Raw genomic sequence first — 60,948 nt, forward strand, 5'->3', positions numbered from 1 at the left:
CACTCTAGGCCCCGCTCGCTCTGGCCCAAAGATTTTTATTTATTGTTATATGAAAGTACACCATAGCTGTCTTCAGACACACCAGAAGAGGGCGTCAGATCTCATTACGGATGGTTGTGAGCCACCATGTGGTTGCTGGAACTTGAACTCAGGACCTCTGGAAGAACAGTCAGTGCTCTTAACCGCTGAGCCATCTCTCCAGCCCCAACTAATATTTTTATATAATTTCAGTCAGCTTTTTTGTTTTTGTTTTTGTTTTTGTTTTTGTTTTTGTTTTTCAAGACAGGGTTTCTCTGTATAGCCCTGGCTGTCCTGGAACTCACTCTGTAGACCAGGCTGGCCTCGAACTCAGAAATCTGCCTGCCTCTGCCTCCCGAGTGCTGGGATTAAAGGCGTGCACCACCATGCCTGGCAAGCATTTTTGTATATATGGTTTATATGTTTTCTCCTCCTTTTTGGTAGAGAGGCCATCCAGAGTGTCTTGCCCGCTGAGCATGCGCTCTGCCTTCAGCTGTACCCAGGGTCACTCAGTTACCCTTTACCATTAGCATTACTACTGTTTGGCTAGAGCATAGGAAAATCACCGTGTCTTAAAAGACATCATCAAATGATCCTGATGGAACTTGGACTGGTTTCATAATAATGATACCCAGTTATAATATGCTAATGTTTAATAAGGTGACTGTCCCCAGAAAACCAGCACCCAAAAGGAAAGCGAGGGCCTCCTTGGTGACATTGCCCAGGCTATTGGTAGATAAGTGCGTCACTGGGAGTTATCCATCTTTGTCTGTCTCCCTGGTACACCATTGCACAAGTGTGCCAGTGCTCAGTCTGGGTTGGTCTCCTGCAGTTTGCTGCCATGACAGGTTGCTACAGAACCATTCACCCCAAAACATCACACCGATACTCTCCGCATTCTGGAGGCCTGGCAGTTGAGATCCAAAGGAAAACTCCCATGCTTGTCCCTGAGGTTCTGGTGACTCTCTGTAGTCCTTGGTGACTGTCTTAGTTCCTGTTCTCTTGCTGTGAAGAGACACCATGATTAAGGCAAAGTCTTATAAAAGTACTCAATTGGGGGGTGGGCAGGGGTGGGGCAGGGGCGGGGCTTGCTTACTGTTTCAGATGGTTAGTCCATTATCATCATGGTGGGAAGCAGACTGACACGTGGCTGTGGCTGATCCATAGGCAGGAGGCAAAGAAAGAGACACTGGACCTGGCGTGGGCTTTTCAAATCTCAAAGCCCACCCCAGGAACACACCTCCTCCAACTAGGCCACACCTACTCTAACACGGCTACACTTTCTAATCCTTACAAATAATTTATTAGCTAACCATGCAAATATAGGAACCTATGAGGGCCATTTTCATTCAAACCACCACCGTAACAGATGCCCCTCCCACCTCACAAGTCTCCTCCCTCTGTGCATGTCTATCTCTGCCTCTGCTCTTTTAATAAAGGACAGGTGTCACACTGACTGCCTCAATGTGACCTCTGCAAATGGTCCCCATTTCTAAGTCATATGCTCTGAGATTAAATGGGTTAGGACTAAGCATGCCTTGTAGGGATTTGGGTCAGCTCACAGCAATCCCTGCCAGTAACTAGAAGGTCTCCACAAGTGCCTCACTGCCAACATTATTGTGCTTTATGCCTTGTGTCTGAGTCAGGATCCCTTTTGGATAGAAACACACACCCATAGAGGTGAATGGCTAGCTAGGAAACTTGTTGAACTTCATGAGATGGTGTTAGAGTCTTCCCAAAGACATATACCTGTGTCCCCTAACCCTTAGGTATGGTGCCTGTTTCTTATTCATTTGTTTTTAAGATTTATTTTACATGTGTGTGTTTGTATGCATGTGTATATGAATTCAATGCCCATAGAAGCCAGAAGAGGGTATTGGATCCCCTGGAGCTGGAGTTATGTGTGCTTATAAGCCACTGTGTATGGACTGAGAACCCAACCCAGGTCCTCTGCAACGTGAGCAAGTGTGAGTAAGTGCTGAGTCACCTCTCCAGGCCCTGTCTAAAATTTTAAAAAGTTGAATCAGGTAATTAAACTTTTAGAAATTGTCTTCAGAGGCCACTTGCTAACTTGGGGCAGGTTTGAGGCGGGAAGTCATTTCAAATTCAGACATCTTTGCCCTTGGCCCACATTTAGGCCAGAGAATGTTCTACTTCTGTTAACACTCTTCACACGGGACTATGCAGGGGCTGGAGAGATGGCTAAGTGGTTAAGAGCGACCCAGGTTTGGTTCCCAGCCCTCCAATGATGGCTCACAGCCTGTAACTAACTCACAGGGTCCGATGCCCTCTTCTGGCCTCTATAAGTGCTGCACTCATGTGGCACACACACAGTCACACATATACATAAATAAAATAAAAATTAAGGAGACCCCTCAACATGCTTTCTGGAGTGATACAAGCCCAGAACACTGACAGCATCAAATGTCAAAGAGAATTCAGATAACAGAAGTTCTCGTTCATCATGTGGAGTAGAATCGAACAGTCTCTCATTAAATCAGGCATAGCCTTACTGTATGATTTAGTAGTCATGTTCCTTTGTATTTACCCCCGATGAATTGGAATGACTTCTAAAAAAGTCTTCCCTATGGATATTTAAAGGAGCTTTTACATAACTGTCCAAATGCAGAAGCAACCAAGCTGTCTTTCAGTACATGAACAGATTGGTTGGCTGTGGTACACCTAGGAAATAGAATACTACTGAGCAACGAAAAGAACTAAGCAATGGGGCTGAGGAGTCAGCTTATGGGTAAGACCATTTGCTATGCAAACATGATGACATGAGTTCAAATCCCCAGCACCCACAGAGAAAGCTGGGCACAGCTGTACACACTTGTAAGCTGGAAGCAGTGAGGTAGGATTTCTTGGTACTCACAGGTCTCCTGCAGAAAAATGATGAACTCCAGGTTCAGTGGGTCCATCTCTAGAGCATGGCACAGAGCAATTCACCAGGACACTAGATGTCCTCCTCTGACCTCTTAGTGTTTGCAGGAACACATGTACAACACACACACACACACACACACACACACACACACACACACACACACACAAACCATTCAACAATCAAGCCATGCAAAGCAGGAAGGGATCATGAGTAGACATCACTAACCAATGTGAAGGATCTGTGAGTCTAACTCTGCCACATTCTACCCATAACAATGTTCTGAAAGGGCAGATTTGTCGAGACAGCGTAAACGTGAGCTGCTGCCTGGGAGGTGAGGGGTGAGCAGGTGGAGCCCAGAGGAGCCCAGAGGCAGGGAACCTCTATGCAGGAAGCTGCACTGGTAGACACATCCCCTCACACCACAGAACACACAGGGTCGGGATAACCCCTAATGTTACCTATGGGCACTGGGGAGCAATATCTATGGAGAGTCATCCAATGAAACAAATGTGCTGTAAGAAGGGGGTACTGATGGATGTACACATTAGGGGGAAGCCAGGGCACAGAGGCTTGTGACCCCAAGACTGCTCTAAAAAATAAAGTCTATTAAACCTCTTACAGAGGCAACTGTCAGTGGGAAAAGTTGAGTGCCTTTTGTCGGACAATTTGTTAGCAAAATTGACTTGCAAAATTTGTCCTTTGAAGCTTGTTTGGGTTCTCTCAGAAGCAATTACCTGAGCTGCCAGCCTGCACAGTTAGAACACCTGAGGCCTGAAGAAGCAGCCAAAAATCTTGCAATTTCTGCCCAGAACTGAGACCATATAAGACAAGCCACATTCCTGGCTTGGCATTGGACCCAAGATCCTTCTGCCTCAGCCTCCCCCTTGGGGGGCTTATCATTATGGCTTATCATTATGTGCCACCACACCCAGCGGGGAGTTTACCATTTAAACACTTGAGAATCTTGGAATGTCTGCCACTAATTTGGGCACTTTAAAAACACCACTGGGCTGTACCTAAGTGATGGCTTGGTGATTAAGAGTACTGGTTGCTCTCTTAGTGGACCTGGGTTCAATTTCCAACACCCATGTGGCAGCTTATAGCTGTCTGTAACTCCAAGGGATCTAACACCCTCATACAGAAATAAGTAAAAATAAATACTTAAAAAAAAAAGAAGAACCAAAAAAAAAAAAAAAAAAAAAACCAAAAAACTTCTAAGGCTGGACAATGGTGGCGCATGCCTCTAACCCCAGCACTTGGGAGGCAGAGGCAGATGCATCTCTGAGTTTGAGGCCTGCCTGTTTTACAGAGGGAGATCCAGGACAGCCCAGCCAGGGATATACAGAGAAACCCTGTCTCCAAAAACCAAACATAAACAAACAAACAAACAAACAAACAAATAAGAAAAAGGAAGGAAGGAAGGAAGGAAGGAAGAAAGTAAGAAAGAAAGAAAGAAAGAAAGAAAGAAAGAAAGAAAGAAAGAAAGAAAGGAAGGAAGGAAGGAAGGAAGGAAGGAAGGAAGGAAGGAAGGAAGAAAGATATGTCCATGACTTTTTTTCTTTACAACAAGGACTAATGGGAAGATGTGCCTGGCAGATTAGTTGGCAGGAAAGGATGTATATCTGAGCCATTAAGAGAGCACTGAACTGTTAGTTTGGCCACTTGGCAGAAAAAAAGCATGGCTGGGGAGATGGTTTAGTTGGCAAGGCGCTTGCCATACCAGCATGAGGGCCTGACTTTAATCCCCAGAGCCCATGTATAACAGCCAGGTACAGCATACACATTTGTAATCCTGGTTATGGGAAGGTAGATATCAGAGGATCTCTGAGGGTCACCGGCCAGCTAGCCAGACTAATTGGTAGGCTCCCAGCCAAGAAGAGACCTTGTCTTAAAGCGCAAAGTGTGTGTGGGGGGTCTAGGGATATAGCTCGGTTAGTTAAGAGTGCTTGTTAGCATGCATAGGGCCCTCAGTTTGATCCCTAGTGCTGCGTAAACCATATGTGCAAGTGCGTATCTGTAATCCTAGCACTCAGGAAAAAGGCAGGAGGATTAGCAGTCCAAAGCAGCCTGAACTACATGAGATGTAACAATAATATATATTATGTATGACATATATTATAATATATGAAATAAATGTAAAAAAGAAATTAAATAAGAATAATAGATGATGATGATGACGATGATGGGGCTTACAAGACGTCTCAGCATCTAAGAGCACTTCCTGTGCTTCCAAAGGACTGGAGCTCTCATCCCAAGCACCCATGTCAGGTTCTCTCAACTGCCTATAACTCCAACTCAGGGACTCTGACTCCCCCTTCTGGCCTGCAAAGGCACTGCACTCAACAGACACATACACTTAAATGAAAATAAAAATAAATCTTTAGGGCTGGAGAGATGTCTCAGCAGTTAAGACCGCTCTTTCAACGGTCCTGAGTTTAATTCTCAGCAGCCATATGGTGGCTCACAACCATCTGTGATCCCTTTTCTGGTCTGTCTGAAGACAGCGACAGTGTACTCATATAAATAAGTAAATTTAAAAATTTTTTAGCTTTCAGTCTTTTTTTTAAAAAGATTTGTTTGTTTGTTTGTTTATCTGTCTATATATCTTATGTATATGAGCACACTGTCACTCTACTCAGACACACCAGAAGAGGACATTGGATCCTATTAGAGATGGTTGTGAGCCATCATGTGGTCTCTGGGAAAGCAGTCAGTGCTCTTAACTGCCGATCCATCTGTCCAGCCCCAAATAAACAAATCTTTATAAGAAAGTAAATCTTTAAAAACAAAGTGGGTCCCCTAAAGATAGCTCAGAAGATGAAGGCGCTTGCTTCAGAGACAGATGATCTGAGTGGGATCCCTGGGACCCACATGAGGGGAAGAGAGAACTGAATCGGGTCAGCTGTCCTCTGACCATGGATGGCACAGTGCCCTCCCCACTGGCTCCTTCCCTATAAAAATAAATAAATTTTAAAAATGCAATTAAAACAAATAGAAGAAATACAGTTGACAGCTCCTGAGGACTGATGCCTGAAGCCGTCTTCTAGCCTACACACACACACACACACACACACGAGAGAGAGAGAGAGAGAGAGAGAGAGAGAGAGAGAGAGAGAGAGAGAGAGAGAGGGAGAGGGAGAGGGAGAGGGAGAGGGAGAGGGAGAGAGAGAGATGCTCATATTACATTTACGGCAAACACCTGAGGACTAGCCGCCTGCCACACATGCTTGGGTCAATAAAATCCACTGCATATTTTTAGAAATGAACCAATATATAGAGTGCATCCTAACGTGACGTGTGGCAAACTCTCAGTGTGCAAGCAAACTGCCAATCCCAGAACATGTCCCTCCACCTATAGGAAGCTCTGTGAGTCACCACTCTCCATCTCCCTCCTCCAAACGCCTCCTGTTCTAGGAGTTTTGTCACCATCGAAGCACCCAGCGGATTGCTTCTCCACCTTTTGGCTAAGATCAAGTGTAGAAGTACCCAGTGGATGTCCTTGAGTCTTCTGCCTTCCCCCAGTCTGATTCCCAAGACTCCTGTTATGTTTTCCCTTTCTTTTTATGACTGAATACTATTCCGTTGTGTGGATAGATGATGTTCAATGTTTGTCCGTTTCTCACCTGGTGTACATTTTGGACTGGGTCCACCTTTCGACTCTGTAAACTGGTGGATTTGTAAACATTCATATTTGACTCTTTGTTTTTTTTTAAAAAAAGTTTAAAATTCTTTAAGATATTTGAATAGGATGTCAGGAGGTAGTAGCATACACCTTTAATCCCAGCTCTTGGGAGGCAGAGGCAGGTGGATCTCTGAGTTTGAGGCCAGCTTGGACTACAGTGTGAGTCCCAGGACAGCCAGGGCTACACAGAGAAAAACAAAACAAGGAGGCTGGAGAAATGGCTCAAAAAACAAAAAACAAAACAAGGGGCCTGGAGAGATGGCTCAGAGGTTGAGAGCACTGACTGCTCTTCCAGAGGTCCTGAGTTCAATTCCCAGGAACCACATGGTGCCTCACAACCCATCTATAATGGAATCCAATGCCTCTTCTGGTGTGTCTGAAGACAGCTACAGTGTACTCATATACATAAATACATCTTTAATAAAAGATGGTATTTGGCTAGGGAATGGCATGTGCGCGCGCACACACATGCAGGAATGCATGCATGTGGAGGTCAGAGCACAAGTTTCAGGAGTCAGTTCCCACCTTCCACCACGTGGGTTCTGGGGATCAAACTGAGGCTGTCAGGCTTAGCAGCAAGCTCCTCAACTTGCTGATCCATATTGTTGGCCCTCTCTTTTTATCACTTGTTATTATTAACGGTTTATTTATGTTTATCGTATGCATGTGGATGTTTTTTATCTTCACACGTGTCTGTGTGCCATGTGTGTACCTGGTGTCAGAGGTCGATCATGAAGAGTTGTTGGGAACCGAACCTGGGTTCTCTGGGAGAGCTCATAACTGCTCAGCCGCCTTTCCAGCCCCACGAAGAAAGGATTCGCTCTGGTTCATATTCTGGGGTGCAGCTAGTCCATCATGGTGGTGAGGGCACGGCAGCAGGAGTAAGAGGCAGCTGGTCACACTGCATCCACAGTCAGGAATCGGAGAGAGATGGACGCTGGTGTTCGGTTCACCTCCTTTTTATTCAGTCCAGGTTCCAAGCCCACAGGATGGTTGGTTCTGTTCACATTCAGGGTGGGTCTTGCTTCTTCAGTGAAACCTCTATGCCTCTCTTAGAGACTTGCCCAGAGCTGTATCTCCTAGGTGGTTTCAAGTCCCATCAAGGGGACGGTGAAGATAAACCATCACAGTGAGTAGAAGCTATTTTTATTTGAAGTCCAGCTAATTTTCTGTCTTTTAAGGTCCAAGCCTTCCAGTGGGCTTTTTCCTCCCAGATGTTCTAAAGGATTTTGGATTTTATACAGCTTGTCTGTGATGTATTTTGGATTAAACTTACACAGGGTCAAGTGTAATAGTCTCCCCCCACCCCCACCCCCCCATGTAGATAGCCGGTCAATCAACTTACTGAAAATAAGTTCTGGTATGCAGTGTATTGCCTTGACATCTTGCCAAAAACCCATTGACCAATATGTGCAGGTCACTGTTGGATTCCTCTGTTCAGTGCTGATGTCTCCAGGAGACGTGACTCTGACACCCCAGTGCCTCCGATTTACGTGACTTACTCCCTGGTGTTTGAGAAACTAAACATTCGAGTTTCTCTTTTGTGAATTGGCTGATTCAGGTCCTGTTCTTATGACCACCCTTACTTAACCTTAGTGAACCCCTTGCTCCAAACACAGCCTCACTTTGCACAGGGACTTCAGCATATAGATGTGTGTGTGTGGGGTGGGGTGGGGTCTGGACATTCACTCTTCCACGGCTTGTTGCTCTCTGTGCTCACAAGGTACCAACACCCCAACTCCTGTCCCCTCCACCTCTCCTGACAACACCCTTCTGGGCAATGTGTGCTATTGCTCAGTGGTTCTTCTGATGTTGGCCAGCAAGAAGAATCTGATTCTAAGCGATCCCCACATTTAACTCCCACCTCACAGACACACAGGGTCAGAGGACTGACTGAATTGCATCAGCCAAGCCTGGAATTCAGGAAGCACAACAGAATAGCTTGGAGCAAAGCAAGAAAGGACCAGTGGCACCTTAGAGCTCACACACTTGGAAGCCGTGCAGAACATCCTGGTCTTAACACACTAAGGGAGATATTTGCTGCATAGTTTTTTTGTTTTTTTTAGTGAGCACTTGACAAATGAGTCTCAGGATTTGCACTCTTCTATGTGATAGATTTTCGAAGTCTACTTTTCTTAAATATGAACATTGCAGTAAGAAATGTATTCATTCCCACATCTGTCTTTCCTGGCAGCTTTCACAGTCCTAGATGATTGATAGGTCCAACACTTCAATCTCGATGGCACAGTGGTCATTTTCTGATTTTGTGGTTTTTATTTTTAATTTATTTTATTTTACCATTTTTTATTAGATATTTTCTTTATTTACATTTCAAATGTTATCCCCTTTCCTAGTTTCTCCTCCGAAAATCCCCTATTCTCTTCCCCCTCCCCCTGCTCACCAACCCATTCACTCCTGCTTCCAGGCCCTGGCATTCCCCTATACTGGGGAATAGAACCTTCACAGGACCTAGAGCTTCTCTTCCCATTGATGACAGACTAGGCCATCCTCAGCTACATATGCAGCTAGAGCCATGAGTCTCTCTGTGTGTTTTCTTTGATTGGTGGTTTAGTCCCAGGGAGCTCTGGGGTTACTGGTTAGTTCATATTGTTGTTCCTCTTAGGGGGCTGAAAACCCCTTCAGCTCCTTGGGTCCTTTCTCTAGCTACTTCATTGGGGATCGTGTGCTCCATCTAATGGATGACTGTGAGCATCCACTTCAGTGTTAATCAGGCACTGGCAGAGCCTCTCAGGAGACAGCTATATCAGTCTCCTGTCAGCAAGCTCTTGTTGGCATCTACAATAGTGTCTGGGTTTGGTGGTTGTTTATGGGATGGATCCCCAGGTGGGGCAATCTCTGGATGGTCATGCCTTCAGTCTCTGCTCTGAAATTTGTCTCTGTTACTCCTTCCATGGGTAGATTTTGTGGTTCTTGAACTTAACTGTGACTCTTCTAAAGAACAGCTTTCTTCATTAATCACTTGGTAACCCTGACATAAACCCATACAGGACAGGCGTAATTAATACCTACCTGTCTCTTCTTCACCGGCAGCTTGACCTGGTTGGGAGTCACCTAGGAGACACACCTCTGAGTGTCTGTGAGGTTGTCTCCAGAGAGGTTTACCAGAGGAGGGGAGATCACCTAGGGTGTAGTTGTTGTCATGCCATAGATTGGACTGGATGAGAAGGAGACAGAGATCTGAGCACCAGCATCCATCCATTTCTCTGCTTCCTGACTGTGGATACAATGTGGCCAGGCACCTCATGTGTCCACCACCGTGCCTTCCCCAACAAGATGGACTATAGACTCAGACCATGACCAAAATAAACCCCACCTTCCTCCTTGAGTTGCCTTTGTGACATATTTTGTCACCGCAGCAAGAAGTCACTAATATGTTAACTTTGAAAAGAATCACTTGAGGGCTGGTGAGATGGCTCAGTGGGTAAGAGCTGACTGCTCTATCTAAGGTCCTGAGTTTAAATCCCAGCAACCACATAGTGGCTCACAACCACCCATAATGAGATCTGACACCCTCTTCTGGTGCATCTGAAGACAGTTACAGTGTACTTGTTTATAGTAATAAATAAATCTTTGGGCCAGAGCGAGCAGAGGTCCTAAATTCAATTCCCAACAACCATATGAAGGCTCACAACCATCTGTACAGCTACAATGTACTCATATACATAAAATAAATAAATAAATCTTTGAAAAGAATCACTTGGTACTAGGTTTCAAGGATGACCAGTGGGCATTTCCCACTGTGGTATCATTAGAGACGCATAGAGTCTTACACATCGGAACGTATCCAATATAGCAAAGCCAATATTTTTTTTCTTCCATGGTCAAATGCTCTATCCTGGGCCACAGGGACCCGTCAAATTGGTTCCTCTGACATTTTGTTCTGTTTCCTTTCCCCTTTAATATATATTTTTTGCTTCCGGGCATAGAAGATCATCATCTTCATCTCTGGCTGCAGACCTCATTAGAGGCTTCTGCAGTTGGTGACAGCTTCGATGGAGGAGGAAGCCTGTGGTGCTAGGGGTGTTTGTTTGAGACTGTCATTGCTACCAGCCTGCTAGATTGACAGAGATAAACAGTGCGTATTCTTTTCCAAAGGGGAAAGTTAATCCTCAATCGCCAACTAAAAATTAAGAATGTGCAGGTTCTACTTAATGTTCTTGAGGTTATATTTACATGTTTTACAACGTTTTATATTCAGTTGTTGCTTTGTGTGTAGAGCAGTGGACCTCAGCCTTCCTAATGCTCTCACCCTTTAATGCAGTTCCTCATGTCGTGGTGACCCTCAACCACAAAATTATTATTCTTTGCTACATTATAACTGTAATTTTGCTATTGTTATGAATTGCAAAGTAAATATCTTACAGTGGTCGTAGGCGACCCCTGGGGAAGGGTCATTCCACCCCTTAATGGGGTCACGACCCATGGGTTGAAAAACAATAGTGTATATATATATGTGTGTGTGTGTCTTTGTGTGTGTCTGAGTGTGTGTTTGTGTCTCTGTGTGTGTGTCCGTGTGTAAGTGTAAGTGTCTATGTGTCTGTGTGAGTGTCTGTGTGTCTGTGTGTGTGTGTCTGTGTGTATGTTTGTATCTGTGTGTGTGCATAAATGAGGAGCACAACTTGTAGGAATCAGGTCTTTCCTTCCATCATGTTGGTTCTGAGGATTGAGCTCAGAGGAAGAAAAGAAGAGTAGAAAAAGGAAAATGTGAACATACAGGTTTGTGCACATGTTTCTAGAGAACATAGGCACATCTCTCTTTTCTTATGAAGTAGGCGTCACCCTGTACATTTATTTTTTTATTTTTTTGGTTTTTCGAGACAAGGTTTCTCTGTGTAGCCCTGGCTGTTTTGGCACTCACTTTGTAGACCAGGCTGGCCTGGAACTCAGAAATCTGCCTGCCTCTGCCTCCCGAGTGCTGGGATTAAAGGCGTGTGCCACCACGCCCGACTCACCCTGTACATTTAATGATATATCCCATCTTTGTTACACCATGGCCATCTGAGGACCTTCAAACTCATTTGCACAGCCTCCCCTAGGGGGAACATTTTATATGTAACACTTCAGGACCCTACATGAATGGGCCTGTTTCCAGAATTTGGTGGAGAGGGCTTAGTGTGTGTGTGTAATGTTTCTACCTATTGATCTAGCTGCCCTTTGATTAAAAACCCCAAATATTTGAGTGTATGTTGGGGCAAGAATTCAAAGGGCTAAACGAGAGCTAAGCCATATTACCCTAATAGGTCCAATCTCACTAAGGGCTAAGGCCTAATTGGGTTTGGTAATTACTTCCTGATTCCTCAATTTAGGGTCCTGTCAACTTCCATTCTCCCCAGCAATACATTCTGTTTGGGCAGGTTTAAAAAAGAATGTATCCAATTCTAGCCAGTCTTGATGATGGCTCATGGCTTCAGTCTCAGTGATTGAGAGGCGGCTGAGGCAGGACTTCTGGGAGTGTGAGGCCAGAATGGGCTACATCGCCAGTTCTAGGTTAGCCGAGCTACAGAATGAAAGTCTGTTCCAACAAGACAACACACACACACACACACACACACACACACACACACACACACAAACACAAACACACACACACACAAACACAAACACACAAACACACATAAACACACACATATACACACAAATGCACAATACACACATACACATAAACACACACATACACACAAACATGCACGCATATACACAAACTCACACAACTTTAAACATTTCCCACAAATCTTAGACTTTCTTGAAGAATGTGAAGCTATGACAACACGCGCCCCATCCTCCTTCTCTGTGCCCCTCCACTCTTCCACTCCATCCCCGATTCTGTGACTGGAATAGTTCTCTGGGCAGCTTTGCTTCTGCCTCTGGGATGTGATGTCTGCTGCTCATGTGCACTGGGCCAGGCTTTGACTCATCACAGGCACTGGAGTCTGGAATCTGCCGAAAGTTGTGCATTGTACTTCCAGACTGTGCTGCCAGTGACAGACAGAGCAGGCTCTGCTCCAAGTAGGCTCGTGTTTGTGAGAGGACCAGTGTATTTGTTGTGTGTATTATTGTGTTCTATTATCTACCACTGTCCCAACCCTTCTCTGCTCCAATCCCTTCCAGCCCCCCAACATTAGGTAGGAGAGAAAGAAGATTAGAGGAGAAAAGGGGCATAGCTCTCTTTAGATTACTTCTTGTTGATTAGGGCCACCGGTTCCTTGGGGCAAGTCAAATTTCCATTGTCAGGATATCTCCAACCAGCAATCTAGCAAAACAGCAAGCCAGTAATCCAGCAACAACAAATGCAGCAAGCAGGGGGAGCAGCAGCAGAGGGAGAAGCAGCAGCAGGGGGAGAAGCAGCAGCAGGGGGAGCAGCAGCAGGGGGAGAAGCAGCAGCAGGGGGAGAAGCAGCAGCAGGGGGAGCAGCAGCAGGGGGAGAAGCAGCAGCAGGGATAGAAGCAGCAGCAGGGGGAGCAGCAGCAGCAGGGGGAGCAGCAGCAGGGGGGCAGCAGGAGGGGGAGAAGCAGCAGCAGGGGGAGCAGCAGCAGCGGGAGAAGCAGCAGCAGGGGAGCAGCAGCAGCAGCAGAGGGAGATTTATTTATTTAGTTATTATATGTAAGTACACCGTAGCTGTCTTCAGATGCACCAGAAGAGGGCGTCAGATCTCATCACGGGTGGTTGTGAGCCACCATGTGGTTGCTGGGAATTGAACTCAGGACCTTCAGAAGAGCAGTCAGTGCTCTTACCCGCTGAGCCACCTCTCCAGCCCCACCTCTCAGGGCTCTTGCACTTATACTTTCTCCAGAGTCCCCAGAATCCCAAACATAAACCATCTGCAGCCGGCAAAAATCACGCCCCTCCTAGAGTATGAGACAATCACAGTTAGTTGCTGGGGACAGTCTGAAGCATATGGGACAGTCCCATAGCCCACACCTAGGATTAAAATAAAAACATATTCACATAACGTAATTGGATTTTTAAAGAAACAGAAATTCTCACTATGCTTGTGGGTGCCAGCCTGTGTGTGCCTGTGCATGAATGTTTGCCAAGGGCTCAGCATGGCTTCCAAGGTCCTTCTATAATATGGAAACTAACCTCTTGTCTCATGTGTAACCCTCCAGGACTCTTATGTTTATTATTGCTTTCGAAACATTTATTTTATGTGCATGTATATGCACCTGAATGTATGTCTTCTATGTGTATACCGTCCCCACCAAATCCAAAAAACTGTATCAGAGCCTCCTAGGACTAGAATTACAGATATAAACTGCTGTATAGGCACTGGGGGGCAGAACCTGGGTCCTCTGGAAGAAGAGCCAGGCCAGCACTTAAAAAAAAAAAAAAAAAAAAGACAATATCATACTATGTAGCCCAGGCTGGCCTGAATATGGTCAGCCTGAGAATGGCCATACTATGTAGGCCAGGCTGGCCTTCCTCCTGAATGCCACCATTCCAGGTTAGCTAGTGTTCCTAACCACTGAGCCATCTCTCTTTTCTTTCACGGATTTCTGCAGCACCGTGACAGCTGTGCCTCAGGAAGACCTTGATCTTAACCTCATTCGAGGGCCACGGGGGAGGGGAGGTATCCTCTGAGAGTGTGCGTTTTAATTTTGCACTGTGTACACTGTCTCTCCGCCGGATGAGGGAAGAGTTAGGAGGTTGCAGCGGCCATTCTAGCCCGGCTGGTTTGTGTGAGATGCAGATTTTTTTCTTTCTTTCTTTCTTTTTTTTTTTTTTTTTTCTGCTCATCATCCTTTTAACAGGAAATCGGCCAATATTTGGCAGTATTCAGGGCTAACAAAGTTCCAGGGTAAGAAGCTCTTCAGTGAGTTATAGGAACGCCTTGTTATGCGAGGATAATTGGGATTAGGAATAGTCACTCAAATCTATTGAAACAAGGACTGGCATTTCAGAGAGGCGATGTGACGAGTTTTATATTGAATGCCACGCCGGAGCTGCTAACTAAAATGCTGTGTGGATTCCTGGAACCAGCCCAACGAGAACCGTACGAATCTGGGAGGCTCGTCCCTTGTTCATAAGAGCTGCAGCTTATTCTTCAACACACACTTGATTTTCACAGCACAGTTATCAAAGGAGATTAGAGTAGAAATATTTGCAAGGCTCATCAGTCTCCCCGAGGGCCTTCCTCTGTCTGAAGTGCTCAAATTAGTCTGTTCACCGAGTAGGAGGGACGGTTCCCATCTCCAGTTGCCGCAGGCTGGTCTAGTTCTGGGGAGCTCGGCTTCTTGATGGTTCTGTGGCTCTGGGATAGTTCTCTGGGGAGAGCTTACTACCCCAGTTATCAAACATTGCCGATTTTCTGAGCTTAACAATGTTCCTGCTCTTTAAAGCTCCATTCGGGAGGTCAGGAGGAGTTAGCCCCGAGATGCCCAACTATGGTTTGGGTGGGACAGGCATAAGGAGCAGGGGTGACTTGGAGGGATGTCACCAATCTTCTCACTGACTCTTATGACTTTTACCTCCTGTCGTAGCTCCAATAAGGAACATTCACCCCACCCCACCCCCACGTTGCTGGTGATTGAAGCCAGGGCCTTGGGCTTGCTTGGGAATAAGCACATTACCTCCGAGCCACACTCTCAGCGTCTGCTCTTGTGTTGCTTCTTGGTCTGGGGATATTGATCAATTCTAGCATGCTTGTCTAGCCTATGAGATCCTGGGTTTTTATCCTCAGATCCATGAAAAAAAAAAAAAAGAAGAAGAAGAAGAAGAATGAATGAATGAAAAGAAAAAGGAGGAGGAGGGGAAAATGGACGAACACCTTTAATCCCAGCACTCCAGGAGGCAGAGGCAGTGGATCCTGCGAGTTCAAAGCCAGCCTGGTCTACAGAGAGAGTTCCAGGACACCTAAAGCTACATAGTGAGACCTTGTCTTAAAAAAAGAAAGAAACACACACACACACACACACACACACAGAGAGAGAGAGAGAGAGAGAGGGAGAGAGAGAGAGAGAGAGAGGGAGAGAGAGAGAGAAATTAGAGCACACTAGCCTCTGAGCTGGGACACTCTGGGTCATCATCTGTGACTCTCTCTTGCACTGAGATGCAGCACCGTGCACAGTGTGTGGAAGACCCAGCTTCAGTCAGCCAGCAATGTTAGTAGACACACATGCTTAAAGAGTCTCCAATGTGAGGTTGGTGGCATGGCTCAGTGGGTAAGAGCACTTGCTGTACAGGCATTAGGACTCAAGTTTGAGTACCCTGAACCCACAGAAGGAGCTGAGTATGGTTGTGGGTCTGTAACTGCAACATTGTGCAGACGCAGAGACACAGGATAACTGGGCTTACTGGTTGGCAGCCTAGTTCCAGGTTCATTGAGATTCCTAGTTGCAAGGGAATAGGGTAGGGGGTGATAAAGCAGGATACTCAAGTGTTCTCTGGTGCACAGGCATGTGCATGCTGGCGCTTGCACGCACACGCGCACACACCCACACCTACAGAAAGCACATACACATGTGTATACACACAGGTAGTGAAGTTTTTAGTTTCTTTAAAAAACACAGAAGTATTATGGGAATATGTTTTTGTTTTAATCCTAGGTATGGGGCTGCTTCAGATTGCCCATAGCACCTGACTGTGATTTGCCTCGTGCTCTAGCAGGGGCATGATTTTGCCAGTGGCAGATAGTTACTGTGACTGTGTGATGTTGAGAATTCTGGGGACCTTTGAGAGGAATTATTAAATGCTAGGGGCTGTTGTTGCTGTTGCTGTTGGTTGGTGGATGTTGGTCACAGTTTGTTAAGTAGCCGTGAGCAAAGAAGAAACAACAGGAAGAAATGAGATATTCTGACAGCAAAGATCGAACTGGCCCCAAGGAACTGGACGCCCCAATCAGCAGGAAGTAGTCTAAGAATAAGGTCACCTATTTCCTTTCTATCCTTTTTTTTCTCTCCTATGAGGTGTTAGGGGGTTGAGAGGGTGGAAGAAAAGGGGTGGAGAAGGGTAGAAGAAAGAAGAACCCACAAAGTAGCCAAAGATTGACTACACACACATGCATATATAACACACAGGTGCATATAACACACATGTGCATATAACATACATTCACATACGTACACAAAGTACAGTCTGTAGAGTGTGGTCTGTTTCCAAGGGCTCTTATTCTTCCCCCTTTGTCTTATTAGCATATTTAGTTTAATTGCATAAAATAATAGGTTTCGTGACATTCTCATGTGGGAACATAGTCTATGTTGATTATACTCAAACACCAGGGCCTGATTATCCACTGGCTTTTTGTTGTTGTTGTTGTTGTTTCATAGAATTAAAGTATCTGTTATGTACTGTTAGGTTTTTTTCCTTCCTTCTTCCCTCCTCCCTTTTCCTGTCTCCTTTTCTCTGCTCCTTTCTCTTCTCTTCCTTTGTTGTACTTCTGGCGACTGAACCTACGGTTTTAGGCATGCTTGCTAAGTTATATTCAACCACCCAGCCACAGACCAAGTTCTGTTTAGAGTTTTATTTTGCTTCCTTCCATGAAACCCGAGCAAACAACACAACAACAGTGGATTGGACCAGGACCGTGAGATTCAATGGAGCGTGGTGGATGTAAAACCCCTGACCTTTTACAACGAGGTGGGGGCTGGAGAGATGGTTCAGTGGGTAAAGAAAGCACTTGCTGCACAACCAGAGGAGCCTGAATTCACCCCACAAACCATGTAAAAATGCAGACAAGACAGGCTGGTCTGTAATTCCCCTTCTACAGTAAGTTGGGAGGTGGGGACAGGACAGTTTTTGGAAGTACACAGACCAGCTCACCTGGTATACTGGGTGGAAAAACAACAAAGAGGTTCAATCCCTCCCTTTGCCCTCCCCTCTCCCTCCTTCTTTTCTTTCTTCCTCTCTCTCTCTCTCTCTCTCTCTCTCTCTCTCTCTCTCTCTCTTACTTTCTTGTTTTTTGAGACAGGGTTTCTCTATGTAGCCTTGGCTTCCTTGAACTTGCTCTGTAGACCAGGCTGACCCCAAACCCACAGATATTTGCCTGCCTCTGCCTCCCATTTCCCCAATTTTGGAGTTTTAGCCAGTAGTTTCTGAGCTCCTTGCCCGCTCTCAGCACAGACTCCTGGGCAGTAGATAATAACCGAGATGTCTGCTGGCTTTTACGCTACACGACGACCATCATCTTGACTTCCCTAGGATCTCTGCCCAGTTTGTACCAAATGATACTGTGACAAAGGTGAACTGGGGACTCAGTACTTTGGAAACAGGGAGGCAAATTGAAAACCATGTGAAATTCCTCATCCCAAATCCTTCCATCTGTGAACATCGATCTGTTTCTTCACTAGTCACCAAGCATCCCGTTGCCACGGTTACCGTGAGGCAGCCATCTGGATAAAGAATGATGCTGTAACTCAGCACCCTTTCCTGTTGGAATGCTGAGCCCTGGGCACCGTGATGCCAGCTCTTTAGATTTCTTGAAGGAATGTCAGAACTTATGTTAATAAAAACGGCCATGGCACTAAGAATGATAAACGGTGTTCCCTGTTCCCCAGTCTAACAGAAAAAGTTTCTCTCCTGGGTCATTTTGTTGACAAATGCTTTTTTTGTTTTTGTTTTTGTTTTTGTTTTTGTTTTTGTTTTTGTTTTTGTTTTTAGAGACAGGGTTTCTCTGTATAGCCCTGGCTATCCTGAACTAGCTCTGTAGACCAGGCTGGTCTCTCACTCACAGAGATCTGCCTGCTTCTTTCTCCCAGTACTGAGATTACCACCTGTTTTTTGTTTTTGTTTTTGTTTCTGTTTCTGTTTGTTTCATTATTTTTTACTGTGTTTTTTTAAAAAAAGATTTATTTATTATTATATGTAAGTACACTGTAATTGTCTTCAGACACACCAGAGGAAGGTGTCAGATCTCATTATGGTTGTTTGTGAGCCACCATGTGGTTGCTGGGATTTGAACTCAGGACCTTTGAAAGAGCAGTCAGTGCTCTTAACCACTGAGCCATTTCTTCACCCCCCCCTTTTTTAAAGATATATTTCATTTTATGTATATGAGTACACTGTAGCTGTCTTCAGATATACCAGAAGAGGGCATCAGACCCCGTTACAGATGGTTGTGAGCCACCATGTTGGGGATTGAACTCAGGACCTCTGGAATAGCAGTCAGTACTCTTAACCGCTGAGCTATCTCTCCAGTCCTCGTTTTGTTTTTTAAAGAAGTTTTCTAACTATGTTAGCTTAGCTGGCGTGGAACTTGCTGTGTAGACCAGGCTAGCCTCAAACTCATAAAAATCCTTCTGCCTCTGCCTCTGCCTTCTGGGTGCATGTACCACCACACCCCACTAACATTATTTATTTTTTACATCTGCAGTTTCCCCTCCCTCTTCTCCTCCCAGTCCCCTCCCTTCATCCATGCCTCCTCCATTTCCCTTCAGAAAAGGGCAGACCCCTCATGGCTAGCAACCAGCCATGACATGTCAAGTTGCAGTAAGACCAGGCATCTCCTCTCCTGTTAAGGCTGGATGAGGCAATCCGGTAGGAGAAAAGGGTCCCAAAAGCAGGCAACAAAGCTAGAGACAACCTGATCCCACTGGTAGGAGTCCCACAAGAAGACCAAGCTACACAGCTGTAACACGTGTGCAGAAGGCCTAGGTTAGTTCCATAAAGACTCCCTGGTTGGCAGTTCCCTCTCAGTGAGCCCCCACGAGCCCAGATAACCTTGCTTTATGGGGTCTTTTTGTTATTGTTGTTTTTTTTGTTGTTGTTGTTTTTTTGTTTTCTATTTTTTTTGTTTTTTTGTTTTTGTTTTTGTTTTTTTGAGACAGGGTTTCTCTGTGTAGCCCTGGCTGTCCTGGAACTCACTTTGTAGACCAGGCTGGCCTCGAACTCAGAAATCTGCCTGCCTCTGCCTCCCAAGTGCTGGAATTAAAGGCATGCATCACCACTGCCTGGCTTGGGGTCATTTTTAAAAAAATGCCTTTGCTATACTTTTTTGAAAAACAGAAACGTGAGAGATCGCACCATATCTATCAGATTCATTTTGTGCTGGCAACTGCGAACGTATCAATAAAGCTCTCATTCTTACAGAGGGTTGTCTGGTAGGACGATAGTCATCTCAGAACAGTGCACATGCCTTGAAACTGTGCCTCAGGAACGAAGACCGTGCTTTCTTCCCCAAAGAGTTAGGCAGTCTGGAGGTTGGGTCGTTTCTTTGGTTTGTTTTCAGATTTTATTACTTTTTTTTTTTTTTTTTTTTTTTTTTTTTTTGCAGCCCTGGCTACTTATTCTGCAGACCAGGATGACCTCAAATTCACAGACTATCTGCCTCCTTCCGCCTCCCAAGTGCTGGGATTAAAGGTGTGTGACACCACCGTCCAGCAAATTCTTATTAGATTTTTATTGATTTATTTCATTTGTTTTTGTGTGTATGCTTGCAGCCATGTGAACCTCACATCACTTGTGTAAAGACCCGAGGCTCCTCTCCTTCTCCTCCCCCCTCCCCCTCCTCTTCCTCTTCTCCTCTCCTCCTCCCCCTCCCCTTCCTCTCCTCCTCTCTCTCCTCTCCCCTCCCCTCCTTTTCCCCTTCCCCTCTTCTCCTCTTCCCTCCTCCTCTTCCTCTCCTTTCCTCTCCTCCCCTCCCCTCCCCTCCCCTCCCTTTCCCCTCCCCCCTCCCCTCCCCTCTCCTCCCTTTCCCCTCTCCTCCCTTCCTCTCCTCTTCTCCTCCCTGCCTCCCTGCCTCCCTGCCTCCCTCCCTTCCTCCCTTCTTTTCTTTTTAGAGACAGGGTCTCTCTATGTAGAGCTGGTTGTTTTAGAGCTCACCATGGCCTCAAAGTCACAGAAATCCTCCTGCCTCTGCCTCCGGAAAGCAGGCAGGCATTAAAGGCTCAGCCTGTGTTTGGTTTTCTAACACTGGGTGGCACTGTGTCACTAAACTTGGCCTGGAACCTGAGACCTTCCTGCTTCTGCCCCTAGAGTGATGGGCTTACAGGTATTCACGACCATACCTGGCTCTAGAGTGAACTTAGGAAAGTAAAAATAAATACATACATACATACAGGCTAATGTAAAAATGCGGCTGAATTTGGAACCCCATGCTCCTATGATAACTGAAACATTAAGGAATAAACCTCTTATAGATAATAAGCATAAAGAGGGTTGAGTGTTTTCCTTCTACAATGTAAAAAAGCCTGTTCATTTGGGTTTTCTTTTGAAAAAGAAAAGACACTTTTATATATTAGGATTTTTTATTATGCTTATTTGTTTATGTATAAAATTTTGTATTATTTGTTATGTTGGTTCTCTCCGTCAACCATGTTGATCCTAGGTACAGAAGACAAGTTGTCAGGATTGGCGGCAAGCCCCCTTACCCACAGAGCCATCTCCCTGGCTCTTTATTGGAAAGATAAAAAAAAAGGGGGGGGGAGGCTGGTTTTACTTAGACAGAAGTAGATGGTAATTATAAACGCGGTAGATGCTCTGGGACAGGAACCTCATATACACAGTGGCTGTTCATCACAGGCAATGTGATTCTCAAGCACTTTTTGAAAGTACATGCTCCCCTCTCCCAATCCTCTGCCCATCGCTGTAACCATTGGCAACAGGCTGCTCAAACCCCTTTCCATAGTGTGGTCCTTTGTCATGCTGTGTGTGCTAGCAGTTAGCGAGGTCTTAGTACTTAGAATTATTTGCACAAGCGATGCTTAGACATTCACATGACCCAAAGCGGGAGTGCTGGAGGCACCTGGATGGGCGGCATCTCTCTCACCCCCGCAGCTCCAGTCTGCTTTTATTTCTCCCGTGTCCCTCCATGATTTGAATATGCAGAAACAAACAATTAGGCGATAGGCCCTTATTTTCTCTCTACTCAAAGAGGCCATTGATGTCTGGCTTTTCTTTTCCCCCTCCACACAGTAGAGTCTCTGGGAGAATGCTCCACATTATGTATATTGAACCGGCTCTCTCCCTGGGTTGTTGATAATGTTTTGTTATTAAGAACACAGCTGCAGACATAACCCGCGCAGGCTTGTCGTTTGCCGCGTGTGTGCAGACTTCTCGTTGGCACAGAGGTTCCCAGGAGGGGGCAGCGCTGGCCCCTGATCTGTTTTGCCAGCTCTTTGTTGCCTAATCGTCTTTCCAAGCTCTGGATCCTCCCCGAAGTTCTGAGGTTTCCAGATCTTGCTCTTCTGATCAGTGTCTTGGTAACTCAGCATGGTTTGAATTTCTGCATCTCCTTCCAATGGGAGTTGATGCTTCCGTCCATGCTGGGCGCTGGGCCTTTCTTTGTGGCTACCCGCTTTTTATCCCCCCCACTGCTTTTGCTGAAAGCTCCATTTCATTTTTTTCATTAATTTTGAGAGACCTTTTCTGTAGGAAATATTGTTGATAAAGGGGTGGAGATATTTTTCCCTCCATTCACATTATGTGGCACTTGCTGGCCTGGAACTCTAATTAGACCAGGCTAGTCTAAAGTATTGGAAATATTCCTACCCCCTCCCCTTTCTCATTATGTAGCCCTAGCTGGCCTAACTAGACCAGGCTAGTCTAGAGGATTGGAAATATTCCTACCTCCTCTTCTTTCTCACTATGTAGTCCTGGCTGGCCTGAAATTCTAACTAGATGAGGCTAGTCTTAAACTTGATCTACCTGCCTCTGCCTCCCAAATGCCGCCATTAAAGACTGGAGTCATTACACCCAGCTTGGTCTTTGCATTCTACAATATAGCCAAATTTATCAATTTTTTTACTTTTTTTTTCATGGCAATAATGAGACATTTTGTCTACTGGCTTGGCAATTAAGGTTTTTAGTACTTAGGGTTTTTTGTTTTTGTTTTTTGTTTTTTTGTTTTTGTTTTGTTTTTTGTTTTTTTGTCACTGAGCTATTCCCCATGCAAGTATTGGAGGCATCCTTCTGTGTGCTATTAATACCCTTGCTGTACATAAATCATAACACCGGCATTGAAGATGCTCCCAAGTCTGAGATGCCCCTTGGCTCTTTTCTTAACATCCCACCCAATGAAAGCAACATAAGAGTTTATTCTGGCTCATGGTTTGAGAATATACAGTCCATCATAGCAGAAGGCATGGCTGCAGGAGCATGGGGCTGGTCATATGACATCCACAGTCAGGAAGTGGGGGGGGGGAGAGAAGGAGAGAAAGAAAGAGAGAGAGAAGAGGAGAGGAGAGAGAGGAGAGGGGAGGAGAGAGAGGAGAGAAAGAGGAGATAGAGGAGAGGAGAGAAGAGGAGAGAGAGAAAGGAGATAGAGGAGAGAAAGAGAGAGGAGAGAGAGAAGGAGAGAGAAAGGAGAGAAAGAGAGGAGATAGAGGAGATAGAGAGAGAGAGAGGAGAGAGAGAGGAGAGAGAGAGGTGAGAGAGGAGAGAGAGAGAGGGGAGAGAGAGATTATGCTGGCACTCAACTCACTTTCTCCTTTTTACTCCAGGTTCTCAGCCCATGGGATGGTGTGGCCCACCTATGGGGAGTGTCTTCCAATTTCAATTAACCTAATCACAATAATCCCTGACAACTGCACCTGGAAGCCTGCTCCCCAGGCTGACAATCATTGTTAACCCCCACACCTCTGTCATAGCCGGATGGATATCAGGGCTCACTTCTGCACTTGCTTGGTGCTCACCAAGGCAACTTATCTCTCAGTGCCACAGGCTTTAATTTCTGTGGCTTTAGAGCGCTCCCCCCTGTCTGTCTGGCTTCCCCCATCTGTGTAGATCTTCTTTTATGGTTTCCAATAAGACACCATTAAACTTCGCTGTATACTTTTATTTAAATACCATTTGGCTCCTATCACTTTTGACAAATGGGATATTTTCTTCCCTTTTATACTAGCTGTTTAGGGCTAATACACAGGAAATAACTTAAAAGATTTATCACCAATCTGTCCGACTTAATACACTGCCTTATTTACTTGTGTTGTTAATTTGTTTTATTGGTTTTTATTTTTTTGGAGGGTGTGCGGTCATATTCAGCAAAAAGAAGCCACGCTCACCCATCCCAGATGTTCGCGCTGATGCTTTTACTTGTAAATCTGTGGAGATTGCTAATCCACAGTGCGCAATACTGCTACTGTGGCTGCAATGTCTCCCCGCTGGTTTTAATGGGAAAAGCAACTGGCCTTTGTTGGCTTGAGGGACTTCATTCTTCCTTTCTGTTAAGTGATTTTTTTTAACCCCAGTTATTTAGAAAGATAAGATCACAGTGGCCACCAAATTTTTATCAACTATCTTTTAAGTATGTTTGTATAATTATTTGTTTTGCACTTTTAGCTGATTGACACATACATGTATGCATATATACATATGTATACACACAGACATACATACACACACATATATAAACACACACATATATACATGCATATGCACATATGTACATACAAACTTATATGCACACATACATATACATACACACATATGCACACGAACAAACATATATACATACATATATACATACACATATATGCACAATACACACATATACATATATGCACATACATATACATATATGCACACAAACACACACATATATACATATATACACATACATAAACACATATATGCACAATACACATATATATGCACACACATATATATATATACATACACACATACATATACACATTTATACATACATATAGATGCACACACACATACATATATATACACATACAAACATGCACACATACATGCACATGTATAGACAAGGCTTTCCTGGAACTCACAGAGGCCTTCTTGCCTCTGTGCATTTAAGATTTAAGATGTGCATCAGCCACCATGTCTGGCGTGAGGTGACTTTTTAATGTTGACAGACTTCCGAGCATCCGTCATCCTGGCACTTCTGCAGTGAACCGTGCTTGGGTTAATGCTTGTTGCGGTACTGGTGTGATCCATTGCTGGGTCTTCTCTGCTAGTCCTTGCACCCGTGGCCCAGTGGGATGTTGTGGACTGTGATCTGCTTTCAGATGGTCCTCAGGCTTGGTGTCAAGAGCAGCACTAATGGGAGCTCGCATAGGAGCCACTGTTGGGAGAACCCATCCCCTACCTTGCACTTTTCTTTCTTCCACTTCCCTGTCTGTACAATGGTGGTCAGAGGTGTTTCCCCAGAGTGTGCAGATTCAGAGTTGAGAGAGTTCTCACAAAGCTTTAAAGCAAGGGTGGAGACGGCCCATGGGTTTCGAACACTGGCTGCTCTTGTAGAGAACCTGAGTTCCATTCCTAGCATCCATATGGCATCTCACTACCATCTGTCACTCTTGTTCCAGGAGATCTGGTACCCTCTTCTGGCTTCCTCTGGTATCAGGCGTGCACATTGAACACATACATGCATGCAGGTAGAATACTCATAGGTATAAAATTAAAAAATAAATCTTAAAAAAAGGAAGGGCTTTCTTTTTTCTACTTCCTCTCTCACCCCTTCCTTCGTTCTTCTTTCCAGCCCTTCCTGAGATCGTTGAACCCCAAGCCTCACTCATGCTATGTGAATACTCTCCCTTCCTCTTTACTCTGCATTTTCTGGGTGGCATTAGTAACAGATTTACGTCTTGACTTCAGTTTGTACCTTGCTCCAAGAGGTCTTGACATAGTTGGGACATCAAAGTGAGAAGCAAGGATTTAAACTGACAGTATTTTTTAGAGAGGAGAATTGGCCGGCTGCTCTGTGACCTTTTCAAACGGAGCTGGAAGTTCTCCTGGCTCTGAAGTTCAGATGCCACACCTCAGGCTGTGTCTCCCAGAGAGAGAGAGACAAGAGGAAGAGCATATGGCTTGCTGCTCACCAGCTCATTGATGCTCTGCCACCTCCTCTTCAGGCAGAGCTCCGAGGCTCTAAATCCATCCACTGAATGCACTCTGGGCTTCTCAGTGAGTGAAGCCTCAGGTTGGATCTTTCTTCAGCAGGCCTTTAAGTGACAATAGATGCCAGCCAGACAAGTACGATTCCCCTTTTCAAGCGCCGAGTGCTCTCCAATGCAGGAGCAGACGTGGACTTCTGTAGTGAAGTCTCAGAGCAGGCGACAGCCTCAACGGAAAGGTCAGGTGCAAGTGGGGGACTGCAAGTGATGTTCCTATGTGCCTGTGAATACCTGGCCAAGCAGGTGACAAGTGGACTTTACAGCAGGACAAACCACCTCACTGATCACTCTCAGGGGCAGTTGATGACTCCTGGGAGTCAGTGCAAACATCTTGCCGCTGCGTTTCCTTATCTTCTTATCCTGTATCCACATTTCTCCCACCATGCCTTTCTGTTTAGTGTTTGGCTAAACTACACTCTCACTGCTTCCGTCTCCTTCAGCTTCTGAGTAGCAGATCCTTCCTAACATCCAGGTCTCCCGCTAACCTCCTTCTTTAGCCTTGCTACCACTGCCTTCCCTGAGAATTCTTCTCTCTGGCAATGGCTTTTCCCTAATGGAAGGCTGGCAGTGGGACACATTCATAATTCATAGGATAGTTGGCATGTGTCAGCCACGCTCCAACTGCCAGGGGTCCATGGCGTTCTGGCATAGGGCAGCCAGCTCATCCCAAAATGCTGAGAACAGGGACTGAAAATACCACTCAGGGGTTAAGTTGTGTGCTGCTCTTCCCGGGGACTGGAGTTGGGTGCTCAGTGCTTGTTGTACTGGACAACTCCTAACTGCCCAGAATTGCCGCCCCGAGGAATTGGGCACCCTCTCTTCTGACCTCTGCTGGCACCTGTGTGGACGCCCACAGACAAGGGCACACAATTAAAAAGAACGTCAGAAATGCCTGGAACAGCATCTCATCAGCACCTGTAATTTCCAGTCTTGGGATGGGCTGAGCTGTAAAGTGGTGCTTCTTAGTACCTTTGGGCTCACAAAGCAAACACCTTATGACCTGGAAAGTGTATTAAAGATGACTTCCCATAGCTCTCAGAGGAGTAAAGCCATTGATGTCTGGCAAGGTCCCCTTCTAGGTTCTCCAAGGACAGGATGAGGTGAGGGAGCGCTCCCAAGTCTCCATCAGAAGGCACTAGTACAATGCACACGACTAGTGTCCTCCCAACGACCTCACGTTCTGACCCTTTTCCTCAGGGGTGGCCATTTCAATATGAATGGGAGGTGGGCGCAGAGCTCCAGTCTGCAGCCTAGAGGTTTCATACAAGTTGAGAGTTCATAGGTGGCTGGTTTCGGTCTTAACCACACTGTTGATTCTGTTCAACCTGATGTATAAATTCAATGATTCCAGAAGAAAGTCACAGCAGATTGTAAAGAAAGTAACAAGGTATGGTTAAAAGAAAAAAAAAATCTAGAAAAGCAAAAGACACAGAGCAGTTGAGGCAAGTTTGAGGAAAATCACCAGAACCCAAGGAACGCCATGAATAGCAAGATGCCTACAAATTTATACCCTGGTGATCCAGCCCAGCCCAGCACAAGCCTGTCATGTAGCATTTGCAGAAGGGTCCCCTGTGATGTCTCTCTGCCTTGACTGTCTTGGTACCATTTGCACAGCAGTCTCTGGGGCAGGGGGAGGCTGGAGTCTGATGGGCAAGGTCATGGCCATGGGGATGGCTGGAGTGTGTTTGGAGCATCTCAAACATTTTCTTTTACACAGGCCCAGAAACTTCAGGTGAGACAGCAGCTTTCCTAGGAATCCACCCCTCACCCCTCAGCTCTGAGGCTGCCCTTCCTTTAATGGTAAAGGACACATAACATAAAATTCCCATCTTAACCACTTGCAACACGGAATTTGGTGGTCTTAGAGCGGTCACAATGTAGGGTAGCCGCCACCATCATTATGATGTTGTTGTTGTTGTTGTTGTTGTTGTTGTTGTTGTTCTTCTTCTTCTTCTTCTTCTTCTTCTTCTTCTTCTTCTTCTTCTTCTTCTTCTTCTTCTTCTTCTTCTTCTTCTTCTTCTTCTCCTTCCTCAGCCTCATCACCCTGTGTTGGCTGTTCATTGCTGTAACAAAGTCCCGGAGGGAAGCAGCTTAGAAAGGGGAAAGGTTTGCTTCAGTTCATGGTTTCGGTTCAGTTGCTTGGGACTGATTTTGCAGGTCTGTGGCCCGCAGAGTATCTTGGAGAGAGCCAGTAGAAGAGGCAGTGTCTGCAGAGGCCAGCAGAGGCCAGCAGAGGCCAGCAGAGGCCAGCAGAGGGCATTGTATCCTCTGGAGCTGGAGTTACAGATGGTTGTGAGTCACCTCATGCATCAGAGAAGCAGAGTCAGGAAGCAGAAAGTCCTGCTATCTCCTTCAAGGGCACACTTCCAATGGCCTAACTTCCTCCTACCAGGCTTCATAAAGTTTCCACTACTCCCCCCCCCCCCCCAATAGCACCATAGGCACCAGCAATCCTTTAACACATACAACCCTAAGCAGAAACCCATACCTCTGTTACCAGCTGCTCCCACTCTGCCTTCCAGCTGTGTCAACTTAACACTAGTCACCTGGGAAAAAGAAACCTCAATTGAGGAATTGCTTTCATCAGATTGACCTGGGGGCATATCTACCAGCATTTTTTTTTTTTTTAAATCTGTCCAGCCCACTGTGGGCGGCACCAGCCCTAGGCCTAGATGATTCTGGGCTGTATAAGAAAGTAGGCAGAACAAGCTAGTAGGCAATTTTCTTCTAGTTTCTGTCTTAGCTCCTGCTTGAGTCCCTGCCCTGACTTCCCTCCATGATGGGGTATGATCTGGGACCATAAGCCAAATAAACCGGTTCTTTCCCAAGTTTGTTTTGGTCACGCTGCACATCTCAAAAATTGAAAAGCAAGCCAGGACACCAAGCATGGATCTGTTTTCTGTTTGCATGGATTCTTCTGGACAGCTCATTTAAATGTGGCCTTCTGCCTAGCTTCTCACACATCGTGTTTGAAGAGCAACCCACGTTGTAGCGTTTCTCTTTGTAGCTGAGCGTGGACCACATTTGCATATTCGCTTATCGCTGCTGAGCATTTGGTATCTACTCATTGGCTATTGTCAAGCAGCCTTTGTATGTGGCGTGCTTTGCACACCTTTACTTCTTTTCTATACACAGCCACAAGTGGGCTTACAGGTCAAGTGCTGACTCTGGATCAGATGGTCCCCACACCAGCTGTGCTATTCATGGCCCGCTACAGTCTCTGTTTCCTCACAGGCTTGTTTTATTCTGGAAAGTTACTGTTATCAAGTCTTGGGGTCTCTTTTTGGACTTTCTAAGCCGAGCAGAGTGGGATACCTGAAGCAATAGTCTGATTCAAGTCACCAAAACATGGAGACTCACAGACCCCACTTAAGGGGTCCCTCACTAAGGGGTTCCCCAGGGATGTGTCAAGATGCCTGTTCTGTCCAGTTATAGGACAGGCAACCTTACCACGAGTTCAGGTGTGAAACCCACAGAGATGTGTCTTTCCTTTCAAAATTTGGCAACAGGGCAGCAGGCGGCATCTCCAGAGGACTTGCTTCTGATGCTGTGTGGAATATGGCTCTATCTGTCATCACCAGTGTTGCCTAGGTGCAGAAAACAAGGCTTGGCAGATGATCACCTAAAAGCCCAAGTTATTCATTTAAAACCCCTTGAGGATGGTACTCGATGCCCATAGCCCAAACAGCCATATATTCCCATGGTCCTCCTTGCCCTGTCCAGCTTCCTGAAGTCTGAGGTCTTTCTCCTTTTAGCTCATCCCTTCTGCTCTAATCCACTTTTTCCTCCCTTTTTATGATTTAAATTTATTCTCTTGTGGTTCTAGAAGCCAGAATGGAAAAGTCAGGGTGTTTCCAGGGCTGACTTCCAGAATCTTCTGGGAGAGTTCTTCCCGTCTTTTCCAGCTGTGGGAGGCACCATGATCCTGCCTAAGGTGAGACTCTCCTACATCAGTCTGCCCCCCTCCTCTCCTCCTCCATCTCGCCTCCTCTCTCCCTCCTCCCTCAGACCTTGGATGCCCCGTTTACATGTCTGATGGTTATACCACAGCCATGATAATCAGGAAGACCTCCCATTTCAGGCTCCCTAAGCATGCCATCCGTGAGCACTTGCTCTCAAACCCACTGGGCTCTTTCCCAACTGTCACAGCCTGGCATTCCACAGACTTGCTTTGTGTGGCCGGTGCTGATGACAGGCACCTCTGTCTGGGGAGAGCACGACTGTTGTTCACCATTCCTTGATTCAGTCATCATCTGAGAGAGATAGAGACAGGATGATAGAGACGTAGAGATGGATGGAGAGAAAAAGAAGATGAAGACACAGATGTGGACAGAGGAGCAGACTGACGCTATACACACTCACAGGAGGAGACTGAAGCTCTGTGTGCCCACAGAAATCTTTCGGTTGGTTCCAAGCCCTCACCCTCAGTTTGATATTGTGCTTCTATCCATCTGACCCACACCACAGCCTCCCTAGGCATCTACTTCCTTCCCAGTCGCTTAGTGATGACAGACCAACAAAGCAGAGTCCTGGTCCTCGACGAGGTGAGCCGTGCCTTCTCGTAAGCACAGACATGCCCTGTCCCGTTAGAACGCAGGGAAACGGCCCATTTGTCATTTTCTTTTCACCTGGAGGTCCCTAGTGTTCCCTAAGCATTGGGACCGCTGGCATTGGGATAGCAGCACCTCCAAACATTTCCCCTATGAGCCACTTGGGGGCACCCATGCTCCGTATTGTGGCCACAAGCCTACAAGGGATTTGTTCCAAAGGTCCGCATGTGTTTGTCCATATCCATTTCATAAATAGATCACACATTCATGTATTTTTATACATAATGCAAATAAATATGTATAAAAATTTGGAGACCCCGCACCACAAAGAATGGAAGGGTCTCAGACAGCTGCTCGTTAACAATGCCCGCCACGCACCCAGGCTTGAGAATCGTCATGAAGGAAGGCTGCTCCACTGGCCTCGGCTTGGACAGGGCTGGATGCTGGGCCAGAGACAGGTTCAATCTTTCCAGGTATTATAGAGTTACTGTTATTTAAGTCCTCACATTCTTTGGAGCATTTTACTCCAGGAAAAGAGGTCTGAGGTATCTCTTGGTGCCACTGAGGGAAGGAAAAACTGGAGACACATTTGCGATGTGACTTCATGGATTTCTACCTAAAAGAGAGGCATCCAAAGCCCCAGATATGTAGGTACCAGCTATCGAGGATGAAGCTAAAATGACATTATGTGGGCTGGGTCACATTAGACCAAGCCATTCACTTACCATCCACACTGTTGGGAACTCTGGAATGCCTATTCCAAGCTATGTCCTGAAATGATATCCTAAGCTTTGGCAAATGGATTCTACAGAGGCCCCACTAGGAAAAGGGCTAGTGAGGCTCAACTGGAGGAGGATGGCTTTGCAGTGGTACCCAAGCCTCACATCCACTACAGCAGCTCAGATGATGCCAAGCAGCAGACACACCAGGCAAGCTGGGAAGTCGTCTGGCCAAGGTGGCTTCTGAACGTCAGAGCCTGGTTAAACGAGTTTACTCTAGGGGGGTGGGGGTGGGGTGTTCTAAAATCTTAGGGATACTTACTGGGTCTTTGGAGGACAAGATGGTGGCCTAAGACCAAGGCACAGCCGTGGATGCTGCTTGCTTTGTTTATACAGGCTATTGGCAGGTGAGCCGTAGTGGCCTTCCAAACGTTGATGCATGTGTGCTCGAGTCTCTGAGATCTTGTCACAGAGCAGTTATGATGTGACTTGGTGGATCTGGGTGAGTCTGAGAGTGTATTGCCAGCACACGATTGATACTGGCTCTGTAGTTCTTGGGTCATATGATTGTAACAAAGGCTCTGCACATGATGTGTCCCAAATAGCGGCCTCTGAGGGATGGCCACTATAAACTCTGCTCTCCCTTTGGCCTTTTCTCTCCATCATTAGCCCAAGGAAACCAAGTGTCCCCAGGATGGTAGCTTACATATTTCTCTAAGTCATAAACTCCTTCACCCACTAGGTGACCTCAACTATTGGCTGAGGGTAGGAGATTAAGAAAATAGCACGTCCCCTTGTTGTCACAGTCTGTCACTGTAGTTTGCGAGGTAATCACACAGCCTGCCAGTCTGATGCTAAACGCTGTGTGGACAGGAAACACAGCACAGGGCAGGATGCCAGTCAGCTCTAGAAGTTAGGATTGAAATTCTGGGTGGAGGAAGCTTGCCGAAAGAATGTCAGCTGGTGGGGAGAGGGACCTTCGGCAAATAAGGGCGGCAGGACTGAATGTCTGGATCGCTAAGGAAGGAGAAAAATAAGGAGGTGAGTCTGAGGAAGGGCGAAGATGGGGTGCCCCCTTGCTCGGGCTGTTCTACAGAAAACAGCGAGTACTGGGGAGCCAGCTAGTAAGCGCGAATTTACAGAGAATGTCCACCAGGGGGCAGCAGAGCAGAGGGATCAGAGGTTCTGTCACAGAATTCTAGAATGGGGGAGGAGGCGTTGACGGGGTAAGGGTGACGGGGGTGGGGTTTGGAGTCGGGAGACAGGACTCGCGGGGGTGGGAACCACAACACGGGACCCCAACAGGCACTCCACAATTGTCTTTTTATCTCAACTGCCCTCTGGTACTCTTTCTGGATGGCAAGTTCCCAGGACAGTGTGGTCCTAAGAGATGCTCACCCGGCCTCATTCTTGGGACCTCTGTATAGCAGTTCCGGGTAGCCACCCCCCTCATGAACTGTTGAGGGGCCCTGGCAGATGCACGGGAGGTTTTCCAGATGGCAGAGGTGCTTAAACCCTGCATTATCTGCGAGGAAGGCTGGTGGAGTGGTCTGGAGGACAGGTGGACAGCCGTATTCAGTGTGCGGGGGTTGGTCCTACCTCGAAGGCATGACCAGCCTGCAGATTCTTCTGTGGATCTCCCACCGTCTTGGCATTTGGAGAAGAGGGCTCATGGCGGAGTGGGCAGGAGGCCGTTCTCAGGTGTGGAAAGGCTACTCCAGCTGTCTGGTTTGCAATCATTAAGTGTGAATTAGGACAGAGCAAAAGCTCTTTCCTTCCTTCACAGCTCCCACCACCCCTCCCCCGCCCCCGTTTGTTTAGATGGAGACATGGTGGAAAAAAAAAAAAAAAGACTCCAGCAGAGACTCCAGCATCCTGTGATGCACTGAACGCTAGCCGGTGTCCACGGAGGTCCGGTGACTCGGTATGCACAATGCCACACACTTGGAAACTGGAAACACATCTACATGGCCCTGTGCAGCAACTACAGGGACCAATGGAGGCCACACTTCTCTCTCCTGTCACGGACTTCAGCTCCCAGGAGCAACCCAGGAACCACCAGAAATGCCAGCCGGCCGGGATGTCAAGCCCTTTCAACAGGTCCCTGATCGATGTTCCTGCCAGAGTAGCTGCTTGTGGCTGTCCCTGTGGCCTATGTGTAAGGCTCTTTGGGGCTGACACACTGCAATTCTTTTTTTTTTTTTTTTTTTCCTGACTTTCTTTTCATTTTGAGCACAGGTGTGCTGACGTGGCCCGGTGGGATGACGTGGTTGGTGAATGGAAGGTGACTAGAACACATGTTGGGGACTTGTGTGCTGACCTGTAAATACTTCCTTCACATGACTGATTACACACTCTCTCCTTGCCTTAGTGTGTGTGTGTGTGAGTATGTGTGTGTGTGTGAGTGTGTGTGTGTATGTGTGTGTGTATATGTGTGAGTATGTGTGTGTGTGTGTATGTGTGTGTGTAGGTCAGATGTCAATGTGGGGAGTCTTTCTTAATTGCTCTCCAGAGTAGTATTATTACTACTATGACTTTTAAAGGACTTTAATCTTTTATTTTACCTTATTTTATTTTGAAAACTTTTAAAACTATGTGTATTGATGTTTTGCCTGCCTGAGGCCATCAGATCCCTTGGAGCTGGAGTTACAGACAGCTGTGAGCTGCCATGTGGGTGCTGGGAATTGAGCTCCGTTCCTCTGGGAGAGCAGCCAGTGTTCTTAACTGCGGAGCCATCTCTCCAGGCCCTTATTTTATTATTTTCAATTACGGACATGTATGTGGGTTTGTGTGCTTACATGAGTGCAGGCGTGCCTGCGGAGGCCAGAGGGTGTCAAACCCTCTTGGAACTGGAGTTACAGGCAGCTGTGTGCCCCTAACATGGGTGCTGGGACTCAATCTCCGGGCTTCTGGAGGAGCTGTGTGTCCTCTTCACCACTGAGACGAGCGAGCCTCCAAGTTGTCTGTTTTGCTTTTTGAGATGGGCTCTCTTGCTGAACCTGGGACGTGCTGGTTGGTTGGCCCCACGGATCAGTAAGCTCCAGGGATTTCCCCTGCCTTTGCCCCACCAGCGCTAGGATGTCTCGATCAGCCATGTACACACCATTGCCAAAGGAGCCAAACTCAGGACCTCACGCATGCGCAGTAAGCACTTTACCGCCGCCGGAACCACCTTAGTCCCCATTTTCTTATTTCTTCTGGTTTGGTGCAGAGTATCAGGCTAAGTGCTAAGTCACATGAGGGAGGAGCTTGTTCTGAATCACAAGTGAGGAGTGCTGTGGGCGCTTGGGGACTCTTGAATCCTTGCAAGTGATAGATAAGCGTAGTTCTCAGTGTGTGTGTGCGTGTGTGTGTGTGTGTGTGTGTGTGTGTGTGTGTATGTATGTGTGTTACAATTCACAGAAGGTGTCCCTGTCTTCCGTACTATGCGGAGCTGGAGTCCCTGGGATCCGCAGACATAACGTGTATCCCAAACACTGGGCAGCATCACAGCAGGGCCGAGGAGAGGTAGCAAAGCCACGCCCTTTAATCTTTGCTAAAAGTCACCCACCCGGATTCTGGGAAGAGTCATGTTTTATCACATAGCTTGGGGACCCGAGGCTGCTCTCGGAGTTTGCCCTCAGCTCTCAGGATCCAGAGGATGACCCAGACCAATGGTTTGAGCATTTTAAGTTCATGAGACGTGTCCCCAGAGCTGAAGCCAAGGGTGTGGCTGCCTGGCTGTTGCATCAGATCTAGCTGGGGAGGTGGGGGTGGCCGGCTTGGCGGAGAGTACTCAAGCATGTGGAAACATATTTTTGCCCTGATATCAGCTGTATTACTCAGGGTTCTAGGCTTCGAGTGGAAGACGGAGCCTGGCTCGCTCAGGCCACCAGGGAACATCCAGAAGGCTGTTGGGGGTCTGCAGAATCGAGAGGGGTCAGGCTTGGGTGCCAGAGCCGACTGAGGAGCAGGGACAGGCTAGACCACGGAGATCCTGCTCTGTGTGAAGATGGACTGTCTGCTACTTGTTTGGGACTCAGTCCCAGGGCAGAGGGCAGACGCTAAAGAGGCCATGTCAAGGGTTTCTGCTTGACACTAAGGGTGGGAAATGAGGCTTTGCTCCATTTGGCTCAGAACAATCTCTTGTCTCTAAGCATGCCTAACATAGTGACAAAACCTCAAGAAGCCAAGCGTGAGGAGGAGCCATGTGTAATTTTATGCCCTTTTCAACGAAAGGGCCAGGTGTTTTATGACCATCTTCTATGTGTAGTTATTTTGGGACTCAGGACCACTTAATCATTGAACCTGAGCCCTCTGCCTTCAGACACAGGGGAAGGGACAAAATGGCCTCACGGGCTGTAAAATCCCTGGCTCCAGTGGCATCGGGTGGGGTGGGTGAGCACATCACGTTTACTCGCATTCCCAGAAACACTGCGTCAGCATGAGGGATGCCGGGAGGAGTGAGAAGTGGGAGGCTGGTGAGTGCTCGGTATAGGAGACTCATGGGAGGGAGATGGGTGGTGGTGATGGTGGTGGTGGTGATGATGATGATGGTGATGATGGTGATGCTGATGGTGGTGATGATGGTGATGCTGATGGTGGTGATAATAATGATAGAGATGATGATGATAGTGGCCTGTATCTGCTCTGCAAGCTGACACAGATGGGTGGGACTTGGAAGTATGGTTTTCCCCTAAGAGTGGAGGGGAAGAGGTTGAGCAGCTGTCCCATGTCAGACCCTTAAAAAAAAAAAAGCAGCATCTCATGGAATTGCAACAACGCCCTGATTAGTAAGTTCAGCTCTTTCTACTTCACCAAGGACCAAGCTCAGTCAACAGGCTTCAGAAAGCTACTTGGCCCCCCTCCTTCCTCTCCCCTTTCTTTCCTCTCCTTTCCTCCCTTCCCCTTCCTTTCCTTGCAGGGCCAGGTTGGAGCGCAGGGCCTTCTTCTCACACACACCAACAGAGCTTTCCTCCTGAGCTGTGTTCCAGCCCATCCATCTCGTCTATCCCAAAGCACGTGTGCACATTCCACATTCCACTTAGCACCCAGGAGAAGGACCACTGGGTTCTGGCCCGGAACGGAAACAATACTGCTGTGTGTGGCCAAGGTGTGGGTGGAGGGAAGCTATGCCATTTGGTGGAGGTGAGCCACAAGCCGGAGAAGCTAGCTACACAACGGATTTGGGGTGGGGGGAAGCTGGCTGAGTGGGAGGAGCCCGGAGGGAGGACGGAAGAGAATTTATCTGACTCAACTGAGAGATGTTATTATCATCAAATATTTTCCCTAATTGCGAAAAAATTAAGGGGCCGAGGGATGCCAAGAAAATAAAGTACACATGCATCAGGCGTTGGCTTTTTTGGCATAGGAAATTTGCCTGTAATCACTTTTACAGAGATATAAAAGGAATTGCCTCCCCCAATGTGATCGCTTCAGCCTGGCTTTTTATCTGTTTCTTCAGAAACATCACATTTTGAAGGGAGTTGTATTAGCTGAAGATGGTGAATTTGTCTGGTAATTGCTTCCTATTATAAATCTAAGCAACGTTTAACACCACCCAGGAATGCAGAATTATCGGGAACGCTAAATGGAGAAAGGCTCTTTGGCTAAGTTTTGTTTTTTTTTTTTTCCTTGTTGAAAACAAGTGTTTTGGAGGGGGGGGGGTGTGGTGCGCGTGTTAAAGAACATCATTTTGTGGCGCTTAGCGAGACTGTGGGATGTGGGTGGCATGGTCCACAGATTCCTGCAGGGTGGTGACACTTGTGTTGGTCTGCAGGTATGCCCAGTCGCACTCACCATAGACAAGAATTACCTACCAAGGAGGGGAAGGAGTGTGGCTGCTCTGCTGTTTGTTGTATGGGTGACATTGGTGGGGAATCTTTGCTGGAGTCTGAATGTCCTTCCCCTTACTTTATGTTGAAATCCCTGTTCCCAGGACGATGGCATCAGGAGGTGATAAGGTCAAGAGGGCGAAGCCCTCGGGATTGGAATCCTGCTGGCTTCAAAGGGAGCTGCCTGCACCCCACCCCGCAGAAGGACCCATGGAGAGCTCACCATCCATCTACTGCTGACTTTCCTCATTGCCATGGCAAAGGATCAAACAGAAGCAACTTGAGGGAGGTGCTGCCTTTGTTGGCTCACGGTTTTCTGGGTTCAGTCTGATCTGGTGGAGAAAGCATGGCGGATGTCTGGAGCTAGTGGATAAACTTGTTCAGATCTTTGTGGATGGGGAAGCAGGGCTGAGTTCTATCCCTCCAGGGGGACCCAGTACTGCTAGGTACTAGACCCAGAGTCCCAAAGTTTTCCCAACCTTCCAAAGCAATACCTTCAATAGAGGAGCATGAGCCTGTGAGAGATTAAGCAAATCTTAACAGTGGGGAAGCAAAGGCTAAGTTTGTCAGAGCCTTGCCCTTGTACTTCCAGCCCCAGGTCTCTAGAGCAGTGACTCTATAGTTCATAAAGCTACCCAGCCTGTGATATTTTCAGATCACATCTCAGATGGACTAAGGCAATTTTTAACTAAACCCTATTTGTTGTGGTATTTCCAAACCCTCTTTGTAACCCTCCTGATACCAGCACATTTACAGGAACTAAAAACTGGACTCTAGAGCCTTGCTTTCTTTTTTCCCCCCTGCTTACATGTTTTCTGAACATCTGAATTTGCAATGTTGTAGAAACCAAAGGTTTTACACAAGATTAGAGTCTTTTAGCCTCCCTACAAAACTCAGAAATCTTGTGAAATAGGGTCCTTGGTTTCTCCTGGGCAGAAGACTGAAGGAGAGAGACAGGAAGACAGAAGGGAAGGAAGGCAAGGAGAGAGACAAAGTCAGAGAGAGAGAGAGAGAGAGAGAGAAAGGGGGGAGGTAGAGAGAATAAAAGAGGGGGCAAGACTAAAGGTAAGAGGGGGAGGTACATAAGGAGGGGAGGAGAGAGACAGAGTCAGAGAGAGGGGGAGAGAAGGAGGAAGGGAGAGAGAAAGAGGGAGAGAGGTGAAAGGAAAGAGGAGGGAGGAAGGAAGGGAAGGGGAGAGAGAGGTAAAAGGGAGAGGAGGGAGGCACGGAAGCGGGGGGGGGGTGGGGAGAGAGAGAGAGAGAGAGAGAGAGAGAGAATACTCATGGAGTCCCAACAGAGATGCCTAGTGTCCACACAGAATGGTCCAGAGTCCCCTCTGCCATTGCTTAATTCTTCCTCTCCCAGCTGACTGTGAGCTGGGCTGAGCACAGGTCCCTGCTGGGGTCCTAAGCTGTGGCTCACACGCCTGTGTTCTTTCCTCTGTTCCTGTCCATCATTCCATGTCTCTCAAAAGACTGGGAACTCTCTGGGCATATGAGCATCACTCTTATCCACGTCCCTTGTGCCATCCCTCAGAACCTCCATCCCCTGATGCTCCGTGCTGACTAGTGGCCGATTCTAACTAGGGGACAGCTGTGCCTTGCAAAATGCAGGGCTACTGGGCCCATTTCTTTAAAAAAACAAAAAAGTGATCTATTTATTTTTAGGAACATAATTACTTTGCCTGCATGTCTGTCTGTACTTGCATGCCAGAAGAGACATTCAGCACTCTGGAACTAGAATTACAGACAGTTGTGAATCACCATGCATGTACTTGGACTTGAACCCAGGACCTCTGGAATAGCAGTCTGCATGCCTAACCACTGAGCCAACTCTCCAGCTCCACTAATTTCTTCTTCAGTAGGGTGATAGATGCTTTTGGAGGGCAGTCTTCCTCCCAGGCAGGAGACAGTTACAGGAGCCGGAGACCTCAAACCAAACACGGGAAAGTGGAGCTCAGTGGGGGCGCGGGGGTGGGGTGAGCGAGACAAGCTCCGGGCTCCCATGCCAGGCATGGTGGCACTCGCCTTTAATCCCAGCACTTGGGAGGCAGAGGCAGGCAGATTTCTGAGTTCGAGGCTAGCCTGGTCTACAGAGTGAGTTCCAGGATAGCCAGGGCTGCACAGAGAAACCCTGTCTCGAAAAACAAAAAACAAAAAAACAAAAACAAACAAACAAACAAACAAAAAAGCTGCTGGCTTCCTATCTCTAAACTGATCAGGAAGAACCATAGTCTCTCTTGACAACAGCGAGGAGGAGACGTGGGATCTTGAGACACACAATGGGTAGGCAAGCCCCCTCCCTGCCCCTGACACACACACACACACACACACACACACACACACACACACACGCAACTATTGCTCAAATTCTGAAGTACTACTAGGTTTGAAAACCAAATTATGATCATATAGTAAAAACTACCCTGGGGCAGGGTGGCAGTGATGCATCCCTTTAACCCCAGCACTCAGGAGGCAGAGACAGACACGTATCTGTGAGTTTGAGGCCAGCCTGGTCTAGAAAGTGACTTCTAGGATAGCCAGGGCTAACACAGAGGAACCCTGACTAGAAACAAACAAATAAACAAATAAACACCCACAACCACCACCACCAGCAACAACCACCCTGGAAGCCAGAAGTCCTCATGCAAGTGTCAGAGCTGGGTAAGAGTGATCTTTGCAGCTCAAGCATGGTGGGGTCAGCTGTAAGTCATACATCGACACACGGGGCTGGAGGTCGTGGATGTCATTGCTCTCTCAGTTCTCCAAGTAATGTCTTCTTGGTTTCCATTTGCTTGGAATCTCCTCTGTACGCTCCGCATAGGTAAAACAAACAAGAACAGTGTGTTCTTTGTCTAAACAGCACTCTGCCACCGTCTGTGATAGCGGAGTTTTGTTTCTCGGGTCTCACGCCTGGGTGCTCTTTCCTCATTAGTACCTGGAGCATCTTACTTGAGTTTCCCTGGACCGGCAACGTCCAGAGGTCCTGAAGCCCTGCTTCCTGCCTCTCTGTGACAAGCCAGGGCTCCCTTCCGGGAAAACGATGTTTCTGCCCTGCATGGCTGGCTCTCTTTCCTGCATGGTCATTTGCCTGAACTCATCAATTGCTATTATTCTCTATCCTGCTTCTTGATAAGAGACGTGAAAACGGTCTCATTTTCTCTGTGGTGTTATCAGAAGACTGTCCTAATAACCTCTTTGTAGACAGACCGAGCATAGGGCTGAATTCAAGGCTTCAGACACCGTTTTCAGCAAGGCTGAGCGGAGCAACTGGGATAGCATCAACCAAGTCCCTGGATCCTGTAAACCTGCAGCTAGTTATCACTGGTCTTTTCCTCCCAGAGACCTACCATCTTCCTTAGCTCCTACAGCAATGGGTTTCAACCTTCCTAAGGCCACGACCCTTTAGTACAGTCCCTCCTGTTGTGGGCCCCTGTTGTAAAATTATCTTCATTGCTATTTTATAACTGTAATTTTTTTGTAGTGAATCATAACGTAAATCTCTGTGTTTCTTGAGGGTCTTAGGTGAATCTGTGAGAGGGTTGTTTGACTGCGACCCACAGGTTGAGAACCGATGTCCCACAGGGTCACAGCAACAGGGCCTCAGTGTCAGTGGCTGCCACCCTCTTTCTCTCCTCTTTACTCAATTCTGTTCTTTGTCATGATTTATTCCAGTCTTGCAAAATGCCCAGATCAGCCACACTCAGCCGGCAGTATAAATCATTACAGGTTTGTACCGCACCACTTACATGAATTGGTCCACGTCTGGCTTTGGTCACATGCAAGAAAATAACCCCCGTCTTCCCTGTGTAGCCCTGGTATAACCTACTTGGCTACATATTCCACAACCATTTTAACTCAAATGTACTGGAAAAATGACATATGGAGACGTTTGGCTGCCTTCTCAATGCATCTATGTTTCCTGGTCTGCGTTCATCGCCCTTGAATTCCTGCCAGGAGCTTGCTGCTTGCTGCCCGACCTCATCATACTCTCCCCTCAGAGAGAGAAGAGGGCGAAGAATCCTGCAAACCTTTCAAACGCCCACTGCGTGTCGATTCTGTTTTTCCATCCCATCCAGACTGTCATTTTCAAATTCTTTGAAAATCCTTCGACTTTTAGTGAAGCAAATGAGAGCCTCGCTCTTGCCCACTTAATGAACCTACTGCTGGGCGCATCAGCCACCGATTTCCATGCCTTGTGAGTGGAGCCAGGGAGCAGGGGTATGGTAGAGGGGCCCCAGGCAGGGTGGGATGTGAGGGTTTCTTTTGTGGGGTTAAAGAGCCCCACATTCTCTTTAGAGGAGGATGCTCTGAGCTCGGGAACATTTCCAATGACTTTGAATTGTTGCACATGAGAACACGTCACAAAAAGAAAATAAAAAAAAATTCATGAGACTGTAGCTCAAATATGTCTCTCTGAGACATGTCTGTGGGAACAGAGTGGAAATGGAGCCCAGGCTGTGTGTGGCTTTGTGTGTTTGGCACGCCAGGCTCCAGCACCAAGGTAATAGAAAACGTTGCAATGTACGCCTTTTATTTTATTATTATTTTTGAATGTTTGGATGTGTGCAGTGTATGATATCATGGTCAAGAGCTTGCCTTGGAAGCTGGGTCTGTGGACACTGCTTGGTAATCCCAGCTATGGGGAGTGGGAGGAGAGGGTGTGGCCAAGGTAGGAAGATTATAAATTCAAGGCCTGTCTAGACCACTTAGTGAGCCACTGTTTTAAGAATTCCTTCCTGAGGTAGGAGTAGGAGGGTCAGGGACAAAAGATCCCAACAACAAACCCAAGTGTGATCTCACCAAAGCGCACCCTGGGGGAGCTATTGCGTATATTGAGCTTACAGAACAGGGGGTAAAGGGTTGCTAGTGAGATTGTGAGGGACCCCCCACCCCTCACCCCTGCCACACTGGAAAGTCTTCCTCCAGCATGGGTAATAGCTTCCCTATAGCTACAGAGATGGAGACCCCCTTCTATTGCCTTTTCCAGCCAGGGTACTCTACCCCTCCTGAGACCCTGAGGCTACATGCAGTTAGGGAATGAATACCCAAAAGACTAGGAGAAGCAGCAGGTTCAGGACGATCCCATGAGCCTCAACCCTTCTCCTTCTCTGAGAGAACAATGATAATCAACAAGACCCACTGTGATGGTCTCTTGCAAGAAGGCACAGCTGATCTGTTGAACATAGTGGGTGTTTTGCTAAGAGGATAGGGCTCTACAATACCCTATCTAAAAATAAAAAGTAAAAAGGCCGCACCCTGACCTAAGCCAACATACCAATACCCTTGGGGTATGGGGGAAACCTTCAAAGTCAAACTGAGCTAGAATTTGCTTTTGTGATCATTAGCTACCCTTATTTCCTTACCTGTCTGGGCTCAGTCTTCCTCCCATAAAGGTGTGTACACGCCCAGTCATGTGATCTTTGGCCTTGGCAATGGAGATGGAGGTGAGGTCGGGGAAGGCTGTGGGAATAAAGAGGCGTGCACTGTGCATAAGAGGTTGTGGCTGTACGGGAGGGGTGCCAGGCTCCTCCTATTGACAGTGCAGTGTTGACACTCTGGCATCTACTGGCGACTCTACAGATGAAACCTCCCAGAGCCACCGGAAAGCAGGCTTGCCACTCAAGCTCTCAAAAGGGTCCCCATTTGGAGTCTCCTGCCTTAATTTCCAGAGTGAGCTGGGATTTCATCGCCCCCCTGCCTCCTCCTGGCCGTAGTGTGGCTTTAAGGCTATTTTCCCACTGAAGGGAAAGCGAGATTGGTTATGGGCACAGTAATAATTCTGAGCAAGGGCCATGGGCAAGGCAATTTCTCCCATTTATTCACTGGCTGTTTTTGCAGGTCTATATGAGATGCGTGTCCCTCAGTACAGTACCTGCCAATCTGCTTTGCTAGTTGGTAATCAATAGTTCATTTCTTTCTTTCTCTCCCTCTCTCTCTCTCTCTCTCTCCATAAACACCCCCGCCCACATCCCACATCCTCACAGACATGTATATTCCATAAGCACAGACAAACATGCACACATGTGCATAGACACAGGAACTCCCCCATTCGCACCACACACAGAGACAGACACACCATACACACACACACACACACACACACACACACACACACACACACATGCACACAGACATAGACACACCCTCCCATGTATACATCACACAGACATACACAGACACACCTGCCATACCACAGGCACATACACACCACCCCCATTCACAGACAGACAGACAGACACAGACACACAGACACACACCATCCATCCATCTCTCCATCCCAATGCTATTTACTCCTCCGAATCATTTTTCTTCTGTTCTTGATTTAGAAAGCTCTTCAGGAGTTGCAGACACGTAGATAGGGATCCCTGATCCTCATAGAAGCTTTGGCTGGTCTTCCCTACTCCATATATAAGATACAATTTAGAGAAGAAACCAAACGCCCTCTGAAGGCAATGGTGCCCCCAGTTTAATGCACAAACGGAGACAGACTGTAGACTTCTGATTTCCACATTGAGAATTCTCACTCGGCATTCTCCTTGACCAATAGTATAATCTCTGAGCATGTGGATAAGGGAAACAAAGTATCCTTTGCTACACCATAGGACTAATCCAGTAAAGCGGTGCTCAGATGCCACCTCTTAAACATGATTGGCAGCGATTAACTAGCTTAGTCTGGGATCTATCCTGAGCCTAGCTCAGGAGGTATGGTCCTCGGTCACTGTATAAATAGTATATTTTTCTTGGGTGACGTGGAGTCGCTGTTCAGAGGATGAGTCCGTAGTGCAGGAGCCTAGCCTTCCCAACATCCCTCACTCAGATCTTCCTGAAGTGCAGCTCGGAGTCATCCAAATGTCAGGCTCAGAGAGAGGCATAGCACAGACCACCCCACCCCCACCCCCCCACCGGTTCCATGCTTCCCTCCAGACTCCATGCCAGGGTCTCCAAAGCAGCCATGAATGCTGTTCACACTTTCAGGTGCTATGGCTTCTCCTCCTTCCCTAAATCTACAGGTACTGTATGCATGCAGGATGCTGGTTCCCAAACCTGAGACAAACCCTAGCAGCGGGATCCTCCTTACAGCCTCTTCACTTCCCTTCTAAAGCCAGCTCCAGACCAGAGTTCCAGTGGACGGTGGCTCTACCAGTCCATCCCAGAACAGCCCAGTGTGAGGTGCCTGGATCCCCAGGGAGGTTTAGTGGGCTGTCTGACTTTACAGGAATAGAAGTCAACTGGGAAGGACACTCAGAGGCAGGGAGGTTTGTAAAATTCTCTTCCTGAGTGTCAAGGGCATGAGGCAGGGGATGTCTTAGCAGCCTTAGTAGCCGAACTTCCAGGAAAAAGAGAACACCTCTTTCCTTTTTGCAAAGGATACCACTGGCGATCTATTTGGGACAAATGAACAGCTGAGAGAGCAGTCTGATTAGATATCCATCTCCAGACTCCAGCGGGGCGGGGTGGGGGGTGGCGCTTCTGGAATTTCAGTCCCTTCCTCGCTTGTTCTTCCCCATTGATCGATGGCAGGTGACCTTACTGAGGACTGGGAGGTTAACCGTGGGTTGGAGGAGTCAATGTAGGGAAGTGCCTTTTATCTGGAACATACCACTGAGCAGTGCCCACCGGGATTGAACAAACCCTGGGAAGGAGCTCTCTCCTTAATTTATTTTAATTTTTTAAATCTATATTCTTCTCTCATATGTTACATCCTGACCGCATTTCCCTCTCCCTTCCTTTCCCAGCCTCTTTCCCCCACTTCCCCTTTCCCTCAGATCTACCCCTCCTCTACCTCCCCTCAGAAAAGAGCAGCCCTCTCAGGACATCAGCCTAACATGGCATAATAAGCTACAATGCGACCAGGCACATAGCATCACATCAAGGCTAGACAAAGCAATCCAGTAGGAGGAGAAGGGTCCCACAAACAGGCAAAAGAGTCAGGAAGAAGTCATTTTTTAAAAAAATAAATAAATTATTTATTTGTTATTTTATGTGCATCGATGTGCATTGCTCTTATGCCTATCTGTTTGGATGTGACAGACTTAACAGCAGTGGTGAGCTGCTCTGTGGATGCTGGGAACTGAACCTGAGTCTATCTGGAAGAGCAGCCAGTGCTCTTAACCGCAGAGCCATCTCTCCAGCCCAGAAGTCACTTTTACTTTGTAGAGGTTTTTGAGAGGGCCCTGCTGAGCTACCTACGCATGCTCAGAAACCATGGGAGACAGAATGGGCTGCACTATGAGACATGGGTGCCAGTCTTGGAATCGTCAGGGTAAAGCGATGCCCAGGAGACATGGGAAACAGTGTGTTGTTGTACTGGCTGGTTTTGTGTGTCAACACGAGCTAGAGTCATCAGAGAGGAAGGAGCCTCAGTTGAGGAAATGCTTCCAGGAGATCCAACTATAAGGCGTTTTCTTAATTACTGATCAATGCGTGCCCAGCCCTTTGTGGGCGATATCATCTCTGGGCTGGTGGATTCTTTTTTTTTCCCCAAGTATACTCAGCTTGGATTCACCACCACAGACCCTGCACTGGAGCCAGAGCCTACATGCCCAGACACATGTGCAAAGGAACAGAGACAATCTGAGGCCATGATGTCCCTCTGCAGGGACTTGGGCCCCATAGTTTGCTTGCTGCACGAGGGCTAAGCTCAGGTCCCTCAGTAACATAAGAGCCCAGACCAGGGCAGGGCACAAGCGACTGACACAGAAAGAACAGTCACGGTGTCCTGGGGACAGAAAGGCAGTTGGCCCCAGATGGGAAACACTGGTCCTGGGTTCTTTAAGAAAGCAGGATGAGCAAGCCAGGGGAACAAGCCAGTAAGCAGCATCCCTCCATGGCCTCTGCATCAGCTCCAGCATCCAGGTTCCTGCCCTGCTTGAGTTCCTCTTGTCCTGACTTTGGAAGCAAGAGCAAGCCATTGTGCGTTGAGAGCTCAGTGGGCTGTTCTGTGGGAGCTTGGAGAATATGAAGAGCAGACTTTATGAACCCTTTCTTCTACATACAACTTGCTTTTTGGTCATTTGTTTTGTCATAGTAATAGAAGCCCTAACTAAGATAGCATTAGGTATTAGTCTTTATTTAGGAAAAAGGCATTCCAGCCTAAGATTGGTGTGAGTATAACTTTAACAGAAAGCTGAGCTGGGCATGGTGACCTCTGCCTGTTACCCAAGCACTTGGGAGGCAGAAGCGGGAAGATCAGCAGTCCAAGGCCAACCTCAAATTCATAGTGCCTTCAAGGCCACCCTGGGTTACGTGAGACACTATCTCAACCGCCCGCTTCAAAAAGGGGAAGTTGATTAGGAAACCCCCAACTAGAGCTTTGGGAACATGGTGCTCACGTGTGAGGTGCAGGTGTGTGTATGTGTGTGGTGGGGGTGGGGGTGGGAACTGAGGTAATTCCATTTGGAGGGAAAATATGAAGATGGTGAAACTTGGAAGTGATTGGGCCTATAACAGGAAGAGTTAACAACCATCTTATCTGTGAATTACCTGAATAATTACACAGTCTATGGAGATTTCTAAATAAGGAAGCTGTAGAGAGGTGCTAATTTATATAACACTTCTGGCCTAAAATATACCTACCTAATAAGCATATTTTTTTTCTTTTTTCTAGTTTCTCATAGGAGTCTAGATGACTGATTTAGGAGGTTTCTTCTTTTCTAACAAAAACATCGAATGTTATATTTTTTCCTCTGCTCACCGCTTTGGCTACTCCCCACGTGGTGTGACATAATATATTTCCATTTCGTTCAGTTCAAAACATGTTCTGATTTCTCTCCAGGGTGACTTCTGAGCTCACGGGCCACATAAGAGTCCTTGTTTTAATTGCCTAGAGAGTAGGGACTTACCTGTTATTTTTCCTGTTTAGATTTATGGCTCAAGCTCACTGCCCAGAGGGCATATTTGATATGGTTTCACTTCTTTAATATTGACTAGATTTTATTTTATGGTGTGAGAGAGATAACGCTCTATCTTGGTGGTTGTTCCCTACGTATCTGAGAAGGACGTGGATCATGATGTCGTTGGGTGAGGCACTCCATAAATGTCAATTAGATCCAGATGGCTTCTTGTGTTGTTGCTTTCTGCTAAGTCCCCAGTTAATTTTCTGCCTCCTGGTCCTATCTGAGGCTGTGTTAGTCAGCACTGCTGCAGAGGAACAGAGCCAGGAGATTATCCATCTCCCATGGTCATCTGTCATCTCCCTTCCTCCAGAGGATGACATGGGGATAGGCTTGTGTGATGAGTCTGAGTTGTCCTCGTTGCTCACAAGCTGGGAACCCAAGAGCTCTGATGTTCAAGGATGGGAGAAGATGGAGAAATCTCAGCTTGGGGGAGGGGGAGTCGGGGTGGGGGCAGGAGACAGGGGTTGAGAGAAAGGGAAGGGAAAGGAGAGAGAGGGAGAGGGAGGAGGTAGGGATGATGGGAAGGAAAGTGACATGAGGGATGGAGGAGAGAGAGAAGGGGTGGAAGGAAAAGGGGGAGGGAGGAAAGAAGGGGGAAAGAAGCAGAAAAGAGCAGAGGGAGGGGGAGGGGCGAAAGGAGAGGGGAGGGAGAGAGTAAAGAGAGAAACAACAGAAGAAATTGCCAGACGCGATGGCTCACACCTCTAGTCCCAACACTCAGGAGGCAGAAGCCAGCACATCTCTGAGTTTAAGGCCAGCCAGGTCTACAGATGGAGATCCAAGACAGCCAGGGCTACACCAGAGAAACCTATCTTAAAACAAAAAGCAAAGCAAACCAAAAAATAAATAAACAAAGACAGAAGAAATACAGCCCCTCCCTGTGTCACTTGGCTTTCTAGGTTGATGGGCTTGCCCTGAAGAGCAGCTCATCTCAACTGGGTCTACAGATTCAGATATGAGTCATCTTTCTCACATGTAAACGGGACAGCCATAATTTCTTTTAAAGATGCTATTTACTGAATCGCTCTTCCCTTAATCCAGGTCAGTGACGATGTCAACCTTACATTCTAGGGTATTTGAGAAGTTCCTCCCCTAATCCAGGACAGGAATGACATCAGCCTTACACTGGTCCAGCTGGCCTGCAGGTCTGAGAAGTTCTTTCCAGTGTTCTCTCTGCCATTCAGGTTGTTTTGCCCCATCTGTGTTTCCCCAGACGCAACAGACATTTCTTCAAAGTTTCTCTCATAGCCCCGTTTTCAGTTCTGACTTTCCTACTGGACTCTCAGCCCTTTTTCTTGTTGGCGTTCCATGAAGAAAGTGAGAAATAGCCAGGTGGTGGTGGCGTACACCTTTTTTTTTTTTTTTTTTTTTTTTAAAAGAAAGTTTAACCAAGCACAGCTTTGTAAGGTTTATTAAATTCTCATATACCATATTTCTTTCTTTCTTTTTTTTTTAAAGATTTATTTATTTATTATATGTAAGTACACTGTAGCTGTCTTCAGACACTCCAGAAGAGGGCATCAGATCTTGTTATGGATGGTTGTGAGCCACCATGTGGTTGCTGGGATTTGAACTCCGGACCTTTGGAAGAGCAGTTGGGTGCTCTTACCCACTGAGCCATCTCACCAGCCCTGGCGTACACCTTTAATCCCAGCTCTTGGGAGGCAGAGGCAGGTGGATTTCTGAGTTCGAGGCCAGCCTGGTCTACAGAGTGAGTTCCAGGACAGCCAGGACTACACAGAGAAACCCTGTCTCAGAAAAAAAAAAAAAAAAAAAAAAAAAAAAAAAAAAAAAAAACAGAAAAAAAAAGAAAGTGAGAAATGCTTTTTGTTTTGATTCTGAGGATTCTACTGTAGGGAACCAAGCCGAATAGACCCTGATCCCAGAGGCCTTTGCTTTCCCCGGTGCTCTCAGAGATCTTCCTGTGTCTTCCATGTTAGTCCTCGGCTCTCTGGGAGACCCACACTGCTCACCTGCATGCCCTGATCATGGCTTCTCTGAGGACAGCCAGTCAGTCACTGCCATCTTGCTATCTTCTCTTCTCCTTCTTCTTCTTCTTCTCCTCTTCCTCCTCCTCCTCCTTCTCCTTCTTATTAATTAATTTATTTATTTGATGTATATAAGTAGCTGATTTCAGACACACCAGAAGAGGGCATCAGATCTCATTACAGACGGTTGTGAGCCACCATGTGGTTGCTGGGAATTTGAACTCAGGACCTCTGGAAGAGCAGCAAGTGCTCTGAACCGCTGAGCCATCACTCCAGTCCCCCATCTTCTGTTCTTAAGGAGGGTTCTTAGCAGGGGACAGTTCCCTCAGAGGAAGCTGCTGTGGGGCCAGAGCCCAGAGTCCCTCAGGTGGGAACCAGGGTGGGAAGGGATACAGAGGACAGAGTCTTGTGAGCCAGGGAAGTGGCTGTGTCAGGCGGGGCTGCTGTGACCTGGAGGCTCAGACAAGGGACACGTGTTTCTCTAGAGGCCAGGAGCCTGAGGTTAAGTTACTGATGGCTGGCTTGGGGATACGGGGGGCTGAGAGGATGGACTGTCTGCTCTCCCCCACCATGAAAGAGGAGTCATCTCCCTCCTGCTTCTTCTCAAGAGGGCACGGATGCTCTTTACAAGGGTCTCATCCTTAAAACATAGCCCATCCATCAAGGTCCTCACACCAGACTTTCACTTAGCAATCAGCACGGTGGGTCACACAAGCCTTCAGTCCAAAACCATGAGTTGGAGGAGGCAAGATGGGGACTACTTGGGTCATTGGAAGGTCATCGGTCGACTTGACATAAACCATGGTGTAACGAGAAAAGTAATGAGATATGATGTAAATTCTGCCAGACCCCGAGTCTGGTGTCTGAAGGGGTGAGCAAGGGGGCCAGAGAGGGCTGGGCAGCTGCCCAGTAGAAGCACAGAGCAGTTTGCTCGTGGGCACTGGCGTGTCGATGTTGGTGGGGATGGAAACAGGCAATTATTAACACGAAAGGTCTAATTTGTAGTTATATTTATACATGCTGCCCGGAGCACCGCTATATAAGGCAAGCTTAGCTGGTCGGTGCTTTTCTACACAGAGGGGGAGCAGGCTGAACCATCAGAGGTAGAGGCGTGGGAAGTCACTGGGTCCATTGTAGGTGCCTAGCCTTAAAAATCTCAGCACAGAGGAGGACACAGAAACCGGGGTTTGGAAGGGTGAGTGCTGTTTGGAGAGATTGTGTGAACTGTCGTGGGGGACAGGTGGGTAGTTCTGTGTGTGGAGGAGGGTCTGAGAGCAAAGGCATGGAAGTATAGGGCCTGCTAGTTCTGGTTCATTCAAGATGTCTTCCTTGAGGGTAGAATAAATAATTTCAAAAACAATTAATTCCAAATGGACTTTGAAAAAGAAACATTATTGACTGATGGTGTAGAGATAATGGGTTTCCAGTGTGACCTGGCCCACGGTATGTGAGCAGGATCATTGATGGTTTCTCAATGCGGTCGGGTCCACAGGCGTGGTTTAGAATCAGCTTCTCCTCATCGCAGTCTCGGGGGGGGGGGGGGCATAGCCCGGTGAGTGTTATAGACTCCTAGGTTGGCAGGTTGAGCAGGCAGAGAGACTATCCCCTCCTAAATGAGACTATCCCCTCCTAATGAAAGGTGTCTGAGAAGGATGCCAGCAATCCAGCCAGCCCTGCCCCGCCCCGCCCCCTCATGCATCCTGTGGCATGAACAGACTAGGAAGAGGCTAGCCCCATGGGGCCTGTGATGTGCTTTGAGAGGGCGTGGCCTCTTCCTCTCTCCAGGGCCTGTTACTTTTTCTTTCTTGCAGCAACACCACTCATTTTCCATCGTCATATAGGCACTGCTTGATGACTTGTTTAGTTTCCTAGTTGATTTTTTTTTGAGATGGGATTTCTCTGCGTAGCCCTGGCGGTCCTCGAACTCTCTTCATAGACCAGGCTGGCCTTGAACTCACAGAGAACGGCCTGCCTCTGCCTCTTCAGTTCTGGGAATAAAGGCGTGCGCCACCACGCTCAGCTCCTTGTTGACTTACAATGATCATGAATCCAAGCTTCTAAAGACAGGAGTCTTTTCCTGTTATGAACATGACAGGTGGCAGGGAGGTCATTGTCTGCTGCGTGGGAGGCACTCGGCAAGTATTTTCTGAAAGGCTAAGAATAAAAGCTGGGCAGGAGTCCTTTAAAACAAGGTTCTGTTGGCGATAGGAAGGAAAACGCATGTTTAGCCGGCCTTGGGTTCATCAGCACCCTGGACACCATCATGACTGTCATCACCATGAGTGTCACCATAACCAATATCACCATCATCAAGAGCACCACCATCGTCAGCACCATTATCACCAGCAATGTCATCACCACCACCGCCCACCACCACCATTACCATCATTATCACCAGTACCACCATCATTATTACCAGTACCACCATTGTTATCACCATTACCACCATCATTCACTATCACAATCACTAATAGCACCACCATTACCACCATTACCTCCATTATTATCACTATTACTGCCATCATTCTCACCATTACCACCACTATTACCACCATTATTACCACCAGTACCAGCATCATCATCACTATTACCATCATTATTATCACCAGTACCACCATCATTATCACCACAACCGTCATCATTATCACCATTACCACTGTCATTATCACTGTCATCTTCTCACCATCATCACCATCACCACCATCATCACAACTGTTATCATCATTATCTTTATTCCCATCATTATCATTAGCAGTAGCAGCATCTTCATCTCCATCATCATCACCATCATTATTGCCATTGTTGCATCACCATGATCAATACCATCATCAGCCTCCTTCTCTCCTTAAAACTTATTTTTATTTTGTGTGTATGTGTGTTTTACCTGCAGGTGTGTTTATGTACCACATGAGCACCTGCTGCCCAAAGAACTCAGGAGAGGGCACTAGATTCCCCAGGGCTAGAGTGTAACACATGGTTATGGGTCACCGTCTGAGGCTGGGAATTGCATCAGAGCCCTCTGGAAGAACACTCTGTAGAGAGAATAGCTTCTGTATTGTATGGATGCATCACCTGTCAAATAAAAAGCCTATGGCTTAGGCAGGAAATAGAAGGTGGGACATCCGGGAGGCAGAAAGGATTCTGGGATAGAACTAGGCACCGGAAGATCCACCTAGGAAGATAAGAGGAGATGGATGCATGGTACCTGAGCACAGGTAACCAGCCATGTTGCAGAATATAGGTTAAAGAAAATGGGCTCTCTTAAATTATGATTCTAACCAGAAAAGAGCCTAGCTATATGGCCAAGGTATTTGTAAATATATTTTGAGTCCGAGTCTTATTTCTGGGAGCACGGGACTGGGAGGAAGAACTCACCATAACTTCTACAGCACCCAGTGCTCTTAAGCACTGAGCCAAATCTCCAACCCCCTCTTCATCACCATCATCACTGTCATCGAGGTTGTTATCACCATGAGGACAACCACCACCATCATGACCACCACTGAAGTTGCACAGCACTTACTGTGTGCTAGGCACTCTTGGTATAGAGTTGGTGCTGTGTGAGACAGGTATGGTTATCATCCTAGTGTTTCGAATGGAGACACTGAGACCTGAATGGGGAGTGAAGTTCTTACCAAAGGCCTCAGGCAGTTATAGAGGCAGAACAAAATCCCAAGTGGGAACAGCTCATGTCTTACACAGGTAGAAGAGGTAGGTAGGTAGGTAGCATTATGGCTTCTGCATCATGGGGTATGGGAGTGGAAGGAACAGGAGAGGAAAAGATGAGAGAGGACTTGGCCCTGCTGGAGGTTCTTAGAGAGGTCAGTCTATGTGAGTGATTCCAATGTCTGAAGCCCAGAAGGACAGAGGTATGGATGGTTACACTGAGAAGTAGAAGCCATAGCTTAGCATCTAAGACCAGAGTCCGACTGGTCCCTACATTCTGTGGACCCAGGCTTTGATTTCCTTCCTAACTTACAAGCCAGCCTACCAAGACAGCACAGCCCTTCCTCTGGGTGACAGTTGCATGTCGTCTTTGGTTCTGAGTCACATTTCTTCGTGACTTAGGATCCAGAGGAGGCTGGCTCCCTGAAGTCACTCCAAGGAAGGTTTTACCTTCTCAGTTCTTCATGGGCTGAGGTGGCAAAAAGGTGATGGGACAGCTTGTAACCCAAGTTTTCTGTATGGAAGTAACGCCGTATCATGTCTGCTCACCTTTCATGAGTCAGAGCCAGGCGCTCTATGCCATGATGGGTGAGAGATGGGAATCTGACTTGAAACACTAAGATATTGCCAATGATGACCACAGCTTCTTCTAGCCTCCAAAGTCTACCTGTTTCTCTAGCTCAGGACTTGAAGACAAAGTCCAACTCAGTGCTTCCATCAATCATCTCATCACAGCCTCCAAGCTGGGTTCAGAGATGGATGCACGACCCAATGTCATGCAGTGGACGCTTGCTGCTGATGTAACGGGGTGGGAAGGTGCTTCTGCAGCCTTTTTCTGACAATGAGGCACCAGGCCAATAGAGAATGGAGCCATCAGAAAGAAAGGAGAGGTAGATAGACAGATAGATAGATACATATATATAGATATATAGAGTCTTAGCTAGGTTTTTACTGCTGTGAACAGACACCATGACCAAGGCAACTCTTATAAAGGACATCATTTAACTTGGGCTCGCTTATAAGTTCAGAGGTTCAGTCCATTATCATCAAGGCGGAGCATGGCAGCATTTAGGCAGACTTGGGGCTGGAGGAGTTAAGACTGTTCCAAAGGCAGTTAGAGAAAGACTGGCTTCCAGGAAGTTAGGAATAGGGTTTTAAAGCCCACACCCATGCCCACAGTGACACACTTCCTCCAACAAGGCCACACCTACTCCAATAAGGCCACACCCCCTAATAGTGCCACCTCCTGGGCCAAGCATATCCAAACCACCACAGATAAATAAACAGACAGAATTAATTCACGATGCCATTGATGGGGCCATTTTGTCCTTGGGGCTCCCTTTGACTGAAATAAGCATATATTTTGCTCCCTTTTGGAGAAAGAGGTTTGTTTTTGAATTTTCTATTACTTTTTTTTTTTTTTTTTTTTTGGTTTTTCGAGACAGGGTTTCTCTGTGTAGCCCTGGCTGTCCTGGAACTCACTTTGTGGACCAGGCTGGCCTCGAACTCAGAAATCCGCCTGCCTCTGCCTCCCGAGGGCTGGGGTTAAAGGCATGCGCCACCACGCCCGACTTTCTATTACTATTTAAAGATTACATTTATTTAGTGTGTGTGCCCTGATGCACATGCTGAAATCAGAGGACAACTTGTGGGAGTTGCTTCTCTCCATCTGCCATGTGCGTGTGGGTCCTGGGTATCAAAAGCTGGCTATCAAGCTTGTCAGCAGATACCTCTAACTGCTGAGCCATCTCCCTGGCTCCTGGCTGTCAGTCTTGAAGGAAGAGGGGGCAGGGGGATGGGGCAGTGCTGGAAAAAAACTGTAAAAGATTCTTTCGCTGTCACCGTTGATGATAGCGCATGCACCACAGCATCGTGAGATTGATTTTCAAAGCTGATATCTTTCTTTTATTTCTGGCTTCGGGCTTCATGAGGTTCCGTGTTAGAGCTCACGCTAGCGTAGGCTCTGCTGAATAAACCCCCTGATGTGCCTTTCTGTCTTTGAAGGTTTGCACCTAGCCCGGCCTTGTCAGTCAGAGATACCTCCAAGGTGTTAATTAATCACTGCTCTCAGCACAGGCACAGGTTTTCCAAAGGTGCAAGATAATTGATTACCGTTCCCCTTACTCCAAAGGCCCATCCGTACAGCTTGGGACTGATGTGCTACTCCTGAGACTGAGGTGCTGGGTGCTTAGTACCTTAGGGTCTCATCTTTTAGCATTCTTGAGGTTTTTAGTCCTCAGTCATAAGCAGGTGAAAATAAAGGCGGACTCACAGGAAGATGCCGGAGCATGCTGGAAACCGTGAATTCAGACGCCCAGTTTCTGCAGAGGGAGGAACCATCAAGAGTAAGATGGCTTGATCCATGAAGGGCCAGCTTGGCTTGTCACACTCAGTTGGAGACCATTTCCAAATCCATCTAATAGAGCCATACCACAGCTTTGCCACACGGAGGGACAGACATACTTGTGGTCCAGTATCACCAAACACCCACACTCCCTTCACCTCTGGCTGGCCATTCTTAGCTTATAGGATTTTTGTTTTACATAGGTGTTATTTAGGCATAAGGCAATTAAAAAACAAACAAACAAAAAACCCTAAAACAGTCACCTGTACACTTAGGATGGTGGTACACACTTGACTGTGATCCTAACCCTTCGGGAGTTGATGCAGGAGAATTTCAAGTACTAGCCTAGCCTGGGCTATATAATGAGTTTGAGGTCAACCTGGCTACATAGTAAGAAGCTGTCTCAATAAAACAAAGCAAAACCAAAAATCAACAAACAAACAAACAAACATACATCCTTCTACTCTGGAAAGCAGCTATGAGATTCCACTATGGGGCCACTGTATATTATATGTATATTACAAGGTACAAAGTAGGCTCAATACTCCAAAAATATTCCTGAACAGTGAACTGGGGAGATGGCTCAGTGGTTAAGGTCATTGCTACCCTTGTAGAAGATTGAGGTTCAATTTCCAGCCCCGACAAGGTGGTTCACAACCATCTCTAACTCCATTTCCAGTGGGGAACTGATGCCCTCTTCTGACCTTCATGGGCACCAGACATCTCACACATACACACACACACACAGGCACACACAGGCACACACAGGCACACACACACACACACACTCACACACACACACAGAGGCAAAACACTCATGCATATAAAATAAAAATAGTTGCGTTTCTTTGGTTCACTTATAAATGGTATTTTAAAAAATATTTGAATTTGGGGAATGGGAATGCAGCTCAGTTTGTAGAGTGCTTGCCTAGCCAGGGCAAGGCCCTGGGTTCCATCCTCAACACCACATAACCCAAGCGTGGTGGCGCATGCCTGCCGTCTCAGCATTTAGGAGGCAGAGGCAGGAGAATCAGAAGTTCAGGGTCATCCCGGGCTATCCAGTGAATTCGAAGCTAACCTGGCTTACATGAGACCTTGTCTCAATCAGTCAATCAATCAATCAATCAATCAATCAATTTGAATTCCCAATCTTGAATTTCGAGCACTATTTTTCTCTGTTGACTTTGTCATTGTGACCTTGCTGAACTCACCTGATCATTCTACAACTGTGTACTGTCATCATTGTGTATCTGATTGTTACAGTCCTGTGACTGTGTGTGTGTGTGTGTATGTGTATAAGTGTGTACATGTGCATGTATGTATGTATGTATCATGAGAGTTTGTATCTAATCTAATCTATCTATCTATCTATCTATCTATCTATCTATCTATCTATCTATCTATCTATCTATCTATGGAGTGTGTATATGTGTAAACTATCTATGTATGTATCTATCTATGTAGGTATCTATGTATCTATGTATCTATCTATGTATCTATCTATGTATCTATCTATGTATCTATCTATGTATCTATGTATCTATGTATCTATGTATCTATCTATCTATCTATCTATCTATCTATCTATCTATCTATCTATCTATCTATCTATCTATTATGAGTGTGTCTATCTATCATCTATCATCTTGGGAGTGTGTGTGTGTGTGTGTGTGTGTGTGTGTGTGTGTGTGTGTTTGTGTGTATGTGATCCCCTAGAGTTGAAGTTACAGGCAACTCTCCCTGTACCTCCTGGTCTGGGTGCTGGGAAGCTGGGAAACTATGATCCTCTCTGGGTGCTGTTCTTAACCTCTGAGCCATCTCTCCAGCAGAATCAGACCGCACCCCTCTGCCAGTCCTTCTGTTTAGTGTTTGTGTGGTGTGTCCTTTCTCACCCGCTTCCTGTAACCTTACTCCAGGTCTATACTTATGTGTTTCTCCCAGATGCTCGGCAGTCAGCACTTCCAGCACTCCCCACTCTGAGAATCTGTCTTTAAGTCTCACTCCTGCTGTGACTGGGATAGAACCCTGCCCTTTGCCAGTTATCTTCTGTTTCATGTCTTTTGTCCTCTCCTCCTTCAGTCTTTTCTCCATCTGTTCTTGGGTTAATTCAGAATTTTTGACTTGCCGTTATTGACTTATTATCTCTAACTGTGCGTCCCTCAAGTGGCTGTCCTAAGACCTGTCATATGCTCCTTTCAGCCATGGAAGGCATCTCTCTAATTACTCCTAAGTCACTTTCCAAAGACAGGACACAGATAAACCCCTCACCACCTCCACGCCTCTTCCCCCCTCTTCTTACATTAGCCCTCATTTCCTGGATCGTCCAGCCCACAGTAATCTGCCCTTCCTTCTTCACTTGGTCAGTTTCTTTCTATGAACATAGCTCAGTTGGTAGAGTGCTCGTCTAGAATGCGCAAAGTCCAGAGTTCGAGCCCCAGCAAGGAATGAGCTGGGTGTGTGGTTGGCACATGCTTCTATCCCAGCACTCTCAGGAGGTGGAGGCAGGAGGATGAAAAGTTCAAAGTCATCCTTGATCATGGGAGTTTGTATCTATCATATCTATCTATCTATCTATCTATCTATCTATCTATCTATCTATCTATCATCAGCCTGGACTATGAGAGACTCTAGCTGAAGACAATCAAAAGCAAGCAACAACAACAACAACAACAACAACAACAACAACATCCCAATTAAAAGCTGGGCGGTGGATGTCCACTCCTTTAATCCCAGTACTTGGAAGGCTGAGACAGATGGATCTCTGAGTTTGAGGCCAGCTTGGTCTATGTAGAGATTCCAGGACAGTCAGAACTACACAGAGAAATCCTGTCTTTAAAAACAATACAAAACAAAAGAAAAAAATCATCCCACTATGTTTAAAAAAAAATGGAAAGGGACTCTTTCCCATTTACTTGGGTTTAAACAATTTCCTTTCTTGGCACGGGTAGAATTTCTGTCTGGTAGCCCATGGTTCCGATAAAGAGAACGGGTCACATTTGTTCCTGTTCTGGTCTCCTGCTACTGAATTCTTTCCGTTTCTGTTTGAGGTGTTTATTTCTCTTTCTGCTTTATGGAGGCATAATTCACATACAATAAAATCCACTATTTTAAGGTGTAAAATCCAGGGCTTGCAGGAGAGTCCCAGTATTGAGCCGTCATCGGCTTCCTCCTCTACCTTCAGAGCAATTCATCAGCCAAAGATTTCCAGTGTGCACCTCAGGCTCACCGTCTCCCCCATCCCCAGCACATCCATTCTGAAAGGCATCTCACTCATTTTCTTTTAAGATATACATCTGTCTCCCCTTCTGTTCCCTTCCCTTCCCTCTCCCCTTCCTCTCTTCCTCCTTTCCCTTCTTGCTTCCTTCCTCTCTCTTTTCCTTTTTCGGTATGGAAATGGAATCCAGGAACTTGTGTGTATGTGTGTGTAAGTGTGTACGTGTGTATGTATGTAGGTATCATGGGAGTTTGTATCTATCATATCTATCATATCTATCTATCTATCTATCTATCTATCTATCTATCTATCTATCTATCTATTAAGTTATTTCACTAAGCTTTCCTTTCATTGCTACAATGTTTGGCAATGTTTCTCTGTGTCTTTCCTCTGTATACTGTGTTTACTTTTCTTCTTGCTGCCTCCCTGACATCTGTCTCCGTTTCTGTCTTTCTCTGTTTGCATGTATCTCTGTCTTTCTGTCTGTTCTATGTCTGTCTGGTTCCCTATCTATCTCTGCTCTCGCTGTCTCTCTGTCTTTCTGTCTCTCTCTGTCTCTCTCTCTCTCTTTCATATTTACCTTGTCTGCATCTCCCCGAGCCTGGCTGACCATCTTTCATTTCCTTCCTTTATTCTCTCCCCTCACGTCTCCTAGCATCCTTTGGTTTCTTTTTCTCAGTTCTAGAATTTCAATTCTGCCCTCATTAGAGGCTTGGAATTGCGCTCCTGCTCTTTCATGCTGTTTTAAGAGACTCTCTTTTCTTTGATGCTATGCTTTGGTTGATCTTTAAGGGACCTCTGTCAAGGTCATGACCCTACCTTTGCTGGAGCTAAGTCCGTCATGAGCTCTGTGGGTCATCCAGTTTGGGGGCCGGCACTTCACGTGGTCTTTGGTATTATTCATCCCCATGTCTGCAGACCTCCGGCTAGGCAGGAAATATTGTCAGTGTTTAGTGTCTCCATGTCTATCATTCACTGTTTTCTATCTCTTGGTTTTGATTGTCTTGTTACTTGACAGCAGGCTTTTTCTCTTTTTTTTTTCTTTTTCATTTTTTTCTTGCCTTTGTGCCATAATATTAGAATGGTTCTGGGCGGCTGGGCAGAATGTGAAGTAGTATTTGTACCAGACATGGGTCGAGTTCCTGCTGGACCATTGGAGTCTGCGTGTGTGTATCTGTGTGCACCCAAGCATGCACTCGCACGTGCATGAAATCCATCTAGCCAAATGGGCATTGCTCTGGGTCTGGCTCCATTGCAATGGTGACCCCTAACACTGCAGCAGACCCCACATTCCCCTGCTCCATACTCCTTGGGCCTGGGGTAGGACTGACTGGCCCTCCAGCTCCTCTCCGTGTCTTGTTGCACTTCTAGGGCCTGGACCTTCTGTGTACCATCATCTCCCTGAACTCTTGCTCTAGCTCCAAAATGCTGCCTCCCATGGGGCTGGTGGTGGGTACAGTGTGAGCTCTGTCTCAGTGTCCCTGTGCCTCTGTGCCACTGGTACGTGTATTTTCAGCAACTCTGCCTCTCTTTGGCAGAAAGAGAGCCTAGATGCTCTGAGTCCTCTTTCCAGCCACCTTGGCCTCCCGAAAAGCTCTCCCATCATTTTTTTCCATCACCTGCCCATAGTCAACCTTCCTCTTGGGCGTCAACTGAAGTCATTGGAAAGAAAAATTAAAAGTAGATAAACACCTCGTGTATAGCTTTGGGGGGGGGCAATCTGTGTTCCTTGTCAAACTCTTAGTGGGTTTCTGCTGAGTTCTATGTCTCCCCCTTCCCTCCCCCACACACTCAGCTATCTTCAAGCCGCTGCTCAAGTCCATCTGTCCTGTTGTGGTCCGTCTGACTGACTTTGACTGACAGGTTGGGTGTTCCCTCCCTTCCTCTTTCTTTGTGTGGTGAAGAAGAGCCAAGAAGACTTTGGACATGGGTTGGGCTTCTCTTGCTGGGATCTTTATAATTTCCTCCATCCTGAGAGGGAAAGGGTCCTCCGTCATCATCAAACCTGCAGAATGCTTTTCTGTATTGGCTCACAGCCTCTGCCTGCGAGCCAGGGAATGGACCAGTCTGAAGGATCTAAAAGAGCAAAGAAGATGTGTGCCCCTGTTGGCGGTCCTGTCCTCAGAAACTTCTGCCCGTGTCTTATTGTCCACAGACCAACGGCCACCACTTGTTGAGAGTGTTTTAGTCACTCTTCTCACGGCTGTAACAAAATACCTGACAAAACAAAACAAAAAAAAACCCCAAAAAACAAAAAAACAAAAAAACAACAACAACAACAACAACAACAAAACCCTTAAGAACCAAAGAGATTTGGCTTACAGCTTAAGAAAGTTCATGGTAGTGAAAGTATGGAGTCAATCTGTGGAAGCAGGGAAACAGAGCCACTGGTCACGTTCTAGCTGTAGTCAAGAGGCAGAGAGCAAAGAATTCTGGTACACAGCTGACTTCTTAGGCCCCTTTCTTTTATTTGGTACAGACCCCCCAGCCCATGGGATAGGGCTGCCCATGTTCAGGGTGGGTCTTCATAGCTACACCTCTCTGAATGCCCCCCATAGTCACATCCAGAGGTGTGTCTCCTAGGCAACCTAAGACCCAATCAACTTGACAATGAAGACTAATCATTACAGGTAGAGTGACCTTTATTCCCTTTGGGGAGGTTGCTGAGGGATGACACCAAGGGTCCTGTGCACGTAGCACAATCAGTTTACAGCTGAGCTCCACATACATCCTGGCCCTGGAAACAGCTGTCTGTGTGAGCATCTCTCTCTCTCTCTCTCTCTCTCTCTCTCTCTCTCTCTCTCTGCATATACATACAATTCAAGTGTTGTTTCTCAGGGTTGTATATTGTATGTTTGTCCGGAACTTAGTGTGTTCCATAATTTTATATATTCCATAGCCATATATATTCCATAGAAGAATATATATAATATTTCTCTGTCACTTAGCCACCAGGAGACAGACTCATTCCTTCACATCATTTCCCTTATGACTCCATCCCTCAATCTTCCTAGACTCAATCCCTCAGCCCTTCTAGACTCCACCCCTCACTCCTTCTAGACCCCACCCCTCAATCCTTCTAGACCCCACCCCTCAGTCCTAGACCCCACCCCTCAATCCTTCTAGACTCCACCCCTCCGTCCTTCTAGACTCCACCCTCCAATCCTTTTGGTTTGTCTATTTTGTTCCTGCCTGTGTGTGGCATGCAACCTTTCTGTGTTGTTGTTCTATCTGTCCATCTGCAGGGAGTGTGTGTGAGGAAACACACAAGCTAGCTGTCCCACGCAGCTGGGACAGCTGACGGAAGGCACGTGACAGGGGTGAGGGGTGCACTTTGGGATACAGAGCTTAGCACA

The 60,948-nt window shown here is 46.8% G+C and overlaps 1 long non-coding RNA gene across 4 annotated transcripts; it reads left to right on the forward strand.

Annotated features, from left to right (window-relative positions):
* The first annotated feature begins 31,919 nt into the window (after positions 1–31,919).
* Positions 31,920–37,250, forward strand: Gm38615. Of its 4 annotated transcripts, none has more exons than XR_868544.1 (3): positions 31,920–32,826; positions 36,112–36,164; positions 36,586–37,250. It is a non-coding gene; the product is annotated as a predicted gene, 38615 (long non-coding RNA). The 4 variants fall into 4 exon arrangements; XR_001784976.1 differs by lacking the exon at positions 31,920–32,826 and adding an exon at positions 33,396–35,795; XR_868543.1 differs by lacking the exon at positions 36,112–36,164.
* The last annotated feature ends 23,698 nt before the right edge of the window (positions 37,251–60,948 follow it).

Source organism: Mus musculus, chromosome 5, assembly GCF_000001635.26.
Source record: "Mus musculus strain C57BL/6J chromosome 5, GRCm38.p6 C57BL/6J".
NCBI classification, from domain to species: Eukaryota; Metazoa; Chordata; class Mammalia; order Rodentia; family Muridae; genus Mus; species Mus musculus.